Source organism: Haliotis rufescens, unplaced genomic scaffold (genome assembly GCF_023055435.1).
Source record: "Haliotis rufescens isolate VD_foot unplaced genomic scaffold, xgHalRufe1.0.p SCAF_6, whole genome shotgun sequence".
NCBI classification, from domain to species: Eukaryota; Metazoa; Mollusca; class Gastropoda; order Lepetellida; family Haliotidae; genus Haliotis; species Haliotis rufescens.
The window spans coordinates 13,858,137-13,930,225 of NW_025964334.1; the positions used below are offsets into that span (position 1 = coordinate 13,858,137).

The 72,089-nt window shown below is 44.2% G+C and overlaps 4 protein-coding genes across 6 annotated transcripts in view; all 4 read right to left on the reverse strand.

Annotated features, from left to right (window-relative positions):
* Positions 1-1,726: 1,726 nt before the first annotated feature.
* Positions 1,727-25,861, reverse strand: LOC124135460 (protein AATF-like). The gene is made up of 14 exons (XM_048386632.1): positions 25,633-25,861; positions 22,332-22,508; positions 21,766-22,009; positions 21,011-21,177; positions 19,969-20,046; positions 18,324-18,461; positions 13,790-13,904; positions 12,824-13,027; positions 11,126-11,234; positions 9,622-9,744; positions 6,956-7,089; positions 5,919-6,002; positions 3,705-3,776; positions 1,727-2,266 (listed from the first exon to the last, which is right to left on the reverse strand). The coding sequence occupies exons 1-14, from the start codon at positions 25,712-25,714 to the stop codon at positions 2,221-2,223; spliced, it is 1,773 nt and encodes a 590-aa protein (XP_048242589.1). The 5' UTR covers positions 25,715-25,861; the 3' UTR covers positions 1,727-2,220.
* Positions 25,862-26,721: 860 nt separating this feature from the next.
* On the reverse strand, positions 26,722-27,961 carry LOC125374714. The gene is made up of 2 exons (XM_048385980.1): positions 27,766-27,961; positions 26,722-26,972 (listed from the first exon to the last, which is right to left on the reverse strand). Exons 1-2 carry the CDS (start codon positions 27,959-27,961, stop codon positions 26,722-26,724), a joined length of 447 nt encoding a protein of 148 aa, XP_048241937.1.
* Positions 27,962-30,843: 2,882 nt separating this feature from the next.
* On the reverse strand, positions 30,844-35,405 carry LOC124135454. 2 transcript variants are annotated; one of them, XR_007218796.1, is made up of 3 exons: positions 35,269-35,405; positions 31,645-34,070; positions 30,844-31,515 (listed from the first exon to the last, which is right to left on the reverse strand). XR_007218796.1 is itself a non-coding variant. In XM_046500797.2 (2 exons), the coding sequence occupies exon 2, from the start codon at positions 34,046-34,048 to the stop codon at positions 31,739-31,741; it is 2,310 nt and encodes a 769-aa protein (XP_046356753.2). In that variant the 5' UTR covers positions 34,049-34,070; positions 35,269-35,405; the 3' UTR covers positions 30,844-31,738. The 2 variants fall into 2 exon arrangements, 1 of the variants encoding a protein (XP_046356753.2); XM_046500797.2 differs by having other exon boundaries at positions 30,844-34,070.
* Positions 35,406-46,295: 10,890 nt separating this feature from the next.
* The window catches only part of LOC124135453, a 29,494-nt gene continuing 3,700 nt past the window's right edge, over positions 46,296-72,089 (reverse strand). The window contains exon 2 of one of the 2 annotated variants that reach the window (XM_046500794.2): positions 46,296-50,177. In XM_046500794.2, coding sequence (XP_046356750.2) covers positions 47,868-50,147 — 2,280 coding nt within the window. In that variant the 5' untranslated portion in view covers positions 50,148-50,177 and the 3' untranslated portion in view covers positions 46,296-47,867. Of the gene's footprint in view, positions 50,181-72,089 lie in introns of both variants that reach the window. The other variant, XM_046500795.2, reaches the window with a different exon arrangement.

A 72,089-nucleotide genomic window follows, 5' to 3' on the forward strand; every position in this document is an offset into this window, starting at 1 on the left:
TAGACATGAAGACTTGTAGGTTTTCAAACAAGGCAATCGCATTAAAATCAGATTTTAGTTATCACTACTGCTGAACAAAGATCTGAGGACATCCATTAGGGGTCACGTGAGAACAAACTTTCGTGAACTTTGACTGACCAATGAAATGATCAACAAGAAGTCGACATTAGCCAATCAGAAAGCAGTTTTGTCAGGCTTAAAAGCGAGTATTTCAGACATGGGCAGAAAAGGGCATTATACGTCAGTAATTGGAGGATGTTTGTTCCTCCTTGAATATCCAGTGTATCATATTTCCATTCATTTACAATAAATACCAGGACCAAATGACATGAGTTTTGTTTTCACATGTCAAGTTACCATCTCAATCTCCCTATAACTAATCTTGCAAAAGCTTTCTAATGAGAGATATTTGATTGGAGCGATATTTTTAGCAACATTGCCGTTCGAATTGGGTCCAAAATAAAAGTGTGGCGGCAATTTGGGTCCAGGGTATTCATCGGAATAGAATGGAGATGTAATACCCTTTATATACGAGGATGATGTTAACAGGGACGGGATGCTATTTTCGCTTTTTTGCAAAAAGAAAATTAAAAGAATATCAATCCCCTTCCACTGTCCGAGAATATCAAATAGTTCAGCACTATGCGCAACATAGAAAGCACAACAGATCAATAAAATCATATTTCTCAATTTTGTTTATATCACATATATTTACATGATACTTACATAAACAATAACATTTTCTTCACACTTCAAATTGCCAGAATACTTTTGCTACTGGAGGTAGCACATCGGACTGACAGACGTGCTTAACCTGTGTGAGAGTCACTTTTCAAAACACCAGACACTACAATTTTCCAGCTAACTGATGGCAGCCTGGGCCAGACAATCCACGCCGTCCAGGAACATGGACACACTAGTTTGACCACCTGATCCATTTGGTGGCCTTTTAGTGAGTGAGTTAGTGAGTTGGGTTTAACGCCGCTTTTAACAGTATTCCAGTCATATCACGGCGTTGGTGGCCTTTTACGACCAGCTAGGTTGTTGGAGACCTATTCATCATGGAGTGAGTGAGTGACTATGGTTTTACGCCGCTTTTAGCAATTTTCAAGCAATATCACGGCGGGGGACACCAGAAATGGGCTTCACACATTGTACCTATGTCGGGAATCAAATCCAGGTCTTCGGTGTGATGAGCGAACGCTTTAACCACTAGGCTACCCGACCGCCCCTATTCATCATGGAAACCCCAAGGCCAGTTCATCTTTCCTCAAAACTCTTCTAGGTGGCTGGTTGGCCGGCCTGAACAGACATGGCATCATACTGTTTGACGTGATGTCACTTCCTCGCTGGATGACCCTGTCCACACTGTGAGTTACCTTTCTGAGAGTGAGTGGGTTTAACACCGCTCTTAATAGTGTTCCAGTATTTTCATGGTGTGCCAGCTGAGTCTGGGAGGAAAGCCCGAAGGGATGCAGGTCTTGGGTGTTTACAATTCTAGTGAAACCCAGGAGCACTGGAATGGTGCTGACAAACTTAGAAACATAATCCAGATGTACCGATTTGAGTGAGCGAGTGAGTTGGGTTTAACGCCGCTTTGAACAGTATTGCAGTCATATCATGGTGTGTCAGCTTAATGCGGGAGGAAGGTCCGAAGTGATGCAGGTCTCAGACGTCACTTTGCAGCGAATTGCGGCACCTTAGACAACTGGGCCCCCATGCCCCCATCCCCCCATCCCCCCACCTCTATAAGAGGCTGACGCAACATAGATGTGATATTGTAACAAAAACAAATTCACATAAAACAAGTTTCTGAAGCTTCTGAATTCATAGTGATAAATCATTACAAAACATGTATCATCAGCGGGATGTAAACGATTCAACCATTTAGCTTGTAACTTCCCATACACCCTGTTATTCCCGCTTGAGACTCACAAAGTAACAGTTAACTTACTTCATCAGCTTGGTGCATACACTCCCATGTCATCATGGTATTTGATCAAGATGGCCACTGCTACAGTGAATGCCATAGATTTCTCTGTACAATTTCACATCCTGAAAGCTATAAACACACAACCTCTCTTTTTTCGGATTAAATATTTTGTTGATCTAGTGTATCCACAAGATGGAGCAAGTTCCTCCGGTACTTCCAGACTGATGCGGAATCTTGTACAAGATGGTGGACCTCATCCCTCTGCTCACCTTGTGTGGTCAGTCTGGTCAGATTTTGACTGTCTTACCAAACAGAGACTTGAACAAGTCATTCCTGAAAAAGGAAAAACAATTATAAGAAACCAATCTCGGAATTTTGGCAGGGCAACTGAAAACTCATGTATAAAGGAGATCACACGCGTGCGTGCGTGATGCATGAGTGTGTGTTGTTTGACACCTCACTCAACATTATACAAGCAACATTATACAAGCCATATCATGGTGGCCAGTAAATACAGTAAACTGCGTTTATAACAAACTCGCTTATAACAAACAGGATATTATTTTTTGGTGCCGGCCATTTGTGTATATTTGTAGTACATATGCTTATCACGAACTTCTGTTTCAACGAACCAAAATCAGTGGTCCCTTTGAGTTCGTTATAATCGAAGTTTACTGTAACGAAATCTGGACCAAAAAATCCAGTGATTGACATTTAGAGCAACGATTCACACCGTCATGGTGTTATAAGACACCATCAACCAAGTCACTGAGTCTGACCACTTGACCCAATCCATCGAGTGACCAATTCTAACCCAGAATCCCCCCATGGGTATCTTGTGTGTCACCCTGGCATAACATATTACATTGTCTAACAAATAATTCCATTCAGATTCAATCAGTCAGAAATAAAAGTTAAAAGATAAATGATATCTAAAAACACCTGGCTACTGCTTACCTGCAACACTGTCAACACAAATGTGTTAGATGTCACTGTCACCAATAGATGACAGTAGGATGCTAATACCGTATTCAACGTTATAATAGGGGGCTCTTATAAGAATATTATTTGGGGGGGAAAAAACAGAGTTGAAAGGTAAATTTCGTGGTTTATGCAGACAGCCTGAAATGTTTATATACGACAGATATATTTTTCCAGAATTTAATTGCCTATTATTAAGGGTGCATGTAACACATGAGTGTGTATTATACACGAACGAATAATTCTTGTGTACATTGATCAATCGGAAGGGGTGCTAATTGGGATTGTTCACTAGCCAATATATTAGCAAATATCGCCGTGGGCGCTTATTTGAGCGGAGCGCTTATTACGTCGAATACAGTATGTAGATCTGTCATTAATTTCAAACAACTAAGGCAAAAAAAATAATAGTCATGGTTCTCAGTCACCGCCAGCATCATCACAAAATCCACCGTATGTTTCGTTTATATTTCCATTTTCATCATAAAAAATTCTAATATTTAAAAACAATGCGATTCAATACAACACACAGTTACTTCCCTTTACATGCACACTGCTTTAATGTGCATCTTGTTATGGTCATGGCAGCAATAGAAGTTTGTATGCTTGTTTATGTAGGGAGGCCCTTTCCCAGGTTGATGGTACACAACTCTATATTTGGTAACATACTAGTTTGAACAAGCGAGAGAGAAAAACAAAACACTCGCTTGCGCTATTTTCTCAAAAGTCATTGCCTGAGAACCAATTCTTTTACGTTTTAAGCCTAAAATGTTGGACATTGGACACCCACCGTGCTTCATCTGACCATGTGGAGTTGTCAATCGGGGCCATGAAGTTGACCAGCTTTGCATGGACGTCATACCTACAACAGACAAGAAGGTGCATTTATATGAGCATGTTAACTAGGGAGACTAAACAATTATTTTTTTAATTTCTAACAGGATCATGGGTACGGAAAAAACTTATTGTCATGGGAAGAAAGAGATGTTCTGTTGGATTCATTCATTCATTCATTCATTCATTCATTCATTCATTCATTCATTCATTCACTTCTCTATTGGGAGAAAATCCTGATGTACAGAGTCAAGATGTATCTTGGCTTAAACTAATGAACGTATTCATCAACCAAATGTTACCTCTGCCTCGACTAAACAGACGTACACAAATAAAGTGAATTATCATACGATGGATAGTGTTGTCAATATGATAAACCAACCCCAAACTCCACCCATAGATTCAATGTCTGTGAAAATGCAAGATAAGGATATTTTATATTTTTATTCTAATTGCTTCAGTCGACTTCTTGCATGCTCAAAGGGACTTTACTCTAGTTTATGAACCAGGGGCAGCCATGTGCTTTGAGAGAGGCAGGCTGCCTGATGAGTGAGACAATGTATCAGGTGAGATGAGGTGAAATGGAATTTAATGTCGCATCCAAGATTTTTGCCCTTTTTTAGTGACGTGTGTGTGTGGCAGCTTGTACTAGTCCGGACTGATGCTGATTTATAGTGCTAGTATAGAGATACCATGCTGCAGTTTAACATGAATACCCCACTCAGACACAGTATACTGACTCCGAGCCGACCAGTCCTTGTTTTAGACCCTTAATGTCAAGCGCCAGACATGGTAACAACAAGTACCATCTTTTAAGTCTTTCGGTATGACGCGGCCGGAGATCGAACCTCGGACCTTCCGCTCTCCGGGCAGACACTCTACCACTAGACCACGGAGGCGGTCAAGACAATGTATGAGAAAACATATTGTGAAAAGGGCCTAACAAACTGGTATGTTCATTTAATGTCTGCTTGCTCAATAAACTACTGACTAAGGTTCCTAATAAGTTTAGAACAGTTTTTCTCAATGTGTGGGTGACAAACATGCCTGCAAACCATGTGCCATATTAAATGGGACAATATTAAATGGGACAATTCACTCAAACACTGTATTCATACGCAGTTTTTAAAGTTACATACATCGAGTTTGATTTCTGCTTCAAACATCCATTATTTTTTTCGAATGACATTATATGATAAGAGATTATTGCCTTTGTGCGTTTCCATATTGTAAATTATAAATATCAGGAATAAAAAATGTATTTGTGACACAAAAACACACTCAGCTAATAACCTCTGTATCATTATCACCTGAGACTTGTCACGGAAACTACTACCAGGAATAACAAGGATCCATTTCCATTGCTATTACCTATCACTGCTAATTACTCCCGGCTTCCTGTGTGCCCACACCGCCTCCGTGGTCTAGTGGTAGAGCGTCAGCCTGGAGAGCGGAAGGTCCGGGGTTCGATCCCCGGACGCGTCATACCAAAAGATGTTAAAAGATGGTACTTGTTGTTACCCTGTCTGGTGCTCGGCATTAAGGGGCTAAAACAAGGACTGGTCGCCTCGGTGTCAGTATACTGTGTCTGAGTGGGATATTCATGGTAAACTGTGGCGTGGTATCTCAGTGAGCTAGCACTATAAATCGGCATCAGTCCGGACTAGTACAAGCAGCCACACACACACACACACACACATATACATGCACATCGCTATATAAGTGCAATAATCTTGGACGCGACGTTAAACCCCATTTCACCTCACCTCCTGTGTGACATTGTGATGTCAATCAGTGATAATTTATGTCCTGGCTTCAAGTTGTCCATCGCTATCACCTATTAGCACTAATTAACTGTTGGATTCCATTTGTCCATTGCCAGATACCTATCAGCGCCAACCAGACAGGCAGTGAAACAACAAGTACCATCTTTTATGACACAGCTGGGGATTGAAAAACTGACCCTCCGCTCTCCGGGTAGATGCCAAATCCACTAGACCACGGAGGTCTTAAGAGAGCTTGGGGAGTGTTGCTGTGCTCTCAGACAGATAAAGCACTTGTGACAAAACTCTATTGGGATAAAAAGGAAATGTCACTCGTACCCTTCATAGTACAGGGAGTGATGGCGACCCTGAGACAAGACAGGAGCTAGAGGAAGAGAAGTACCCACCTGATCTTCCTCCCCTTGCTGGCCCGTGTGTCCACCTTCTTCTTCTTTACCTTCGTGCGTAACTTCTCAATCTCTAGCCACTGTCTGTAACAAGCAGTTGGTTTATCTTTTACATTCTAATTTTGCAGACAACAGATATTGTAAAATGAGTGAGTAAATGAACATTCTATGTCTGTTTTGTTTGTTTGTTTAACGCCGCACTCAGCAATATTCCAGATATATGACTTCGGTAATATTGCAGCCATGTAAAATGAATTTGAGTGTGCTGCAATTTGATTGTTACTGGCATTGCGACTCTGCCATGGTCCCGTGTCCACTACCACGAGCCACTAGTAAATGGACAACGCAATCTAGCTGGGAACGTTGAAAACCTGCATAGTCATTCACCTAGTTGAAAACAAAAGAAATAAAAAAAATAGCAAAACACTGCTTGCATTCTTGGCAGTGGACATGCGATTAAAAGAACAAGGGAGGCAACTCTGTTAGTGTCAATTGGCATACCACTAAAAGATATTTTTATTACATTAAATACCATGTTAAATGGCACTGGACCCTGGAAATCTCTGACTTTACACTGCAAAATTTATTTTTTTTCCCATTTAAAGTGAAAGAAAAGAGTGTCAATTGGCTTGGTGAGTACCACATTACTTATATATTAAGTGTGGTCAATATTGACCAGAACAATTTCAAGTTTTCTTTTCCCAGATTCAGCTAACCAGGAGGGTTCTGTTATCACGGAGACACATGTCATCCCTTGTATCATGACGTCATGGTCTTCCAGAGAGATGTCATGTCAGTATCACAAAGAACACCAAGTTAGCATAGAGACAGTCCCACAGAAAATTACTGATAACGTTTGTACTTAAGAATATCATTATGTATTTCAAATTGAAGGCCAAAAATTGCAATATTTGAAACCTCCGGATAAAGCTGTTGGTTCCAAAGGAAACTTCTGTGCATCAAATACCCAATAACACCCAGAAAACTTACAGCAAGTAATAGCCTACCTGTACTGCATGATATCACCTGTATCTCACCTGCTGATTGCGACTGGATCATTGAGTTCACTCGTCTTCCTCTCAATCAGCTCACGCAGCAGCTGGTGGTAGAAGTCGCTGTCGTCAAACACCTCGCCGTCGTAGTCGTCCCCAGGAGATGCTGACACTGCTGCCTGTGAAGACAGTCGTACCCATGACAAAGTCTGAGTATTTGGTTCTCCCACCTACATCACTTCCCATTAATCCCTCCTCCACCCTATCTCCCCTCCCCTTCCTCCTCCCAGAAGGTGCGAGCCCAAATCCTTGTTGTACTCGCCATGCCTCTGGTTCTCCCCCAACCCAAACCCACCCATCCCAAAACAACCACCTCCTGGTTCTCCCTCTACCCCCAGACACCCACCTCCTGGTTCTCCCTCTACCACCAGACACCCACCTCCTGGTTCTCCCTCTACCCCCAGACACCCACCTCCTGGTTCTCCTCTACCCCCAGACACCCACCTCCTGGTTCTCCTCTACCCCCAGACAACCACCTCCTGGTTGTCCCTCTACCCCCAGACACCCACCTCCTGGTTGTCCTCTACCCCAAGACACCCACCTCCTGGTTCTCCCTCACCCCCCAGACACCCACCTCCTGGTTCTCCCTCTACCCCCAGACACCCACCTCCTGGTTCTCCCTCTACCCCCAGACACCCACCTCCTGGTTCTCCCTCTACCCCCAGACACCCACCTCCTGGTTCTCCCTCTACCCCAAGACACCCACCTCCTGGTTCTCCCTCTACCCCAATACACCCATCTCCTGGTTCTCCCTCTACCCCCAGACACCCACCTCCTAGTTCTCCCTCTACCCCCAGACACCCACCTCCTGGTTCTCCCTCAACCCCAAGACACCCACCTCCCGGTTCAACGTCTCCCCCCAGACGCCCACCTCCTGGTTCTCCTCTACCCCAAGACAACCACCTCCTGGTTCTCCCTCTACCCCCAGACACCCACCTCCTGGTTGTCCCTCTACCCCCAGACAACCACCTCCTCTTTTTCCCTCTACCCCAAGACAACCACCTCCTGGTTCTCCCTCTACCCCCAGACACCCACCTCCTGGTTCTCCCTCTACCCCCAGACACCCACCTCCTGGTTGTCCATCTACCCCAAGACACCCACCTCCTGGTTCTCCCTCTACCCCCAGACACCCACCTCCTGGTTATCCCACTACCCCCAGACACCCACCTCCTGGTTGTCCATCTACCCCCAGACAACCACTTTCTGGTTCTCCCTCTACCCCCAGACACCCACCTCCTGGTTCTCCCTCTACCCCCAGACACCCACCTCCTGGTTGTCCCTCTACCACCAGACACCCACCTCCTGGTTCTCCCACTACCCCCAGACACCCACCTCCTGGTTGTCCATCTACCCCCAGACACCCACCTCCTGGTTCTCCCTCTACCCCCAGACACCCACCTCCTGGTTCTCCCTCTACCCCCAGACACCCACCTCCTGGTTCTCCCTCTACCCCCAGACACCCACCTCCTGGTTCTCCCTCTACCCCCAGACACCCACCTCCTGTTGTCCATCTACCCCCAGACACCCACTTTCTGGTTCTCCCTCTACCCCAAGACACCCACCTCCTGGTTCTCCCTCTACCCCCAGACACCCACCTCCTGGTTCTCCCTCTACCCCCAGACACCCACCTCCTGGTTCTCCCTCTACCCCCACACACCCACCTCCTGGTTGTCCCTCTACCCCCAGACACCCATCTCCTGGTTCTCCTTCTACCCCCAGACACCCACCTCCTGGTTCTCCCTCTACCCCCAGACACCCACCTCCTGGTTCTCCCTCTACCCCCAGACACCCACCTCCTGGTTCTCCCTCTACCCCCAGACACACACCTCCTGGTTCTCCCTCTACCCCCACAAACCCACCTCCTGGTTCTCCCTCTACCCCCAGACACCCACCTCCTGGTTCTCCCTCTACCCCCAGACACCCACCTCCTGGTTCTCCCTCTACCCCCAGACACCCACCTCCTGGTTCTCCCTCTACCCCCAGACACCCACCTCCTGGTTCTCCCTCTACCCCCACACACCCACCTCCTGGTTCTCCCTCTACCCCCACACACCCACCTCCTGGTTGTCCCTCTACCCCCAGACACCCATCTCCTGGTTCTCCTTCTACCCCCAGACACCCACCTCCTGGTTCTCCCTCTACCCCCAGACACCCACCTCCTGGTTCTCCCTCTACCCCCAGACACCCACCTCCTGGTTCTCCCTCTACCCCCAGACACACACCTCCTGGTTCTCCCTCTACCCCCACAAACCCACCTCCTGGTTCTCCCTCTACCCCCAGACACCCACCTCCTGGTTCTCCCTCTACCCCCAGACACCCACCTCCTGGTTCTCCCTCTACCCCCAGACACCCACCTCCTGGTTCTCCCTCTACCCCCAGACACCCACCTCCTGGTTCTCCCTCTACCCCCACACACCCACCTCCTGGTTCTCCCTCTACCCCCAGACACCCATCTCCTGGTTCTCCCTCTACCCCCAGACACCCACCTCCTGGTTCTCCCTCTACCCCCAGACACCTACCTCCTGGTTCTCCCTCTACCCCCAGACACCCATCTCCTGGTTCTCCCTCTACCCCCAGACACCCACCTCCTGGTTCTCCCTCTACCCCCAGACACCTACCTCCTGGTTCTCCCTCTACCCCCAGACACCCACCTCCTGGTTGTCCTCGGCGTGCCTCTGGTTCTCCTCCTCCACCTTCTCCTCCACACCCAGGATCCTCTGTCCACTTCTCTTCAGCTGTGTACGTCGGATGAGTCGGTCCTTGTCTCGCATAATCTGAACACATACAATGAAACCTTAATCATTCCTGAACATAAATTTACTATTTACCACAGATCAACCACACAGATCAACCACACAGATCACCAGTAGAATGCCAACTCAACCAATCCAACTGTACCTCGTGTCCTAGCATACATCACCATGTATCGGGGATCTGGAAACATTTTTTGGCCAATCGGACATTTGCATTTTGGTCACACCCACCTCATATCTGAGGTGCTGGATGTTCATGCATGAATAAAAGAATAAACTCAAGTGTCACTTTCATAACATATAAAGTGTTCCCTTACTATTGTACAGTGTTGTGTATTGGGTCATTTGTATAGTATTATTAGGTGGTGAGGTAAGGTTATAGCACTTATATAACAACCTGCACAACCTGTTAGTACTAGTGACGACTTGTGCTGATTTCGTAGTGTTAGCCCACTGAGGTATCATGCCACAGTTCAACATGCATACCCCACCCAGACACAGTATAGTGACTCCGAGATGACCATTTTTAGCATCGTGCCTTTCAATTGGACTCAAAGTGAGTGAGTGAGTGAGTGAGTGAGTGAGTGAGTGAGTGAGTGAGTGAGTGAGTGAGTGAGTGAGTATGGTTTTATGCTGCTTTTAGCAATATTCAAGCAATATCACGACAGGTACACCAGCAATGGGCTTCACACATTGAACCCATGTCGGGAATCGAACCCGGGTCTTTGGTGTGACAAGTGAACACTTTAACCACCAGGCTACCCGTCTGCCCTCAACTCAGAGGGGAGGTATGGTAGCGAAAATCATCCCGAGGCAAGAGAGTTAACTGACTATAAAAGTCCAGTTTCCACCTTGTCCTTGTATTTCTTTGGTTTATATTGGAGCGATGGTGTAACCTGGCGATTGAAGTGTTCGCTGGAAGTCTCGGGTTGGATTCCCAAAATGGGCCCAATGTGTGAAGCCCACCCCAGATGTCACCCATCTTCCCAAGGCAAGTGAGTTAACTGACTATAAAAGTCCAGTTTCCACCCTTGCCGAACTAGGCTGGTATTATGGAGTTACATTTTGGCCGGGATAAACGAGTCTATGCATAGTCCAATCAATGAAGCAAATGCAAGTGATACAAGAGGTGGAATCTGATTGGTCCATGTGAGAGGCATAGAAGGGACATTATTCGTAATAACCACTGGTGGCGCTACGGTCGATCCAAGGAATTCCAGCCTAGTTCGACAAGGGTGGAACTTTTAAAGTCAGTTAACTCCCTTGCCTTGGGAAGATGGGTAGCAAATGGGTTCAACAAATTTATCTGTGATGTGACACTGGCTAATGGAGGACAGATCACAGGTCGGTATTGTGGCTCTGGGACAGACTCGGCAGTGAGCAGGATGCAGTGTCTTCCCACCTGTTCGATCTGTTTGAGTGCAGACTGCTCCAGGGCGCTGAATGACTTCCCCTTGATCTTCCCTGATGCAAGCCGCGTCTTGTCATTCCACTTGTGCAGCGTCTCGTTTCTGGAAATAGAAAGACATGCCATACACACTAGATGGGGAGGTGAAATGGGGTTTAACATCAAGTCCAAGATTTTCAAAGAGTGATACAATAAATCATCCACGTAAATCAATTCACTCTGACAGTTGTGGATGTCTGCACGAGGGTATTATTCTGTTCTGTGATTCATTTGACAGCTCACAGGGCTGGTGCCAATGCCCCATGCAGGTCTAGATGTTTAATGTTTTGTCTTGACATTGTGTGTTGTGAAAATGTGAAAAATGATGTGTTGTCCAGTGAGTGAGTGAGTGAGTGAGTGAGTGAGTGAGTGAGTGAGTGAGTGAGTGAGTGAGTGAGTGAGTGAGTGAGTGAGTGAGTGAGTGAGTGAGTGAGTGAGTGAGTGAGTGAGTGAGTGAGTGAGTGAGTGAGTGAGTGAGTGAGTGAGTGAGTGAGTGAGTGAGTGAGTGAGTGAGTGAGTGAGTGAGTGAGTGAGTGAGTGAGTGAGTGAGTGAGTGAGTGAGTGAGTGAGTGAGTGAGTGAGTGAGTGAGTGAGTGAGTGAGTGAGTGAGTGAGTGAGTGAGTGAGTGAGTGAGTGAGTGAGTGAGTGAGTGAGTGAGTGAGTGAGTGAGTGAGCGAGCGAGCGAGCGAGCGAGCGAGCGTGGTGTTATGCCGCTTTTAGCAATATTCCAGTGTTATGCCGCTTTTAGCAATATTCCAGCAATATCACAGCAGGGGGCCAGAAATGGGCTTCACACAGTGTACCTATGTCGGGAATCGAACCCGGGTCTTCAGCGTGATGAGCGAACGCTTTTACCACCAGGCTACCTGACCGCCACTGTCTAGACATTGTGTTTTTTGTGCAGTCAATGCTCTGTCTGAACATTGTGTGTTGTCAAGACATTGTGTTTCTTGTGTAGTCAATGCTCTATCTGGACATTGTGTGTTGTCAAGACATTGTGTTTCTTGTGTAGTCAATGCTCTGTCTGGACATTGTGTGTTGTCAAGACATTGTGTTTCTTGTGTAGGCAATGCTCTGTCTGGACATTGTGTGTTGTCAAGACATTGTGTTTCTTGTGTAGGCAATGCTCTGTCTGGACATTGTGTGTTGTCAAGACATTGTGTTTCTTGTGTAGGCAATGCTCTGTCTGGACATTGTGTGTTGTCAAGACATTGTGTTTCTTGTGTAGGCAATGCTCTGTCTGGACATTGTGTGTTGTCAAGACATTGTGTTTCTTGTGTAGTCAATGCTCTGTCTGGACATTGTGTGTTGTCAAGACATTGTGTTTCTTGTGTAGGCAATGCTCTGTCTGGACATTGTGTGTTGTCAAGACATTGTGTTTCTTGTGTAGGCAATGCTCTGTCTGGACATTGTGTGTTGTCAAGACATTGTGTTTCTTGTGTAGGCAATGCTCTGTCTGGACATTGTGTGTAGTGCCTAGACATTGTCTGTGTAATGTGCATCTGTTTTTAATCACTGTTACTATGTATCCTAAGATTGAGTTAGCACACAAAGACATAGTCCACCTCACCAACAGGGGGGCCACACAATATCCCAAGACATGAAGAACAAGTAGAGGGAATAACGTTCCTGTAATGAGGAGAGCCTTCATACCTGTAAGTTGCAAATCCTTTGTGCCTCTTTGACAGAAAGTCAGGGTAGTCTGACATCTTGAACTTCCTTTTCAAACCCTGTGTGTCCGTCTGCTGTCTCGGAGGTTTCTTGACCACAGGGGTAGACTCTGTTTCAGATTCGCTGGTGATTTCTGTTTCAGATTCGCTGGTGATTTCTTCATCATCAGAGCCAGGTTTACTTCCTCTAGAAAGCAGAAAAGACCAAGGATAAAAATTCAGAGATTCAGAGTACTAATGAAGGTTTTTGGAGCCTGGACTGTTTCGAGTTGCTTGTGCTGATGTATATGATACGAAGCTAGTGATAAATGTACTTCCGCAACAGTTGTGCTTCCTGCAAAGGATAGGATTATCCTCACAACTATTAGATATGTTGGCAGTGAAGAGGACGTCTGTTGAAAACTGTTAAATTTGTAGTGGGATTGACAGCTAAACAGGAATTTATGGCTATGATGTAATAGACGTCGGGTATTCGAAGACAAGGGTGTGGTGTGAACATACGAACACGCTTCATGCACGCAAAGATTCAGAAAAACAAACATTGGCATTCAGAATTAAACGGATATCATCAATCTCACAAAGGAAGTGGTTAACTTTCTAAATTTGTTTACGCCGCAGTCAGCAATATGACAGCAGTCTATAACTAATTGAGTTTTGACCAGACAATGCAGTGATTGATATCGATCCCTGCAATCGATCCACGCAATCGGGATACGATGACATGCATCAGCCAAGTCACCAAACCTGACCATCCAATCTTGTAGGGTGCCTCTTACGACAAGCTCTCATGATTGATATTATGAGCAACTGGGGTACAATCACATGCTACCAACCAGGACATTGAGTCTGACAATCTGATCCAGTTTGTCAACTCTTATGACTGGTATAGGTTGTTTGGGACACATTCTAACCCCAAGGGGCCTAGTTTAACATAAAGAATCCACCCTACTTGTCCAGCTTGGGGTCGGAACCGTCCACCACGTGCCTCGTCTCTTGGTTCTGGAGCAGTAGCAGAGTCTGGACTCGGAGCAGGTCTTCCAGCAGCTTCTTCAGCACCGACTGGGCTGAAACATCCGGCACAGTCAGACAACATCAGGTACAGTCAGGGAACATCTGGCACAGTCAGGGAACATCCGGCACAGTCAGACAACATCCAGCACAGTCAGAGAACATCTGGCACAGTCAGGGAACATCCGGCACAGTCAGACAACATCCAGCACAGTCAGACAACAACCAGCACAGTCAGGGAACATCCACAACATCCGGCACAGTCAGACAACATCCTGCAGAGTCAGAGAACATCTGACAACAGTCAGTCAACATCTGGCACAGTCAGTGAACAACCGGCACAGTCAGGGAACATCCGGCACAGTCAGACAACATCCAGCACAGTCAGACAACATCCGGCACAGTCAGAGAACATCTGGCACAGTCAGGGAACATCTAGCACAGTCAGACAACATCCGGCACAGTCAGACAACATCCAGCACAGTCAGACAACATCCGGCACAGTCAGACAATATCTGGCACAGTTAGACAACATCCGGCACAGTCAGGGAACATCTAGCACAGTCAGACAACATCCGGCACAGTCAGACAACATCCTGCACAGTCAGACAACATCCAGCACAGTCAGAAAACATCAAGCACAGTCAGACAACATCCTGCACAGTCAGACAACATCCAGCACAGTCAGACAACAACCAGCACAGTCAGGGAACATCCGGCACAGTCAGACAACATCCTGCACAGTCAGAGAACATCAGGCACAGTTAGACAACATCCTGCAGTGTCAGAGAACATCCTGCAGAGTCAGAGAACATCTGACAACAGTCAGACAACATCTGGCACAGTCAGTGAACATCCGACACAGTCAAGGAACATATAGCACAGTCAGACAACATCCGGCACAGTCAGAGAACATCTGGCACAGTCAGACAACATCCGGCACAGTCAGACAACATCCGGCACAGTCAGACAACATCCAGCACAGTCAGGGAACATCTAGCACAGTCAGACAACATCCAGCGCAGTCAGACAACATCCGGCACAGTCAGGGAACATCTGGAACAGTCAGACAACATCCAGCACAGTCAGACAACATCCGGCACAGTCAGACAACATCCGGCAGTCAGATAACATCCAGCACAGTCAGGGAACATCTAGCACAGTCAGACAACATCCAGCACAGTCAGACAACATCCGGCACAGTCAGGGGACATCTGGCACAGTCACACAACATCCAGCACAGTCAGACAACATCTGGCAAAGTCAGACAACATCCTGCACAGTCAGACAACATCCGGCACAGTCAGACAACATCTGGCACAGTCAGACAACATCTGGCACAGTCAGACAACATCCGGCACAGTCAGACAACATCTGGCACAGTCAGACAACATCCGGCACAGTCAGGGAACATCTAGCACAGTCAGACAACATCCGGCACAGTCAGACAACATCCAGCACAGTCAGACAACATCCGGCACAGTCAGACAATATCTGGCACAGTTAGACAACATCCGGCACAGTCAGGGAACATCTAGCACAGTCAGACAACATCCGGCACAGTCAGACAACATCCAGCACAGTCAGACAACATCCAGCACAGTCAGAAAACATCAAGCACAGTCAGACAACATCCTGCACAGTCAGACAACATCCAGCACAGTCAGACAACAACCAGCACAGTCAGGGAACATCCGGCACAGTCAGACAACATCCTGCACAGTCAGAGAACATCAGGCACAGTTAGACAACATCCTGCAGTGTCAGAGAACATCCTGCAGAGTCAGAGAACATCTGACAACAGTCAGACAACATCTGGCACAGTCAGTGAACATCCGACACAGTCAAGGAACATATAGCACAGTCAGACAACATCCGGCACAGTCAGAGAACATCTGGCACAGTCAGACAACATCCGGCACAGTCAGACAACATCCGGCACAGTCAGACAACATCCAGCACAGTCAGGGAACATCTAGCACAGTCAGACAACATCCAGCGCAGTCAGACAACATCCGGCACAGTCAGGGAACATCTGGAACAGTCAGACAACATCCAGCACAGTCAGACAACATCCGGCACAGTCAGACAACATCCAGCAGTCAGATAACATCCAGCACAGTCAGGGAACATCTAGCACAGTCAGACAACATCCAGCACAGTCAGACAACATCCGGCACAGTCAGGGGACATCTGGCACAGTCACACAACATCCGGCACAGTCAGACAACATCTGGCAAAGTCAGACAACATCCTGCACAGTCAGACAACATCTGGCACAGTCAGACAACATCTGGCACAGTCAGACAACATCCGGCACAGTCAGACAACATCTGGCACAGTCAGACAACATCCGGCACAGTCAGGGAACATCTAGCACAGTCAGACAACATCCGGCACAGTCAGACAACATCCGGCACAGTCAGACAACATCCAGCACAGTCAGACAACATCTAGCACAGTCAGACAACATCCAGCACAGTCAGACAACATCCGGCACAGTCACACAACATCCGGCACAGTCACACAACATCCGGCACAGTCAATCAACATCCTGCACAGTCAGAGAACATCTGACAACAGTCAGACAACATCTGGCACAGTCAGTGAACATCTGGCACAGTCAGGGAACATCTAGCACAGTCAGACAACATCCGGCACAGTCAGACAACATCTAGCACAGTCAGACAACATCCAGCACATTCAGACAACATCCGGCACAGTCAGACAACATCCTGCACAGTCACACAACATCCGGCACAGTCAGACAACATCTGGCACAGTCAGACAACATCCTGCACAGTCAGAGAACATCTGACAACAATCAGACAACATCTGGCAAAGTCAGTGAACATCCAGCACAGTCAGACAACATCCGGCAAAGTCAGACAACATCCTGCACAATCAGAGAACATCTGACAACAGTCAGACAACATCTGGCAGAGTCAGTGAACATCCGGCACAGTCAGGGAACATCTAGCACAGTCAGAGAACATCTGGCACAGTCAGACAACATCCGGCACAGTCAGACAACATCCTGCACAGTCAGAGAACATCTGGCACAGTCAGACAACATCCAGCACAGTCAGACAACATCTGGCACAGTCAGTGAATATCCGGCACAGTCAGACAACATCCAGCACAGTCAGACAACATCCGGCACAGTCAGAGAACATCAGGCACAGTCATGGAACATCTAGCACAGTCAAGCAACATCTGGCACAGTCAGGCAACATCCGGTGCAGTCAGACAACATTCAGCGCAGTCAGACAACATTCAGCGCAGTCAGACAACAACTGGCACAGTCAGGGAACATCTGACAACACAATCAGACAACACAATCAGACAACATCCGACAACTGACAGTCAGACATCATACAGTCTGGGGACATCTGACAAAACTATCTGGGAATGTCCAATAAAACACAGTCAGACAACATTTGATAAAACATGGTCAGACAACATCCAATAAAACATGGTCAGACAACATCCGATGAAATACAGACAACATCCGATAAAACACAGTCAGACAACATTTGATAAAACATGGTCAGACAACATCCAATAAAACATGGTCAGACAACATCCGGTAAAACATGGTCAGACAACATCCAATAAAACATGGTCAGACAACATCCGATGAAATACAGACAACATCCGATAAAACACAGTCAGACAACATTTGATAAAACATGGTCAGACAACATCCAATAAAACATGGTCAGACAACATCCAAGAAAACATGGTCAGACAACATCCGGTAAAACATGGTCAGACAACATCCAATAAAACATGGTCAGACAACATCCGATGAAATACAGACAACATCCGATAAAACACAGTCAGACAACATCCAATAAAACATGGTCAGACAACATCCGATGAAATACAGACAACATCCGGTAAAACATGGTCAAACAACATCCAATAAAACATGGTCAGACAACATCCGATGAAATACAGACAACATCCGATAAAACACAGTCAGACAACATCCAATAAAACATGGTCAGACAACATCCGGCGCAGTCAGGCAACATCCGATAAAACACAGGCAGACAACATTCCATGAAACAGTCCGACAACATCCGATAAGACCTGGTCAGACAACATCCGATAAAACAGTCCGACAACATACGATAAAACAGTCAGACAACATCTGATAAAACAGTCAGACAACATCTAATAAAACAGGGTCAAATAACATCCGTTAAAACATGGTAAGAAACTATCCGATAAAACAAGGTCAGACAACATCAAATAAAATACAGACAACCGATACTGTGTCTGAGTGGGCTATGCACACAGTAGAGTATATAAGTAGGCTAGAACTATACAACCGACATTAGTCTGAACGCACATGTTGCTATATAAGTGCACTAATCTTGAACACCATGTCACCTCACCCCATAATATCTGCATTACCCCTTACTTAATGCTAAGGTCCTTCAGACTCAAATCTCACTCAAAGCTACCTTCAGTGACAGCCTGCATGTAGTTATCTCCCCCTTGTTCCACAAACAGATCCCAGGTGGCAGGCTGAGGCAGCTGGTTGATGACAGATGCTACTTTCTGTACTTTAATCCTCTCCTCCAAAAGGTTGTCCCAGAGTCCTGAAACGAGAGTGACACATCTTATCTCCCTGCTGGAAACATCACTAACAAATGACCTTGCTTATGTAGCAGGGCATGGAGTCGTCCCACAGATGACATCCTTACCTTGTCAGCTTGCTGACGGAGTTAACCTTTTTGGTCATGTGGACAAGGCGTCCGACCTCGGATCAGAAGGTCCCTGGTTCGAATCCCATCACAGGACTCGGAAATTTTATGGCTGCTACATTGGCGCCCAACGTGGGGCTGAGCACGTTCATATTATATTTGAGCAAAATAAGCCTTAGTACCCTATTATGCGGCCCGGGACGTGCCTTCCTTTGACTAGGGAGTATGTAGCAGGGCGTGGAGTCATCCCACAGATGACATCCTTACCTTGTCAGCTTGCTGATGGGGTTAACTTCTTTGGTCATGTGGACAAGGCGTCCGACCTCGGATCAGAAGGTCCGTGGTTCGAATCCCATCACAGGACTCGGAAATTTTATGGCCGCTATACATACATGATTACAAGCTCCTAACAATCCTAAGTTTTATAACTTGTTCCTAACCCTTTTCCATTTGTGAATAAAATATGTACTGTATTGTACTGTATTATATGCATCTTAATGACATTTATACCAAACTGTTTCCACTGATTTTACTAGTCTCTCATAACCTCCGGGTGGTTTCTGTACATTTAGCTATTTACTGTTTTATTAAAATGTTTTAATTCCAAGAAGAATGTAATCTGCATGATATGACTCCACAGAAAGTGAGACTTAAATAAACAACTTCTCTCTCTCATTATGCTATTAATCTTGGGCTTTGCTAAACAAAGTTGAATTTAACTGATGCCATCACACAAAATGCATGTGGTATTGTACATTTGTGTTCAGATATCATTCCAAAGACAATGTCTCAGCTTAAAATTCTTACACAATACAACCCTGAAACCTGGCACTGAAACATCACTGGTCCTCAGAGTTTGTAGATAGTCCTGCTTGGACAAGTAAAAAATGTTCACAATGTTTACATTTTCTGTCAAGTATTATTCAGCAAAATTAAAGCATTAAGAACTGGTTCAGAATTATAGACCTCAAATGCTACTAAGCAATGAAGACTACATCACTGGATTTTTACAATTTAGTAGTCTCCTGCTAACGAACTAGCATGAATATCAAAGACTGAGCACTAGCCAGCTTTTCCGAATTTTAAAATGGCATTCAATGACTTCAAATGCCCAGGATAATTTGGAAAATTGTCCAACTTTGAACCACACTTAAACTAGTTTTTCAACCAATCAGATTACAGCACATGGGTGCAATAGGAACATCAGATTACAGTAAACTAAGGTTATAAAAAACTCAAAGGGATCTCGAATTTTAGTTCGTTTTAACTGTAGTTCGTTATGAGCATATATACAGCAGTTGGCCGAGAACAAAAAAACAGCCAGTTCGTTATAAGCGTGTTCATTATAAACGTAGTTTACTGTTTGTTATTCCTGAGATTGACCACTCAGAAGGCATATTACCTAGCTGAGACTGGGCTGCTTTCCCCTTCTGAATCTCCTCACTCTGGTTGGTCCGGGAGAAACTCTCAATCCCTCCATCTGGGACGACACAACACAAAACGATGGATAAATATTCAAATATCATTCATGCAAACGTAAGGCTGGCTATCGATGTAGATCATAGAGAACGATGATCGCAAAATCATAGTAATCAATTATCGTTAAATATTGGAGAAGTAACTATAAGCAAATATGCAAGAAAGTCCCAGAAGAAATCAACCTATTTCACACCACTGATGAGCAGTGAAACATTTATGCATTGATTACTTTGTGGACATTTGAGATGTATCAAAAGCAGTTGCTTTCTGTCTTCAACAATTGACATTGTTGACAATAATAAGTCTGTTTCGGTAAATCTAAACTTTATTTCATTACAATTGTCTTTGTAAGTTATTATCGATGACAACAATTTCATATCGATAATCATTAATATTTCTTCCCATTGATGATAATTATTTTTATCAATTTTTGTTAGCCAGCACTTGTATATGTTTGGTAGTGCGAAGACACGACTACTCGGTCGAAAACATGACAGAGGAATGTGCTGTATAAAATTCCCGATTTATTGAGTTATCAGATTTCATCCAAAGTAGACCTGTGAAGATCGGGGTAGAATAGGTCTTCAGCAACCCATGGTTGCCGTAAAAGGCGACTAAGCTTGTTTCTGACTTGGTTGATGCATGTCATCATATCTCAATTGCATGGATTGATGCTTATGATGTCAAACACTGGATTGTCTGATGGCAGTCCGTAAATAATAGAGTCTGAACCAGACAATCCAGAGATTGAAATCATGAGCATCAATCCACGCAATTGGGACAGATTGGGACATGCATCAACCAAGGCAGTGAGCCGAGCCACCCATCGCATTAGTCGCCTTTTACGACAAGCATAGTCGTCTTTTACGACAAGCATGGGTTGCTGAAGACCTATTCTACCCCGAATCTTCACGGGTCACATGTACTGTTAGAATGCATAGAACTTAAAACGGTAACCAGATTACCCTCTTGTTCCTCCTCATCATCTTCTATTTCAGACTCTTCAGTATCTTTCTCCTTCTTGTCATCTTCATCATCATCTTCATCATCATCATCATCATCTTCCTCACTGCCACCATCATCATCATCATCATCATCTGCATATTTGCTGTAGTCTCCATCATCCTCAAAACTTCATTAAAAAGAGACATTAAATTTGTTGCAACTTAATGATTTTATCTAAATAAGTAAAAAAACTTTAGTTTTTCACAATCACAAATTACATATTTAAGTTATATAAAAAATAATACTTCATTACACTATTCTATGACTGAAATACTATGGTGCCAGGGTTTTTCAGCATGATGAGCATTTATCATATACTTCAGTGTGAAAGACTGAGTTTTCTTTGGCAGTCGTGAAAATATCTCCTTCCCCCCACCCCCCGACGAGAGAAGCACAATATTTCACTTGACACATGAAATATCCTCTACGTATTCAACTGTGTTTTGTTATAGCAGTATAGAGAAGTAGACATTAAATTAAGATGTGAATTAGAGGATTTGTGTGTATCACTGGAGTGAGTGAGTATGGTTTTACGCCACTTTTAACAATATTCCAGCAATATCATGGCGGGGGGACACCAGAAATGGGCTTCACACATTGTACCCATGTCAGGAATTGAACCCGGGTCTTCGGCATGAGGAGCGCTGAAATGGAAATGGCTTTGTTACTTTATTTACAGAATTAATTCATTGTCAACATGCTTTCTATCTCTTACCTAAATTCATTCTTTTCAGTGCTCAATTTTGACCTAAACTTTTGTAAATCTGAATCATCAATTGCATCATCATCATCATCATCATCGTTGTCATCTTCATCATCATCGTTGTCATCTTCATCATCATCGATGTCGTCGTCGTCTTCATCTTCATTATCACCCTCATCTTCATCATCCATGCTTTCATCTCCTCCCCTCAAGGATTTTTCCAGTGCATCAATTGCAGATTGATCGATTTCATCATCTGTAAGATTTAAAAGGAAACTTCAGTTTGTTCAAAAAGAATATATCAGACATGAAACCAGTTCTGCCTGAAATAATGCTGATGCGACGTTAAATTTTAAATTTTTAATTAAATTAAATCGCTCACTCTCATAACGGTGTACAGTCGAACAGAATTATCTTGAATGTTTCTGTATATAACAGACACATTGTTGGTCTTGGCACAAGCATGTTTAGATGTGCCGTTGCAATATAGTTTGCCAACAAGAACATCTTTTGAAGGCATTTTTAACAGCTTTTTGAAAAAATTCCATCATCCAGTTGATGTTTTCTTTGTTATGTACCTGAGTCATCATCATTGGATATTTTCTTCAGAGCTTTCCGTGTCACTTTTGTCCCTGCATATCTGTTATCAGAATCAGCTAGTCCAGCTGCTGTTTGTCTGCGGAGCTGGCTAAACTGGTTGTCATCATCATCAAAGTCATCATCATAATCTTTTTCGACAATCTTTGCAGCAGTTTCTGGAAATCGGAGACACAATTTACTAAATGTAAAAATTTCAGTTGTTCCTAAGGTCATTTTACTTCCTATATAGGCTAATCATCATGTTAATATAGATTAGAAACTTTCCGTTATACCTTAACTACCTAAGATAATAACTTTTTAGCAACCTATTACAAGTGGAAATTGAGTAAACATTAATAATTCGGGATACCTATTAACAATATTCATGATATTTAATCTTTTTAGATACAGATGAATAAACAAATGCAGAAAATGTGTTAAACCGTGTCAAACCATGTTAAACCAATGTGACCGCCTCTGTGGTCTAGTGGTAGAGCATCCGCCCGGAGAGCGGAAGGTGTGGAGTTCGATCCCCAGCCTCGTCATACCAAAAGACGTTAAAAGATGGTACTTGTTGTTACCCTGTCTGGCGCTCGGCATTAAGGAGCAAAACAAGGACTGGTCGGCTCGGAGTCAGTATCCTGTGTCTGAGTGGGGTATTCATGTTAAACTGCGGCATGGTATCTCAGTGAGCTAGCACTATAAATCGGCATCAGTCCGGTCTAGTACAAGCAGCCACTCACACACACACACACACACACACACACACACACACACACACACACACACACACTCACACACTCTCACACACACTCACTCACTCACTCACACACACACACACACACACACACACACACACACACACACACACACGCAGGTCGCTATATAAGTGCAATAATCTTGGGCGCGACGTTAAACCCCGTTTCACCTCACCTTAAAGGGGCACTGATCTAACGGACTGGTTGTTGCCTTTGTTATTGTTTTTCCCCCGTGAGTACCCGGATGATACGCAACGCAACTGAGCGTGACCAGAGACTGGGCTACCGTCTGCAAGGACAGCTAAATAAATTTGGAGGCTGGAGGCAATATTTGTTTTACGCATTTTTGAACACTGATTGGTTAACTGTGATCTATAAAGATTTCGACAAGGGGCGCATGTAAATTAATGTCTTCAGCCTAAACAAACAGACAAAAAGAACGGCGGAGCTCATCGTATGTCGTAATTGGAAATACCCAGATGGTTATAGTTTAATAATAAAAAAAAGTATCCATGCAGTGAAAGCATTTTCGGATTTCGGCTTGCGTCGATGATACGATTACTACTCCCTTGTTGTCATCCACGTTTTCTGGTATAACCCTACACTTGTGTATTTGTCGTCATTCACTTGATGCTCAGTTAATGAATTTATTACAGGTACAATTAGTGGTAGCACCACTTAGATTTCCTGACAAAGGTTCCCATTTGGCATTTAGTGTGTCTGGGGTAATTATTCAATCTAAATCCAGGTTTGAAGTGAGGTGAAATGTGTGTTATGTAATATGCACGTCGCAGCCCAGCAACAGATGAATGATCAGTTGATTTACATTTTTTTGTAAATCAACAGATCGTTCCTAGTCATCAAAGGATTAACAGAAAATATGTTGATTGATTAATCACTGTTGTCTTGCACAGTGGATATGTCAAGAGTGAGTGTTTACATGTCTAGGTTTACTAAAACAAAGGGAATACACTCATATCATGGCACAAAGTGCCGATGTAAAAACAACATACTTTGTTCAAAGGGTTAACTCATAATACGTTGATTGATTGATCATTGTTATCTATCACTCAATGGAATTTTTAGGAACCGTGGACGTTATGAAAATAGTTGTCACGTGGGCTTTCTCAGCCGACCATTGAGACAAGACACCTATGTAAAACACCTGAAACAATCCAAGCGATCAGTTGAGAAACGAACACGGGTTATAATATCGATATATATCTTTTAAAATATTTGATTGTTACAGAGACACGTGACATCGAATAAGTTTCTTTGTACAGCTGCAGACGAGTGGGATATTGTTCCTTTGTGTGGATATTCATGGATACATTCCTCGAACAAGGAAGCTGCCTAAAACTTATACACATAAATTTGGTAGGTTGTAATTATGATATTTGAATTTTGTTTTCCTTCATTTGAACCGATTCGTTCTTGTTTCTCTACGTCTTGGTTGGGAAATTCTTCAATGCGCGATAGACGTTGTTGTCACAGGTCTTTTCCTTTGTAAGCGTGTATATATTACCGTCAATTTGTAAAATGTGATTCTCTCAGGCAATTTATAAAATGTGTAAATATTTCAGTCATTTTGACTCATAAATCTGTCCAGATTGATCAAGACGATCAAAAGGGCCTACAAACATCACAACAGATTATTATGTAGGATTAAAAGCCAAACAACTTAGAAATGTACTTTTCAACGTAACATTTTCAGTCTCTTGGTGATGACATTAAACATCAAAATGTTTGGAATTCGTTGTCATAATAATACAGATGGAAATGTTTTTCAGTCACTTTGTAAAACAACTGAATATTTAGACGTTTAATAAATTTGTTACACATTTGTCAGTAAAAAAAACATACACACTATAAAAAAAAGCATATGCTCAGGTGAAATATTTACTTTGTGTTGCTAGTCAAAATTGTGTAAACGAAAATTGCAAAATTACCAAGCAAGTGACTTATCAAAACTTCGTCACCATTACCGATGCTACTCACAAAGATACCTACATTTCCTTATTATCTCGAAAACTGTATTTCATTTTGTTGATCAATGTGACCATACGCCCTTATTACTACCCATAAAAGTGACTAATGCGCTTACGAATGGCGCAGCAGAGGTCGCGAACTAGTCTAGATTACTGCTATACATCCGGGTACTCACTGGGAAAAAACAATAACAAAGCAACAACCAGTCCCTGGGAATTGCGTTAGATCAGTGTCCCTTTAAACAAATGTACCAACATCATGCATTTGCCCGATGGTTTGAACCTTATTTAATGTAAATAAATCATAAAGTTAATATGAATCATAATAATGACATATCGCTAAATATATACACTGATGCTGTCCCGACAACCTTATGTTCATGTATTTTACATCATTGACATCATCCTGTCTCTTGCTTGCTGGTAAACTAATGATGATCGAAAACTGGACAGAGTTTACATTCAGTCCCATGTGGTCCAACAAATATGATCTTATTGGAGTGTTGATGTCTCTTATTTTCACCACTTCGTGTTCAATCAAAACATATAATTACCGTCATCTATGTCGTCCTCAGGATCTTTGAATACTGGTGTTGGGTTTGCTAGTTTTGCAAGTTCCTCGCTGAGAGAAGCCATGCTGGTCCTGCGTTTCGACTGGGCTCCTGTCTACTAAAACTACTGTTTAAAGCGCTAAGTTTGCGGCGCGTACCAGCAGCGGATCCAGTTTATTCCTGCGTAATGACATTCGGAAAATCTCGGTTAGTTTCGGATCACGAGAATAGTGGGAATGATAACTGGTAAGGCAATCATAATGCGCGGCCGCCTGGTGCATGTATATTAGACGAGAAACCAGTCATTACGTGAGCGCTGAAGAGAATCGTTACCGACTATTGTGGTGAAATGGGTGACCCGGTAGACTAACGCTTAGTTATATAACCTTTATAGAAACAAACAGCTGCATTTAAATTGAAAATGGGCTCCAGTGGACACGTGGATTTGCTTCATTTTTCATTACCGGTTTATGGTCTCTGATTTCGGGCTATATAGCCCACAGCTCCGTAAGGGCTTGGTGAAATTGAAAATCATGTGGGTCAGGGGCTGTGAGACAGACCAGTGAGGGGGCAGGGGGGCCGGTTGCCCCCCTGGATTTTTTTGATTTTTTATAGAAAACAGTTTTATTTGAAACATGAAAATACAAGTTGGGGACAAGTGATATTTGTACAAATATTTGACTCCCCCTCCCCCCTGTCAAAAAAAGTTAATTACGGCCTTGCAGACTATTGTCGAGGGTGCATCAACTCATTGCGGAGTTGCTTCCCTTACGGGGGCGAAACTGAACTCAACGGTAAAAGAAACTTTGCACCAGATTGAAGTGATTGTAATTAATAAACTAAAAATAACAAATGTTTGAGGTAAAGTATATTTAATAAGCAAACAGTTCCACAAAGTATTGAAGAACTATTGTACAACAGACAAACAAAATCAGTGGGAGTTGAAAATTCAGTTGTCCAGATTTTCACTGCAATTCATTCAAACACGGAAAGTGGTCACAGAAACCAAATTTAGTCACTTTTATACCGAATGTGGCCACCCCGTGGGCGGAAAAACGTCAAACGTCTGATGAGGTCACGTGGCAAGCGGTTCTATTCATCTTGTAGGGCTTGTATCAACTCTTGTCTGTTGGCGGGAGGGTGAGGTCGGACTCTAACTCGCCTGTCCAAGACGTCCCAGAGGTGTTCTATAAGTGATAAGTCAGGAGAACATGCCGGCCACGGTAAGACGTTGACGTTGTTGTTGGCAAGGAAGTCCACTACGATGCGAGCTGTGTGGGGCCTGGCGTTGTCGTGTTGGTACAGAACACCTCGGGGTTGTTGCTGGAGGTAGGGCGGCACTGCTGGACGGAGGATGTCATCTCTATAGCTTGCGGATTGAGGTTTCCATTCATGACGAGTGGCGTTGTCTGGTCTCCACAAATTCCACCACACACCATAACGCCACTTCAACCGTTAGGAACGACTTCTTGAACGCAGCAAGCAGCTGTCCGTTCACCCTTGCGACGGTAAACACGCTGTCTGCCATCAACTCGAAGACCGACTCCTTGGTCTAGTGGTAGAGCGTCCACCCGAAGAGCGGAAGGTCCGGGGTTCAATCTCCGGCAGCGTCATACCAAAAGACGTTAAAAGATGGTACTTGTTGTTACCCTGTCTGGCGCTCGGCATTTAGGGGCAAAACAAGGACTGGTCGGCTCGGAGTCAGTATACTGTGTCTGAGTGGGGTATTCATGTTAAACTGCGGCATGGTATCTGAGTGGGCTAGCACTATAAATAGGCATCAGTCCGGAATAGTACAAGCAGCCACACACACACACACACACACACACACACATACACACACGTGCATGCACGTCGCTATATAAGTGTAATAATCTTGGACGCAACGTTAAACCCAATTTCACCTCACCTCACCATCAAGTCGAAACAAACAGAATCTGCTGTCGTCCGTAAAGACCACGTGTTGCCAATCCCGACGCTGCCACCGTTACACTGTATTAACCCATCGTATTCGTCTGTGTCGGTGTTCAGCGGTCAACATCTGTCCTCTGAACGGTCGATAGGCCCTAAAAACCTGCTGCCCGAAGTCTTCTGGTCACTGTCCGTGTGCTCATCCGCCGACCCAAAAGCATTCACTGCCGATGACGTCACTGTGAGGAAGCAGTTGCGGAGGTGCAACGTTCGCAGATACCGGTCTTCCTGTGGCGTAGTGACCCGTGGTCTCTCTGTCCTGGACCTGTCCGATGTCCTTCCGGTCTGCCTTAAACGCTGCAACAAGTTTCCAACAGGAACAGCCAAAGGCTCTTGCAACGTGGGTGTGCGTTGCCCCCATCTGGACCATCCCAATTGCTCGCTCACGTTGGTCTGATGTTAGTCTTGGCATTCAAATGTGTTGTTTTTTTCATAATGTGGATGTTTGACATTGCTACTGTGTAATTGTTATACCCCTGTTGCACGTGCATTTCTACAAGCAATGACATCTCGTGATTTTACATTTTTCGCATATTCTCAAAAACACGTGCGCATTGCAGGTATTCATTACAGGCACAACAACGATGCGTTTGGGCTATGTGTTTGTGCCTATTTGGGTTTGAACCAGTACAACTAATTTAAAATCACATTATTTTCAAATGTGCAAAGTTTCTTTTGCAGTTCAGTTTACCTTTCTAGCAGAAAAGCAATTGCCTACACCGAAAAAACACACAATTTTGATTACACAAAAATAAAAGCTCAATTTACCATCTATGCAGTAAATTATTAATTGAAACTGTACACGGTCGGGCGTCTAGTTATTGTCTAACTTGAAAATCGGAATATTTACGCACTTTAAGATTTTTGTGGTAGATATTTGTGACGAAAGCAAACTGCGCTCACACAATTAGTTTCATTATAATGATAGGCCGGCTCGCGTTAAAATATGAAAAAAATAACCATCACATACTACGAATGAACATGTAAAACACATAAAAGTGATATTATAGATTCGTTTTCATGTTCAAATTTCTTTTGTCATCATAGATGTTTCTTAAATAATTTATATATTACTAATAAAAAATATAATAAAATTACCAATAATTTGTTGCAAATAAAATCTAACATAAACGGTCCCAAAGTGCAGGAAATAACATTTAAGAGCATCTTATTTTTAAAACTTGCGCCCCTGTCTTAGGCGTGTGTTCAAACGCCATTTTCACAATTATTTTGATCCTTAATTGGCTTATCAGCACCGTACCAGTAAGCGTTACTACCTTTGTACTTAGGTAAATTTCCCATTTACCTGACACGTCTTGATAACTAACGAGCATAAGAAAGTGTACATTTAATTTCTTTCAGAATTTCTTTAATTGTTGTGTTGTATGTAAATTTGAACAGACAGAAAAAAGATTCTCGTAAAACACAACCAACGTGGTCTAGTTGTCGATAGTCCGTGCATCTGAAAATAATTTTGGTTGATGGATTAAACTGTGAAAAAAATGTGTGTGTTTACATGACAGCACGAGGGAGTTTATACAAGCCGAAACTCTCTGAGGTCGCAATTTGAAAAAGCTAACTGAGACAATGCCATGATTGGCAGCAGCAGTAACAGCCCCAGAGACGCTGTGTACAGGTATAGCAGTACAGCATAGCAGATATCGGGTGGCACAAGAGCACACTGCCAGAACCTTTAGGTGCACAGGGGTCGCTAGACATGCAACACATTGACCAGACTGGCCAAACACCAGACTGACCAAGAAGCATCAGACCACATAACTGCTGGGTTGTGTAGCGCAAGGGCTACAACCCAGGGAAAATCTCGAAAGGATTGCTGTTTTCGCACTTGCGCGACAGGTTTCTGACAGTGATGTTATGACACTGCAAACAAGCCCCAAACAATAACATGTACACAATATTAACATCAGTGTTCAAACTGTTGACACTTTAGGCCTTGGGCCAAATTTTCTACCCGGCTATCCGGTCCCTATTACCCGACTATCCGGCCCCTATTACCCGACCCTACCAGGGCACCAGCTGTAGGTCACAAACGTTGGGTACAAAATTATTGGAAATTGTGGAATTCAGAAGTTTGACTAACTGCTATCATCTCCTTGTCCAAATATAAGTAGTACCAGCAAAGTTTTTTATACTATGCAAATGTGAAAAGATCCTATATCCTTAGTTTATGAAGGAATCTGAAATACAATTATCAATATGTACTATATGTAATGTCTATATATGTTATTTTTTACATGTATGTAGTGCACAATCGTTTGTTCTTTGCCAAGTGTATGTATATACAAAGGCCTGAGGCGTACATGTACTGAAATAAAAAGATGATGATAATTTGGGAATTGTGACAAGAACTATTTAGACACATGTATAAAATGATCTGATCATGCATACACTGAAGCATTATCTTTACTCAAAAATGTAAAGTCAGACGGAATGCGTGCATACTCAGACACAGACTATGTGACGTTAGCAGCGACTGAAATGGAAAAGAGTGCTGTTCTCCTTTGACAGCTGATTGAACTTGTTCCACGCAGGGCGACTGGGTAGCTTTGTGGGTTAAGCGTTAGCTCATCACACCAAAAGACCGGGTTCGATTCCCACAAGAGTACAACGTGTCCAAAGTCCATTTCTGGTGTCCCCTGCTGTGTTTTTGATGGAATAATGCTAAAGATAACGTCAAACCGAACTCACTGACTGACTGTTTAATGGAAGAGTCCGGCCTAGCGCTGCAGAGGGGAAGGATTATCTTATAGGAGGTTCAACCCTATAGTGGTTTTAACATCATGGCGCGGGGAGATATTTCCAGACAAATTAAGACCGAGCTGGTGATTTTCAAAGGGACTTTATAACAGCACAAGGGTATAGGGCCCACTTGCACAAAGCGATCTTAGCGCTAAGACTGTCGTTAGCCTATGTTAAAGTATGGGAGTGACGGTCATCTTAGCGCTAAGATCGCTTTGTGCAAGTGGGCCCTGGAATCAGGTTGTAAACCAGTCGTTCTTTATTGTTTGCAACAACAGACACAAATTATGTAATATTCTTATGTAAGCTAACCGGTATAGTTTGATTGAAACGATTTTTTAAAATTTTATTCTTGTCTTTCATTTCAACTCTTTCTTCTATGAATGTTATATATATTCGTACCGATAATAATTTGCATAAGGATGCATCCGATTGTAAGTTTCTAATAAGAACAGGATTAACCAGAACAAACTTCATTATCAGTCTATCTTGATACGTTTATTAACCAAGCATACAGACAGACAGACAGACAGACAGACAGACAGACAAATTTATTCGGTACTTCAGGCCACCGGCCCATAATACAATGGAAATATACTGTATATATATATTTGCATACTGGGTAGATTTAATAATGATTTACCGTTCCACACTGTTTCCTTTCGATGTTCATGACTTGGGGAGAGAAACTTACCTAAGCCTTTTATAATTTCTTCGTTTTCAGCTGACATAAGTCTTATAAATTCTCAATAGAGGGAGGGGTAACGAGACGCTTGGGAAAAGAGTTTCTTCTTGCTCTAGAATATTGGTCACAAATCATAAGAACATGGAATTCGTCTTCTACAAGGATACATACTGTCTTATAAAGGCAAATAATACATATTAATATATTGTGCCATATGAGCCACATTGTGGAAACACGTGTCATTGTAATCACTTCACGTGTTCGTGAAGATCCGGGTAGAGAATAGGTCTTCAGCAAACCCATGTTTGCCATAAGAGGCGACTTTCCTTGCCGTAAGAGGAGACTCACGGAATCGGGTGGTCAGGCTCGCTGACTTGGTTGATGCATGTCATCGTATCCTATAATTGCTTGGCTCGATGTTCATGACTTCAACCACTGGATTGTCTGTACCGGACACGATTATTTACAGACTGCCGTCATATAGCTAGAATTTTGCTGAGTGCGGCGTTAAGCAACAAACAAACAAACAAAGGTACATTGCAAAGGAGCTAATTCATAACATTCAAAATCACATACTTCTAGGTTACGGAAACATGCGAGTGCTGACGAATGCATCCATATCTCCAGAAGACTTTGTTTCCCCCACTTCTAAACCTAAGCAGTAATTCATATATGACAAGTCCCAAATACTTTTCAGAAAACTATTGCATTGCTGCTGTGGAATGACACCATCAGAAGAAAGTATTCTACCAAACAGACCCCACATGTAATAAGTATACGAAACAACAAGTAAAAGCAAACACTGCTGACGCAGTAGACCGAGGTTGATGTAAAACCGCAATCATGGCCTCTTATATTAATAGGGACAGCGGTATATGGTTCGTTTTGAAATAGTGACGGTCCGTGCCATAACATTATTTCCTCTACACGATCCTCACTGTTTTCATACTGGTTGAGAATAACGAAATTGTCAAAGACATCGGAAATCAAGTTTGGTTGCAATGGTAAGAGGGATACATTTCTGTTGCTGATATAACCGTCGTGGAATCTCTGTATGATAAGGTGTATTTCAAAATTATTCTGAAGTCCACTGTCGACGTATTCTTGTGAGACAATGACGAGAAATTTCCAGCTCTCCCCAATCAGCCTTGAAACAGCCTGGTTAACAATTTCATTTCCGAGAACATCATTGTCACGAAAACACACTCTCAAACCCCGCGAGGTGAGAGCTTGGGCGATTTCAGTCGCCATTGCCATCTGTTCATCTGCATACGAAATGTAGAGGTCGTATTTAAAAACAGTGTTGTCTGCTGGCGCAAGTCCTGCCAGTGTACCACTTCCTTGGATTGGTTGGATGTTGACTCGTTTCCTCCCAAGTATCACGTTGATGATTGGATTGGTCACCCATGTCAATATCGTTCTGGTCAAAATCCAAGCCAGTCCTATACAAAAGAATAGTCCCAAGAGGAATATCTGCTTTTCTTTGTAAAAGAAGTGACATGATAGATCCTCCAGCCACATTTCAAGAAACTCTTGTTTATCAACATCCTCCCAGCAAGACGACTTTGGCAACGGAAGAAGTTTCTTTGAGCCATTGTAATACAAGTCCAAGAGATGGGGCTTCTCGGGAACAAGTTCTACAGTGTCGGGATATTCCACATCACTAACTTGGTATGTTCCAAGGGTCGTATTGTAGAACTGGCGATAGAAGACGAATTTGTGGACTCCGTATGTGTTAGGACAAACACATTGCCAGCTTGTGCCGCCAACGCCCTCCACCATCAGCAATTGTTGATAGAAGGCAGGAATGTTTGAGTAATGGCCACCATCATGCCACAGGAACCAGTACAGGAACACAAATATGGAGCATGACTGATCAAGGCCCTCGCATGTTTTAATGAAGGACCTTCCGTTGATTTCATGATCAAATTCAATGAGTCCGGGCGTGTCATCCAGATTCACATAAGACGCACTCGTAGAAACAATACCACCTATTGGAACAGACACCGTTCTTCTCGTAGGTTTGATCTTCGCCAAGATGAACTCTGCAGTCCACTCATATGGTAAAACACTGAAGTTCTTGTGAGCCCAATCCTGAGAAAGACAGGGACATCGGTTATGTCCCTCGCGTGTATTGGGACATTCTCTGACTTTATTTTTGACTTTTTCTTTTGTTGCCGTTCGGGTCTGTTTTGAGTCATTTCCTGATTTACTGTCCTGCGATTTTATAGCAATAGCGTTTTTAGCAACATGACAGGAAAATTTTCCAAAATCATCGTTATTAATTAGAAAAATTTCGAGCTTTGATTCAACACGATATAAATAAAGGTCCATATCAAATCGACTCAACAATGTTCTGATAGTGTCATTTTCCGGTATTTCGTCAAACGACGAGGTGATGTGGTATCGGGATGACGATTCAATTCTTTGTTTATTATGCTTCCAGATGACCTGTTTCTCGTGAAATGTAACTCTTCCATGGAAAATCAAGATGTCCTCACACACGAGTCTTACATCTTCACCTTCATACCTGGCTTGTCGCTCGAGTTTCTTGGGTTCTAGAGTGCGGAGCTCACGAACAACAAAGTCAGGCCTAGTTTCGAATATACCCACGACGTTGCTCTCCAGTCTCTTGATGAAATTGGATTCAAAAGTGTTCCACGTCCATACAGCTGATCTGTCCAAAACAACCGTAACAAAGATATAACTTGACACGACGATGAACACGCCACACAGGAACACCCTCCTACCGCCATATCTCAGCACAGACCTCCGGGCAGAGCTTCTCAACAGAGCAACAATGAGGTTCAGGAAACAGTATCCAGTGTACAGCAGCTTATACCAATTAATGAAACACAAGTCAGGGCTGTTTGGGGTGGTAAACAAGTCGATGATAGGACAAAGGTTCAGCGCTAAGCCAACACACAGGACACATAGCAAGGCTGATGTTGAAATGGGTGGTTTCCTCATACCCCGAGAAGACAGCTGGCACCGTTGGTCCATGTTATACACACTGGCTGTTCAGCTGAGGATAGAATAATAAACACCTTATAATCACCATTATTCAAAGAGTAATTGCCCCCTTAACAAAACAAATCTAAATGTATTCTACTATGACTTCGGTAAATACTCGTATTTGATTGGTCAATCAGAGGTATCAAATCACAATAACCCCCCCCCCCCCCCCCTGTTTGAAACAGCCGATTTGACGGCCGCATCAGCGTGGAAGCTAATATTTTTAGACTAGTACTTCTTTTACAGTCATTGTCGGTAGGCATATTTAAACAAATTATATGTACAATTATACGCTATGAAAATTGCAAAGTTTCGGTTGCTATGATATTCAAAGGATGTGTGGCAATATTTGCATGCAGAAAACAGGATAGGAATCTGCGTCACAATGAGCGACATGACGCCATAATAGTGACGTGTGGTGTAGAACGAAATCTTTGCAGGTCGGGCTTGGTTTTCTTCAGGGGTGCCCACCTGATGTTAGCTTTCGATGTTGCCGTCCTACATGCTTTCACTGCCTGTCATAAGTTCGTGTGAAGTATTACGGTGTAAACAAACTGCTTGCCGTAAAAGGCGACTAAAGGGATCGGGTGGTCAGGTTCGCAGACCTGGTTGATGCATGTCATCGATCCCAATTGCGTGGATCGATGCTCATGATATTAATCACTGGATTGTCTGGTCCAGACTCGATTATTTACAGACCGCCGTCATACAGCTGGAATATTGCTGAGTGCGGCGTTAAACAACAAACTAACCAACCAGCCAATATATTTTCTAACACCAAAGAGTTCGCCTTTTATTTAGTCATGGTAGAATGGAGATAAACATACTGTGTTTTCAATGTAGAGCCAGGTTACCTGCAGAATAAACCGCGCTAAATTTAACATTTTCGCGTTCCGTTCCAAATTCAGTTTAGCGAGGTTAATCTACAGATAGCCTAGCTCTTCATTGCAAACACAGTATACTTATCTCCTTAATATACGTGGCTCAATATGGTGTGAAAATGTTAACTTAAAGTTCAATTTTGAAGCCGTTAAGTGAAAATACATGTGTCTAAAAATACACTGCCTAAGGTAACCAATAAAGAGTCTTTGTCAAGCTGTGTTGAAAATGGGAGATATATTTCATTCGAGTCTGCCGATTCTATATCACGGCTGTCAAAATAGACGCCGCCAGGAAACATTATTAAATTATTACTTGTACAAGCATACCTTATTCACTCGTATAGGAAAGCAGGATTCAGCAGTTTTTCAATATATATACTCCGGGTACTTTGAAAGGCAACACGCATCTGGGCTGTTGTTGATAAACAACTTCATATACGTAATGTATTCAGTGACAGGGGTTGTGCAACACCAGGTTGCGTTTTGGAGACGATATCAATACCTAGTTTCCCTTTGTTATGTATACTCGACAGAGAACGCTTAGTGCGACAACCATACATTGATTTTATATCTTTCTTGCCGTATTGAGTTTGAAACAGCTTGCACTCAGCAATATCCAGCTGAATGACGTAGTCTTGGAAATAATCGAGTCTGGACCAGCCATTCCAGCGACTGATATCTCGGTTCTGGCGACCAGCACTGGGTAAGGCTGAAAAAAGTTGGAGGATGGCTGTGTTGCATGTTGATCAATGCCGCCGAATATGTTGGTGAACACAAAGTTCCAGCACCCCTCTTCTGCAATTATCTTCTTTTCATGGGAACAGAAGAACTTCCGAGACTTCTCTTATTCATAAGCCCCAGGCCTAATTACGGAAAAAAGCGCTTTCTCATTTAAAATATGTTATCCGGAATTAAGCCCAGGTCTCAATTTCGGAAGCTAACGCCCCCTTCACATACACGGATTTTTCTTACGGGTCCTTACGGATCGCACACATTCACGGATTCTTACGATTTGGCCACTTTTACGCCCGATTTAAGAGTTGTTACGAGTTATTACGAGCTATTTACGGTTTATGACGGATTATTACGATGTATTTACGGCAAAATTCCACGATTTGCTACGAGCAACTTACGGGCATTTTACGAGCTTTTTACGGATTGTTACGAGTATATTACGGAATGTTACTATTCATCGAAGCATTGACGTGTTAGTTACGACCTGTTTACGTGTTGTTACGAATAGTTTCGAGTTAGATACGAATATTTACGAGTCCTAACGGTTTTTTGCCAAAAAATATATAAATCCTGCAAATCTCAATGTATCATCATTCGACAAGTGACATCAAGAGAGACAACATGGCATATGAGAGAAACAGATCGCAGTTATATATTTCGAAGCGCAGGAGACTTCTTGTTGACTGCCTTCTTCTTTGGAGCCATGCTTGTAGATATTGTAGAGTAGATATGCTAAGATGTGACTTCTATGACTTCTGAATAACATCTGAAAATGAAGTGTTCGCTTTTGCAGCTTTTATACCTTCCCCATTTTCGTAAACATTACTTTAGAAGACGTAAAGTATACGTATCTATTCGTAAAGTACTCGTAACTACACGGAAAGTGCTCGTAATAACTCGTAACAATCCGTAAAGCCATCGTAACACGACCCGAATGAAATCGTAAACAGCACGGAAGCACTGGTAATAATACGTAAATAATCCGTAAACAAATCGTAAACTAACCGTAACAAATCGTAAAAAAATTGTTACGATCCATTTACTGATTCTTGCGAGCAGTTTACGGATGGTTACGTGTTGTTGCGAGCGGTTTACGATACTTACGGATTGTTACGAGTTATTTACGAAAAAAATCAATCCGTGGACAAACGCAAGATGATTTTTGACGTGTCAAAACATTTGCCTCTCCTTTCACGGATCCTTAAGAGTGTCTGCGAGTTGTTGCGAGTTGTGACGAGTTATTTACGGATACCAGCGAGTTATTTACGGATGCTTGCGATTGACTACGAGTTGGCGATCCGTAAGGACTCGTAAGAAAAATCCGTGTATGTGAAGGGGACATAAATAGGGGGGACACCCTTTGTTGAAAAAAAAGAGAAAGTATTACTCGTGAAATTGAACTTTGAACCGGACTTGCTGTTGAATGCACATAAGGATTTGCCTCGCGTGGTGCATCGCCACGTATTAACTTTCAAAAGGAGTAAGTTATAAATTTAAGGAAGATCACTCTAATATAACTTTCCGAATTAAGTCCATGGGCCTTTCTAGGTCCATGAGCGCAATTACGTAGTGTACGTGCATTCTGCAATACCGAACATATTACCTGTTAAACCCAACTCCGGTTGATGTAGCCAAAATACGTTACTGTACATCATAAACGAAGCCGGGTAAAGCCCACGATGTATAAATAGATAGTTGCGTCAACCGAGAAAGCGAGGTCCTCAGGATCAGCGACGCCCGTATGTGCACTCGTTTGTGCCTGTACCTTTGCGTGCCCAACACACAATTTAAATATGCGTAGCCAGGTTGCGTCTTCTCATTCAATGTTTTACAGGCCTACAGGTAGAATTTGATGTGCGTGTTGTATGTTACAAGTAGAGATTGCTGCAGAGCATCAATAGCTCCCCGCAATATAATGTTATGTGCAGAGGAAATAAGTGTAAGCTATGGGAGGAGAGAATTTGTGTTCAGTACAAATTTGTTGTTATAAATGTACTTATCTTTGGAAAGCACAATAAAAGAAACAGTGTCTTTAATTGGTCAGCACAAAGAAAACCCAGGCAAGAAAACTGGGCCTGTCAGGCAAAACTTGATATATACCCATTATTAGTACCAATTAAAAAATCCTATATAGATAACACAACAAATGTCATTCTAAAGCATGCTTTTGCAGCAAATATCAATATTTCTGGTCAAAATGTTGGTTGGGTTAAATAAAGCAAAGTTTTGAAATAGTAAACACAAAAAAATGTAATGAATCCACTCTAAATATACTTCAGTTCAAATGTAAAAATTCACGCAATCATTAATGGATTCCCATTTATCTAGCAGCAAGTTAGGAACATACAGTTTGGTCACGTTATCTATAAATATTAAGAATTATCTTACATATTTTAAAAACAAAGGCCATAGTTCACTTTTCTCAAAAATTCGTTTAAGTAATCAGAAACTAAAAATTGTAGATATACAACAACAAAACAAACCATTTGAACAACGTCTCTGTGAAACATTACGCACTGTCTTACATAATACAACCAAGAAAGAGAATCACAAATAATCCCCAATCATGATAAAGAATTTGGTACACTCTGTTAAAAGGTGCAGATTCTTAATAAGTTTACCAACAGTTATCCAGAAACAGCTTCCAAGATCTGTTAACATATCAACAATTACAAACAAATTCCTTGTACATGTATGTACAACATTACCATAGTTTTGCTCAATTCTCATATTGTTTCAATATCATTATAAAACACTTGTTTTAGAAATTAAATTATTATAATGTACCTCTTTTGAATGTTGAATGTTCCTGTGTTTTTTAATTGTCATTTATTGTGCATGTATTTTGTAGTTTGTGATTGTGTAATATTGCCACTGTTTCTTCGTGGAATGTTCCGCAATACATATCTCATCTAAAACATCTTTGTTGTATAATAGTTTCTTACAGTTGTTTACGGGGGCATGGTTGGCCCAGTCGCCGAAGGCGCTGGAATTCGCTATGCAGGGTTGTGTCCCTTGGGCACGCCAGAAACCTATGACAGTGTGTTTGAATCTCGGTTCGCCCCGATTTTGTTGTCAGCACAAAACCCTTACTCGTTGGTTTCACCAAAGTGGTGAACGTCTAAGACCTGCATCACTTCAGACTTTCCTCCCACATCAAGCTGACACGGAATACTGTTCAAGACGGCGTTAAACCGAACTACCTCACTCACTCTTGTGTATGGTTCCGTTTGGTTAACTGGGTTTGTGTTGTGATTGCTTCCGGCTTAGATTTGAAATTTGTTTAGAAGAATTGTACTATGTTCAACCCAAAAATCGTGAAGATATCATGCAACCGTATTATCTTTTGGGAAAATAATAGCAAACTACAGACCAACCTGTTGATTTCCTATGTATCCAGAAGCAAAGAACATATACGGGTGTATGATCTCTGCTGGAAGTTTTTTTTTTTTTGTCAAAGCAATAAACCATGCAGAAACGTAAACCGCCGCATGAAACGGTATGTACCATACATTACATACAGTGAAGTATTTAAAACAATGCCGTCAACTATGCACAGCAAGCGCCATACTTGTGATTATGACGACAACTAATAAAAATATTCTCATATCAAACCCGTTGTTTTACATGTGTTGTTTAATGAAGAAAGACATACTTTATAGAAGCCTGTTATTTAATCGTGTTGAAAAATATGTTGCTATAGCAGTGTGAAAATTGAGTGCGCGTGACAGGCTTGGCCAAAATACCTTCCTGGAACGTTTCTCGATGGCTGCCTGAATAACATACGATACATTGCAAAGGTAGTGCGCAATTGAGCTGTTTGGGTAAGGGAGATAATCACTCACTCTCAGTGATACAGCTTGAATAAGATACGATGTACAGCAATGCAAGGTCAGTGCGTGAATTTATCACTTCTATACTACGCCTATAGCTAAAGGAGATAATCGCTCAATGCGCAATAGTTTATTCTTACAAAATATAGACCGGTTAACTTTAGCGAAATGGGATCATTTTTAGCTCTTTTAAAAACAAAATGAACAAATTTCATGGGTTATCAGCATTACGAAAAGTGACTAAGTCTCAGAATAGCAAGAAGATTTTGAAGTATCTCTTATTGCTGGAAAAGATAAACATCAACATTTCACGCACATTTCACATGATTTGTATGTTTCGTTTCGGTAACTGTGTGGCTTGAAATTTCAAAGAAACCAACATGTCGACTTACATGCTACAAAATTAACCTCTCCCGTATACTTCCCCGCCTAAAGGGCGGGGAAGAATAATGGCTTGTTGTAACCGACCATTGGCGAGCGACTTGCAATAATGTATTTCACTGTGTACCACGGATACTTCCGAGGTACTAGTAGGTTTTCATTCTGTTAAAATGTATAAAAATGTGTTTATATGTTGCTAAGGAACAGGGGGCCTAGCCAATTAGCTTGAAGCAAAAATGATAAAGACGACTACACCAATATCCTTTCCACTATGGGCAGTCCTACTCACGGATATAGATGAAACTATGCCGTGATATACCGTGGAACAAACATATGTCCTACTCTTATAAAGGGTCGATTTAGCGATCCTAGGATCCTGAATACAATCCTGAATACAATCGCTGGCCGCGCTCCCCCTCAGTGAAAGGAGTTTTAGGGGCATCGCTTGAGAAAGAGTTCCTGCTCTTTCGTGAGTGAGTATGGTTTTACGCCGCATTTAGCAATATTCCAGCAACATCACGACGGGGGACACCAGAAATGGACTTCACACATTGTACCCATGCTGGGAATCGAACCCGGGTCTTCGGCGTGACAAGCGAACGCGTTAACCACTAGGTTCCCCTACCCCCTAGTCTGCAGTAATCTAGACTTGCCAAACATTATGGACTTGCATGGGCTGTATTGGATTTATTGTTTCAGGGTCTGTATGACAGACTAGGGCAGTCAGATAACTGCAAGTGGTTATATTTAGCATTGAACTTGGTCAAAAGCGCTTTAAATACTACATCTGCACGTGTGTTTTTCTTTCAGTTCGCCATGTATTTGTACAATCGACCGCAGTCACCTGCGAGCATTCAGTGATTGATAAACATAGCAGTGAACATGCCACCTAAATTTAAGTCAAATAAATATGGTTAATGCCATGTGACGACTATGATACTGTAATCTTACTATCTACTTTGTCAAAGTCATGGATTGACATCTAGACAGATCGTGATATAACGAAATGTGTGTCACTTATGGTTGACAAGGTTACTATATGTTCTCATCACATGTCCCATTTATATATTAAACTTCAAGACCGCCTCCGTGGTCTTGTGGTAGAGCGTCCGCCCGGAGAGCGGAAGGTCCAGGGTTCGATCCCGGGCCGCGTCATACAAAAAGACGTTAAAAGATTGTACTTGTTGTTACCCTGTCTGGCGCTCGGCATTAAGGGGCTAAAACAAGGACTGGTCGGCTCGGAGTCAGTATACTGTGTCTGAGTGGGGTATTCATGTTAAACTGCGGCATGGTATCTCAGTGAGCTAGCACTATACATCGGCATCAGTCCGGACCAGTACAAGCAGCCACACACGCACACACATACACGTGCATGCACGTCGCTATATAAGTGCAATAATCTTGGACGCGACGTAAAACCCAATTTCACCTCACCTCACCTATTTAACTTCAAAAACACTTCCCCCATCCTACTAAAATCTGAAATGATCCTTCATTTTAATCAATTCTGTTCAGCTGTTCAATTAGGCGTCGCGACGGAGGGTCCCTCAAGGTGGATAGATCAGCCATCATGGTGACGTGTTTGGCAGTTGTTGGAAGCAGGTCTGACTCCTCGTCGGCCGTCGGTCGCATCTTCTGACTTTCTGACTTCTCCACTCTTGGATCAGCAGTTTCAGCAAATCCTGGTAGGTGGGCATCCCTGGACCTCATCCCCAAACATCATTGCTACATTTCAACAGTTTTCTGTCTGGTGTCATGGCTGTCCATCCCCAAGGTGTCCAGAGGATCGATGTATTACTCAGACGAAGAGAATTTCCACGTCGTGTCCAGTCTCTCCTTGTCGAAGGAAACTGTGACATGGCTCTGGTCTTGGAAGTGTTTGGTGAGATAAGTACCGTATTCGACGTAATAAGCGCCCAGGGCGCTCTCAAAATTAGAATATTATTTTGGTGAAAAAAAAGTTGAGTTGAAAGATAAATTTCGTGGTTTATACTGACAGCCTGAAATGTTTATGTACGACAGATATATTTTTCCCGAATTTAATTGCCCATAATTAAGTGTGCATATAACGAGTGCGTATTATACGCGAATAAATAAATCTTGTGTACATTAATCAATCGGAAGAGGTGCTAATTGGGATTGTTTACTAGCCAATATATTAGCAAATATCGCCGTGGGCGTTTATTAGAGCGGGGCGCTTATTACGTCGAATACGGTAAGTGTCTTGAAGTCAGTGATTGCTCAAGAGATGCTAGTGACGACGATGCCAGTGCTGATGAAGATACTGTGCACGGCTTCTTTGTTCTTCCTGGGCATGACGCTTTATGGGACGCACATAAGTATTAGTAGATGGCCAAGAAGAAATAAAGCGATTGTCGAGAGTCGATTGTACAATTCCGACTATATCATGAACATGTGTTTTTGAATCACAATCAAATAGTAATGATACCAGGTGTTCGCGAAAAGGTGAGCGTATCCTGCACCTCCGGTGGCACCCGTGACAAACACATGCAAAGGCAAGTCAAGTGTTCACCCGAAAAAATATGGGAACATATGGTACAATGAGTGAGTGAGTGAGTGAGTATGGTTTTACGCCGCTTTTAGCAATATTCCAGCAATATCACGGCGGGGGACACCAGAAATGGGCTTCACACATTGTACCCATGTCGGGAATCGAACCCGGGTCTTCGGCGTGACGAGCGAACGCTTTAACCACTAGGCTACCCGACCGCCCTCATATGGTACAAGTCAAAATAGGGAATTGCATCGGACATAATTTTCGTCACTGATGCGTCAAATTTGGAAATGTCCTCCACGTATCTACCACAAAACGTTTTGAAAGCTTTACTGAGGCCTTGAGCGTCAAGAAAGCACATATCCAGGGAAAGAAACTAACAGTAATAGTCCACTAGTCCTTACAATGATAACATAAAAAATGGCAAATGTCTACTGGTCCTTGTGAAACCTTTACTATTGAGCAGATTGGCAAGGACTATAGGACGAGTGCCAATTTCTAACGCTGTATCTCACGTTGGATTCACGTATTCGCCGGTTACAGTCCTCCAGAACCTCCCCCACTGACTTTTTCTAAATGATGGCGGGATCCAAGTCCTTGTTTGTGCGGTGGATGTAGTTATCAATGTTACTATGATCCAGCCACTGGAGGACAAGCTCATTTGCCTTAATTGCTAGTGGAGGTGTAGATGGGAGGGGGAGGGGGGCAGTAGATAATACAGGTTTAGTCTGTATAGACTTCTGAAAGTCTTCCCATCGTCATACCACACCCTAAGGACTCTCAATGAGCCATGGTCATCACGTGCTAGGTAATTCTTCAGCTCCCTCGTTGAAGGGACATACAGAAAAGTGTGTGGATATATCGTCTTTCATTGATGGCCAATAAAATGGATCCCCAAAGCCTTTTCAGAGCCCAAATGGTCAGAGGAAGGAACATCATGTCAGTATTTCAAGACATCGTCCCTCTTTAATTCAGGTACTGTGAGCTAAAGAACTTTCTGATCCTCATCTTCACTTCCCCACCTGCGATACAGTAGCCCCATGTGAACCGCAAGTTCTTTCCACTGTCTCCACAGAGTTTTCAGAGAAGAGTGAGTGAGTGAGTATGGTTTTACGCGGCTTTTAGCAATATTCCAGCAATATTAGGCGGGGGACACCGGATAATGGGCTTCACACATTGTACCCATGTGGGGAATCAAACCCTGGTCTTCGGCATGACGAGCCAACACTTTAACCACAAGGCTACCCCGTCGCCCTTTTCAGAGAAGAAGCAAAATGGGATGTAGTATCTGGTCTTTGTAGCTTGTGTTTGGTCTTCTTTAGAAGTGAAAAATAACGTGCTATGTATTTGTCCTGAAACTGCTTTTGTCTCATTTGTGCTATCCCCCATCCATCAAGCAGATGAAAACCAACCATGGACCAACATCCATTCTATGTAGATTTTGTCTTGTAATAGCTCGCAAGAATAAAACATTGCTGCTCGTTTCCGTAGGGACATTGTCACCAACAAATTTGATTCTACCTTGTGCAGATTCAACTTCATCACCATCATTGGGACTCTGATTAGAGTGAGTGAGTGAGGTTTTATGCCGCTTTTAGCAATATTCCAGCAATATCAACGCGGGGGACACAACAAATGGGCTTCACTCATTGTACCCCTGTCAGGAATCGAACCCGGGTCTTCGGCGTGTCGAGCGAACGCTTTAACCACTAGGCTACGCCACCGCCCCGACTCTGATTAGGGCTCTGCCTTGAACATGTGGTACATGGAGATATTGAGAGGGCATCAGTATTCCCATGTTGCCTGCAGGGCAATGAGTGACCAACAGGTTCAAACTTCTCAACTCTGGGAAACCATGGTGTCCAGATTCTTGAGGCTCCTCAACCATGAGATTGCAGCAGTGTCAGTCCTAAGCAGTACTTCTTGTACATACGTGTGAAAACGTTTTAGTGCTGTGACAACTGCAAGAGGCACTTTCCTAGGGATGCATTATGACCCCTCATGACTTTCATTGCTTTGCTGATATTGTAACGTCAGCAAACGTTTTTGGGGACCAACCATTTGATATTAGGGGGTATGGGTTTTTATTGAGAAAAAAAACATTGTCCCCAAAAAGTCGTGAAAAACATAATTATGCTTCAGACTGCTTGACGTGCCTTCCATTACTTGTGTCAATATGGTGTTAGTAAAAGCGACTATGCTTGTCTTAAGAGGCGACTTACGCGATCGGGTGGTCAAGGCTAGCCAAATTGGTTGATGCATGTCATCGTATCTCAATTGCCTTGAGTGATGCTCATGATGTCACTGGATTGTCTGGTCCAGACTCGATTATTTACAGACCGCCGTCATATAACTGGAACACTGCTTAGTACGGCGTCAAATAAAATACCATGTGGTAGTGAATGACAAGTATAAGTCTGGTTAGATGTTGACCCCTGAACGTATCATTAACAGGTCATGTGACTTTTCTCAGCTAATCAGAACAGACTGGATGGCTTTCATATCGCAAGCATGACATAGGTAATGGTATATCCAACACAAGTGATTACTAAATGTCTTTGTTTAGTCCGAATACAAAGTGAAATATATCTTAAAACAATTTAGGGGAAGACCGTCTCCAGAAACATCTTGTGAATCAGGTCATTGTTTATCTGGATGAAATGCCCAGCTTACTTTCTATAAATATAAACTAGGTCATGTCTGACAAGTGCTGCTAGTGCGGACATTCAATGACTGATAAACATAGATATCAACAGTGAACATGACACCCCTAAAGTTGACTCAATAGATAAAGTACAATACTAGGGCTGGGACGGGGTACTCGGGTCGGTCGAGTAGGACCCGGTTACCCACTGGACTACCCGGACCCGTGGTTAGTCGCGTGATACATTGTTTCATGACAAAAAGTCACTATATAACTACATGGTTACACGACAACTTTAAGTCTCTAATGTTCGCTCTTCTTCATGACTATGAACGCATTCCTTCTGACTTACATATGTTTGAACAAAGCTAAAATGTCAGTCAACTTCAGTGTATGCATGACCACATCGTTTTATACGTGTATCGAAATACATTTTGCCAGGGCTAATGGCAAACTATTCCCAATCGGACATTTTGTACCTATCTCTTGACACCAACAGCGGGTACCCGGGTAGGGTCGGGTAATAGGGGTGTGGGTACCCGTGTAGTAAATGTGGACTCGTTCCAGCCCTATACAATACTATGTGACTTTCTATGATACTGTAACCTTATTTACTTCAATGTCAAAATCATGGAGGGATATTTGCAGATAGATCGTGATATAACGAAACTAGGTGACGCTTATGATTGACAAGGTTCGGATTACGCTTGCTGCTAATGGAGCTTCAAAAACAGTATTATCTAAAACACTATAGTATTGAAGCTCACCAGAATCCTTAAATGTGAGGATGGGGAAATACAAGTAACATTTTTTTAAATCTTTATTTTGCACAACACAAAGACAATGCATCATTATTTGTGATTGAGCCATTCATGACAAATGACATGAATTAATACTTAAGGCGTCTTTAACAACCGGTCAAGCAATCAACATGAACATATAATAATAACAATGGCGTGTTGAGAATTTTGCTCAACCGTTCCACGGCCAACATCTACATACACACAGAGAATTTGCTGCAAAACCGAATTTAGAATCAATATACCGTATTCGACGTAATAAGCGCGTTGCTCTAATAAGCGCCCACGGCGATATTTGCTAATTTATTGGCTAGTGAACAATCTCAATTAGCACCCCTTCCAACTGTACACAAGACTTATTTATTCGTGTATAATACGCACTCGTATGTTATATGCACCCTTAATTATGGGCAATTAAATCCTGGAAAAATATTTCTGTCGTATATAAACATTTCAGGTTGTCAGCATAAGCCACGAAATTACGATCTTTCAACTCAAAATAATATTCTAATAAGATCCCCCTATTTCTAGTTTTGAGAGCGCCCTGAGCGCTTTATACGTCGAATACGGTTATTCTGTATACAGATGCCTTTCAGTATTTCCTACTATTGTACTTATCTTTTACAACTAAATCATTCCTGGCCGTTAAGCAAAATAATCTAGTCAATTACAACAACATATCATTTTGAAAATCGCCTGACGGTTCACCTGAAAGAACAACAGGAGATGTATATTCTTCATGTTGGTAACATGGCGAACAGCTCAATCAGCCGTTAGCTTTCAGAATGCGGCCTTATGACAGTAGCTGGCTAGAGAAGTCTCCCTAGCTGCCAATGTGCGTGGCAGGTAACTGGTTTTCTGAAATCACCATCTATTACTCACATTCCTACACACTTCCCTACGAAAAACATTTGCCATTCATCATCAGGTACAGAATACTATTTAAACAATTATCGGTAAAAAAAACAAATCTCAGCAACAGTTTGGCCAATTCATAACAATACAACGTCATAGTAAACATAGTAAACATGAAATACGTAATCACTTGTTTGGCACATTTGGCTGATGCCAAAAGTAATAATTTGGCATTTATTCAATGATAATAGTTTCTGAGGATGATCGCCCCTCTGAAACACACACATTGTCACACAATGTACCAACAGCAGCACTAGCACATTCTGTATAAAACATCTCGGCGACATTGTTAATGTCATAATACAATCATCTCTACCCAGCCCTAGGATACCATATACACTGTTTAACAATTTGCCACAATGATGGATTGTTGTAGCATAGAGCAATACTATGTAATGTACTATGAAAAGCGTGATCAAACACATGAATCATCCATACATCGTACCTATTACATATATATTCTGAATGTATAAATCCAAGTCACTAGGACTGACCAACCGATCCTGTTTAAGTTGCCCTTTAGACATATTCCATCCCAGAATCCTCACAGGGTCCATATACAATGTAGAAGGAAATTATTGTCATCATAATAATTGCATCCCTCTTTCACCCAAATGGGCTTTTGTTCAGAACATGCTCAGCCCATGCACATATCCTAACCTCATAATCCTAAACTAATTAGCATAAGGTGCACCTATTTCTTTAAATATTTCATTTTCATCAAAGGCTTGTTTCAAAGCTTGCCACACCAAGCCCACTTTCCTGTGCTAAAAATGATTGGACTATCGCACATATAGATAGTCCAATTAGAGAACGTTTCACAAAATCAACATCCACGACTGGTACACCTTCGTACGAAAGTGTTTTACCGCTGGGATATGTCTTTTTCATCTTCAATTGGATATCGCGTTTTCATTACAAGGAGCACAATTCGTAGTCTACGCGAGGTGGCGCCAGGGTCGAGCCAAGAAAAGTGGCCTTGATGTGGCAAGGGTAGAAACTAGGCATTGATATAGGCTAGTGGACACGCTTGCCTTGAGAAGATGTCCATACCACATCAATGGTCCATATATATGCCTTCAATCAAACAAACCATTTTACAACTATAAAATATGAAGAATATAACTGCAAATGAACACTGTTGTATTAAAATATATGAAGAACATGATAATGCAGTCGAAGATCCCTTGGCAGTGGCGTAGTTCTGTAATTTGGGCCGAGGTGTATGATTCATTAGGAAATAAAGATTGTCCGTGCCATAACAGTATATCATCCAAAACATCACAACTGTTTTCATAGTGGCTTAAAATAACGAAACTGCTGAAGAGATCTGGAATCAAATCAGGATTGAGGGCTAACATGGCAACATTTCTATTGTCAATATAACCATCACGCAGTCTCTGTATGATAAGGTGTATTTCAAAATTATTCTGAAGTCCACTGTCGACGTATTCTTGTGAGACAATGACGAGAAATTTCCAGCTCTCCACAATCAGCCTTGAAACAGCCTGGTTAACAATTTCATTTCCGAGAACATCATTATCACGAAAACACACTCTCAAACCCCGGGAAGTGAGCGCTTGGGCGATTTCAGTCGCCATTGCCGTCTGTTCATCTGCATACGAAATGTAGAGGTCGTACTTCACAACAGTGTTGTCTGCTGGCGCAAGTCCTGCTAGTGTACCTCTGCCTCGGATTGGCTGAATGTTGACTCGTCTCCTCCGAAGTATCATGTTGATGATTGGATTGGTCACCCTCGTCAAGAGCGTTTTACTTAAACAATAAGAAACAGCTAAACACACAATTATTCCACCGTAGAAAATTTGTTTCTCTTTGAGGAAAAAGTCACAAGCCATCGACTGTAAAATGATTTCAAGATACTTGCAGACTGTTGTTTCTATTCCCCCCCAACAAGAGAGCTCTGGCAAAGGAAGAAGTTTCTTTGAGCCATTGTAATACAAATCCAAGACAAGGGGCTCCTGAGGAACAAGTTCTACAGTGTCGGGATATTCCACATCAATAATTTCGTATGTTCCAAGGGCCGTATTGTAGAACTGGCGATAGAAGACGAATTTGTGGACTCCGTATGTGTAAGGACAAACGCATTGCCAGCTTGTGCCGCCAACGCCCTCCACCATCTGAAGTTTTCTATAGAAGGCAGGAATGTTTGAGTAATGGCCACCATCATGCCACAAGAACCAGTACAGGAACACAAATATGGAGCATGACTGATCAAGTCCCTCGCATGTCTTTAGGAAGGACTTTCCGTTGATTTCATGATCAAAATCAACTACGCTTGGCACGTCATTCAAGTAACTATATGACGCACTTGTTGACACTATACCACCAACTGGAACAGACACAATTCTTCTCGTTGGTTTGATCTTTTCTAAAATGAACTCTGCAGACCATGTGTATGGTAAGGGTTTGAAGTTCGTAGGAGGCAAATCCTCAACAGGAACTTGGCATCTGGTTTGTTCTTTGCTGACATTCGGGCATTCAGACGACTTTCTTCTTTCTGAATAATCTTCATTATTTTTACTTTTGGCGGAACCTTGTTTACCTGTGTGTGTTTCCCTCTTTTTGTGTCTCATAGGTGTGTTGTAATTTTTGGGGTTGCTCGCAAGTGACGCAAGTATTGTGGCCATTTTTGCAACGTGACAGGAATATTTTCCAAAATCTTCAGCATTGATAAGATTAATTTCAAGCTTTGACTTTACACGATAAAAATAAGTATCAGTAATATTCAAAGGGACTTCTTCAAACACTGTTGTGATATGGTGCCAGGGCGATGATTCAATTATCTGTCCATTATGCTTCCAGATCACCTGCTTCTTGTGAAATTTTACAATTTCAAGGTAAATCAGCACGTCTTCACAAACCATTCTCACATCTTCACCCTCGTATCGCATGAGTCTCTCAAGCTTCAGGGGTTCTGGACCGGGGATCTCACGGTCACGCACCATAAACTGGGATCTGGTTTCATCTATCTTAACAATGCTATCCTCTAATCTATTGATGTAATTAGACTTAAATATTTCCCATGTCCAAAGAGCTGACCTGTCCAAAACTACGGCAACAAATAGGTAACTAGATAAGACAATGAACAAACCACAACAGAAAACTCTCCTTGCGCCATATCTCAACAGGGACGTTCGCACTCTGTTATTCAGAAGGGCGAAGGCGAGTTTCAGAAAGCATAGTCCAGTGTAGAACAAATTCTTCAAGTTTATTAAACACAAGTCCGGGCTATTTGGATCGGTAAAGAAAACTACCAGAGGAAACAGGTTCCAAAATAAGCCAATCAACAGCACATGCAGCAAGGCTGTTGTCGAAATGTTTTGTTTCTTCATGCCCCTTGAAGACAGCTTGCCTCGTCCCATTCTGCATCAGTGGGATATTAAAGGCTACTGCTGCTGAAACAAAATTGATGAGAGTATACAATTATGTGGATATTTCCTGAAACACTGGTACTTGAGCTGAACAGAACCATTAAATGTAACATTTTAAGAACTATATTTCGAATACTATGCATACAATGCACCATTATTTGTGACAAAGCGATTCATGCATTGATATTTAGTCACAATGTAACCATGGCATCATTGGGCCGATAATGCTTGAAGAAAATGATAATGCGCCAGACTGTTGAAAACATATACAATTGTCTGCCACTCATCATGAAAAAATAATTGAACTGCTATATCACTGGCGTCAGTCGTGAGATTAGGTGAAATGGTAAATAAATTCAATCTCCTGTTTTAACACAGATGTATTCTTTATTCATTCATTCAGAACGTTTTTTTCCTTGGTCCATAAAACAAGTGTCCAAATGGATGCCTCTAGATTCCACCCTCAGTCACAGTAGCCAATGATGAGCTTTTTCCCCATTCTCTGTTTAATGTGAATGCTAAATGAATACTAGTCAGTGCATACAATACTTTTGAATTGTATATATATACGATCATTTTCAGTGTCATAGTATACTAAAGCAGGAACATTAATACTGTGTATCAATACATCAAATATAGGTACATGAATTAAAGTACAAGGGTAGATTGATACGTTCTGAGCCTCACATCAAGGGAATCGTGTCACCATGAAGGCTTCTATTGTGGACATCACATGATGTCACAGAGGAGTATCCACAAACACTTGAGTCAATGAAGCAAATTGTTTCTTGCCGCAAGTCAGTAAAAAGGTCTTAACACCAAAAGCCATCCGTGAAGATAGAAGTACATAACGAGGAAAGGGTGCCTTTCTATGCAACTGTAAAGAGGTTTGGCAGCAGACTTGAGCATGACAGAAAGAGCCACCCTGGAAGTCCCAGGGCGTCAGCAACACCAGAAATGATGCAGAGAATCTACGATATGGAGATCCTACTGAGCGTCATATCGCTAGTTCAGCAGTCATTTCCCGGGAGAGAGAACATTCCATTATCACAGAAACTTTGGCAATGAAAACAGTATCAGCTCGTGAGGTTCAAAAGCTTTTCACATCTGTTAAAAAACTCACCGGGTATAAGAGGTCTGGTGATAATCTAGCTCTATTTGAAGCTGATCCAGAAGGGTTCTTGCAATGATTTGTGACTATGGGTGGAACCTGGGTTAACCACTTCGAGCAATGGAAGCATTTGACATCCCCACCACCAAAGAAGGCAAAGACTGTCCCATCAACTGGAAAGCTTATGACCTCTGTGCTCTGGAATGCCGAGGGGTGGATGTTTATTGTCTTCCAAAAGGGCAGACAATAAACAGAGCATATTAAGCTACACTTCGGGGGCTATTCCGGGGTGCAATTGAGACGTGGGAGGCTGAGAAAAGGTGTGCTCTTTCATCAGGACAATGCACCATTGCACAAATCAGTCATCACGCTACAATCCACGAGTGTGGCTTTGAACTTTGGCTACAATCCACGAGTGTGGGGCTTTGAACTTTGGCTACAGACCACGAGTGTGGTGGCTTTGAACTTTAGCTACAATCCACGAGTGTGGCTTTGAACTTTGGCTTCCCTCCACGAGCGTGTCTTCGTACTTTAGCTACAATCCACGAGTGTTGCTTTGAACTGTGGCTACAATCGACGAGTGTGGCTTGCTACAGTCCAAGAGTGTGGCCTTGGACTTTAGCTACAATCCACGAGTGTGGCTTTGAACTTTGGCTTCCCTCAACGAGTGTCGCTTTGAACTTTGGCTTCCCTCAACGAGTGTGGCTTTGAACTTTGGCTTCCCTCAACGAGTGTGGCTTTGAACTTTGGCTTCCCTCTACGAGTGTGGCTTTGAACTTTAGCTACAATCCACGAGTGTGGCCTTGTACTTAAGCTACAATCCACGAGTGTGGCTTTGAACTTTGGCTACAACCCACGAATGTGGCTTTGAACTTTGGCTTCCCTCCAGGAGTGTGGCCTTGTACTTTAGCTACAATCCACGAGTGTGGCTTTGAACTTTGGCTTCCCTCCAAGAGTGTGTCTTTGTACTTTAGCTACAATCCACGAATGTGGCTTTGAACTTTGGCTACAGTCCAGGAGCGAGGCTTTGAACTTTGGCTTCCCTCCACGAGTGTGTCTTTGTACTTTGGCTTCCCTCTACGAGTGTGGCTTTGAACTTTTCCTACATTCCACGAGTGTGGCTTTGAACTTTGGCTACAATCCACGAGTGTGGCTTTGAACTTTGGCTTCCCTCCACGAGTGTAGCTTTGAACTTTGGCTTCCTTCCACGAGTGTGACTTTGAACTTTGGCTACAGTCCACGAGTGTGACTTTGAACTTTGGCTACAATCCACGAGTGTGGCCTTTTACTTTAACTACAACCCACGAGTGTGGCTTTGAACTTTGGCTTCCCTCCACGAGTGTGGCTTTGAACTTTGCCTTCCCTCTACGAGTGTGGCTTTGAACTTTGGCTTCCCTCAACGAGTGTGGCTTTGAACTTTGGCTACATTCCACGAGTGTGACTTTGAACTTGGGCTACAATCCACGAGTGTGGCCTTTTACTTTAACTACAACCCACGAGTGTGGCTTTGAACTTTGGCTTCCCTCAACGAGTGTGGCTTTGAACTTTGGCTACAGTCCACGAGTGTGGCTTTGAACTTTGGCTACAATCCACGAGTGCGGCCTTTTACTTTAACTACAACCCGCGAGTGTGGCTTTGAACTTTGGCGTCCCTCAACGAGTGTGGCTTTGAACTTTGGCTACAGTCCACGAGTGTGGCTTTGAACTTTGGCTTCCCTCAACGAGTGTGGCTTTCAACTTTGGCTTCCCTCCACGAGTGTAGCTTTGAACGTTGGCTTCCCTCCACGAGTGTGACTTTGAACTTTGGCTTCCCTCTACGAGTGTGGCTTTGAACTTTGGCTTCCCTCAACGAGTGTGGCTTTGAACTTTGGCTTCCCTCCACGAGTGTGACTTTGAACTTTGGCTTCCCTCTACGAGTGTAGCTTTGAACTTTGGCTTCCCTCAACGAGTGTGGCTTTGAACTTTGGCTACAATCCACGAGTGTGGCCTTTTACTTTAACTACAACCCACGAGTGTGGCTTTGAACATTGGCTACAATCCACGAGTGTGGTGGCTTTGAACTTTGGCTACCATCCACGAGTGTGGCCTTGTACTTTAACTACAACCCACGAGTGAGGCTTTGAACTTTGGCTTCCCTCCACGAGTGTGACTTTGAACTTTGGCTTCCCTCCACGAGTGTGGCTTTGAACTTTGGCTTCCCTCCAAGAGTGTGGCTTTGAACTTTGGCTACAATCCACGAGTGTGGCTTTGAACTTTGGCTTCCCTCCAAGAGTGTGTCTTTGTACTTTTGCTACAATCCACGAGTGTGGCTTTGAACTTTGGCTACAGTCCAGGAGTGAGGCTTTGAACTTTGGCTTCCCTCCACGAGTGTGTCTTTGTACTTTAGCTACAATCCACGAGTGTTGCTTTGAACTTTGGCTACAGTCCAGGAGTGAGGCTTTGAACTTTGGCTTCCCACCACGAGTGTGGCTTTGAACTTTAACTACAATCCACGAGTGTGGCTTTGAACTTTGGCTTCCCTCCACGAGTGTAGCTTTGAACTTTGGCTTCCCTCTACGAGTGTGGCTTTGAACTTTGGCTACAGTCCACGAGTGTGGCTTTGAACTTTGGCTACAATCCACGAGTATGGCCTTTTACTTTAACTACAACCCACGAGTGTGGCTTTGAACTTTGGCTTCCCTCAACGAGTGTGGCTTTGAACTTTGGCTACAGTCCACGAGTGTGGCTTTGAACTTTGGCTACAATCCACGAGTGTGGCCTTTTACTTTAACTACAACCCACGAGTGTGGCTTTGAACTTTGGCTTCACTCAACGAGTGTGGCTTTCAACTTTGGCTTCCCTCCACGAGTGCAGCTTTCAACTTTGGCTCCCCTCCACGAGTGTGACTTTGAACTTTGGCTTCCCTCTACGAGTGTGGCTTTGAACTTTGGCTTCCCTCAACGAGTGTGGCTTTGAACTTTGGCTTCCCTCCACGAGTGTGACTTTGAACTTTGGCTTCCCTCTACGAGTGTAGCTTTGAACTTTGGCTTCCCTCAACGAGTGTGGCTTTGAACTTTGGCTACAATCCATGAGTGTGGCCTTTTACTTTAACTACAACCCACGAGTGTGGCTTTGAACTTTGGCTACAATCCACGAGTGTGGTGGCTTTGAACTTTAGCTACCATCCACGAGTGTGGCCTTGTACTTTAGCTACAATCCACGAGTGTGGCTTTGAACTTTGGCTTCCCTCCAAGAGTGTGTCTTTGTACTTTAGATACAATCCACGAGTGTGGCTGTGAACTTTGGCTACAGTCCAGGAGTGAGGCTTTGAACTTTGGCTTCCCTCCACGAGTGTGTCTTTGTACTTTAACTACAATCCACGAGTGTTGCTTAGAACTTTGGCTTCCCTCCACGAGTGTGGCTTTGAACTTTAACTACAACCCACGAGTGAGGCTTTGAACTTTGGCTTCCCTCCACGAGTGTGGCTTTGAACTTTAACTACAACCCACGAGTGAGGCTTTGAATTTTGGCTTCCATCCACGAGTGTAGCTTTGAACTTTGGCTTCCCTCCACGAGTGTGACTTTGAACTTTGGCTTCCCTCTACGAGTGTGGCTTTGAACTTTGGCTTCCCTCCACGAGTGTGGCTTTGAACTTTAACTACAATCCACGAGTGAGGCTTTGAACTTTGGCTTCCCTCAACGAGTGTGGCTTTGAACTTTGGCTACAGTCCACGAGTGTGGCTTTGAACTTTGGCTACAATCCACGAGTGCGGCCTTTTACTTTAACTACAACCCACGAGTGTGGCTTTGAACTTTGGCTTCCCTCCACGAGTGTGGCTTTGAACTTTGGCTACAGTCCACGAGTGTGGCTTTGAACTTCGGCTACAATCCACGAGTGTGGCCTTTTACTTTAACTACAACCCACGAGTGTGGCTTTGAACTTTGGCTTCCCTCAACGAGTGTGGCTTTCAACTTTGGCTTCCCTCCACGAGTGTAGCTTTGAACTTTGGCTTCCCTCCACGAGTGTGACTTTGAACTTTGGCTTCCCTCTACGAGTGTGGCCTTTTACTTTAACTACAACCCACGAGTGTGGCTTTGAACTTTGGCTACAATCCACGAGTGTGGTGGCTTTGAACTTTAGCTACCATCCACGAGTGTGGCCTTGTACTTTAGCTACAATCCACGAGTGTGGCTTTGAACTTTGGCTTCCCTCCAAGAGTGTGTCTTTGTACTTTAGATACAATCCACGAGTGTGGCTGTGAACTTTGGCTACAGTCCAGGAGTGAGGCTTTGAACTTTGGCTTCCCTCCACGAGTGTGTCTTTGTACTTTAACTACAATCCACGAGTGTTGCTTTGAACTTTGGCTTCCCTCCACGGGTGTGGCTTTGAACTTTAACTACAACCCACGAGTGAGGCTTTGAACTTTGGCTTCCCTCCACGAGTGTGGCTTTGAACTTTAACTACAACCCACGAGTGAGGCTTTGAATTTTGGCTTCCCTCCACGAGTGTAGCTTTGAACTTTGGCTTCCCTCCACGAGTGTGACTTTGAACTTTGGCTTCCCTCTACGAGTGTGGCTTTGAACTTTGGCTTCCCTCCACGAGTGTGGCTTTGAACTTTAACTACAATCCACGAGTGAGGCTTTGAACTTTGGCTTCCCTCAACGAGTGTGGCTTTGAACTTTGGCTACAGTCCACGAGTGTGGCTTTGAACTTTGGCTACAATCCACGAGTGCGGCCTTTTACTTTAACTACAACCCACGAGTGTGGCTTTGAACTTTGGCTTCCCTCCACGAGTGTGGCTTTGAACTTTGGCTACAGTCCACGAGTGTGGCTTTGAACTTCGGCTACAATCCACGAGTGTGGCCTTTTACTTTAACTACAACCCACGAGTGTGGCTTTGAACTTTGGCTTCCCTCCACGAGTGTGGCTTTCAACTTTGGCTTCCCTCAACGAGTGTGGCTTTGAACTTTGGCTTCCCTCCACGAGTGTGACTTTGAACTTTGGCTTCCCTCTACGAGTGTAGCTTTGAACTTTGGCTTCCCTCAACGAGTGTGGCTTTGAACTTTAACTACAACCCACGAGTGAGGCTTTGAACTTTGGCTTCCCTCCACGAGTGTGGCTTTGAACTTTAACTACAACCCACGAGTGAGGCTTTCAACTTTGGCTTCCCTCCACGAGTGTAGCTTTGAACTTTGGCTTCCCTCCACGAGTGTGACTTTGAACTTTGGCTTCCCTCTACGAGTGTGGCTTTGAACTTTGGCTTCCCTCCACGAGTGTGGCTTTGAACTTTAACTACAACCCACGAGTGAGGCTTTGAACTTTGGCTTCCCTCCACGAGTGTAGCTTTGAACTTTGGCTTCCCTCCACGAGTGTGGCTTTGAACTTTAACTACAACCCACGAGTGAGGCTTTGAACTTTGGCTTCCCTCCACGAGTGTAGCTTTGAACTTTGGCTTCCCTCCACGAGTGTGGCTTTGAACTTTAACTACAACCCACGAGTGAGGCTTTGAACTTTGGCTTCCCTCCACGAGTGTGGCTTTGAACTTGAACTACAACCCACGAGTGAGGCTTTGAACTTTGGCTTCCCTCCACGAGTGTGGCTTTGAACTTTAACTACAACCCACGAGTGAGGCTTTGAACTTTGGCTTCCCTCCACGAGTGTAGCTTTGAACTGTGGCTTCCCTCCACGAGTGTGGCTTTGAACTTTAACTACAACCCACGAGTGAGGCTTTGAACTTTGGCTTCCCTCCACGAGTGTGGCTTTGAACTTTAACTACAACCCACGAGTGAGGCTTTGAACTTTGGCTTCCCTCCACGAGTGTAGCTATGAACTTTGGCTTCCCTCCACGAGTGTGACTTTGAACTTTGCCTTCCCTCTACGAGTGTGGCTTTGAACTTTGGCTTCCCTCAACGAGTGTGGCTTTGAACTTTGGCTTCCGTCCACGAGTGTGACTTTGAACTTTGGCTTCCCTCTACGAGTGTGGCTTTGAACTTTGGCTTCCCTCAACGAGTGTGGCTTTGAACTTTGGCTTCCCTCCACGAGTGTGACTTTGAACTTTGGCTTCCCTCCACGAGTGTGTCTTTGTACTTTAGCTACAATCCACGAGTGTTGCTTTCAACTTTGCCTACAGTCCAGGAGTGAGGCTTTGAACTTTGGCTACAATCCACGAGTGTGACTTTGAACTTTGGCTACAGTCCACGAGTGTGGCTTTGAACTTTGGCTACAATCCACGAGTGTGGCCTTTTACTTTAACTACAACCCACGAGTGTGGCATTGAACTTTGGCTTCCCTCAACGAGTGTGGCTTTGAACTTTGGCTTCCCTCAACGAGTGTGGCTTTGAACTTTGGCTTCCCTCCACGAGTGTGACTTTGAACTTTGGCTACAGTTCACGAGTGTGGCTTTGAACTTTGGCTACAATCTACGAGTGTGGCCTTTTACTTTAACTACAACCCACGAGTGTGGCTTTGAACTTTGGCTTCCCTCAACGAGTGTGGCTTTGAACTTTGGCTTCCCTCTACGAGTGTGGCTTTGAACTTTGGCTACAGTCCACGAGTGTGGCTTTGAACTTTGGCTACAATCCACGAGTGTGGCTTTGAACTTTGGCTACAATCCACGGGTGTGGCCTTTTACTTTAACTACAACCCACGAGTGTGGCTTTGAACTTTGGCTTCCCTCCACGAGTGTGGCTTTGAACTTTAACTACAATCCACGAGTGAGGCTTTGAACTTTGGCTTCCCTCCACGAGTGTAGCTTTGAACTTTGGCTTCCCTCTACGAGTGTAGCTTTGAACTTTGGCTTCCCTCAACGAGTGTGGCTTTGAACTTTGGCTACAGTCCACGAGTGTGGCTTTGAACTTTGGCTACAATCCACGAGTGTGGCCTTTTACTTTAACTACAACCCATAAGTGTGGCTTTGAACTTTGGCTTCCCTCAACGAGTGTGGCTTTCAACTTTGGCTTCCCTCAACGAGTGAGGCTTTGAACTTTGGCTTCCCTCCACGAGTGTGTCTTTGTACTTTAGCTACAATCCACGAGTGTTGCTTTGAACTTTGGCTACAGTCCAGGAGTGAGGCTTTGAACTTTGGCTACAGTCCACGAGTGTGGCCTTTTACTTTAACTACAACCCACGAGTGTAGCTTTGAACTTTGGCTTCCCTCTACGAGTGTGGCTTTGAACTTTGGCTTCCCTCAACGAGTGTGGCTTTGAACTTTGGCTTCCCTCTACGAGTGTGACTTTGAACTTTGGCTACATTCCACGAGTGTGGCTTTGAACTTTGGCTACAATCCACGAGTGTGGCTTTGAACTTTAACTACAACCCACGAGTGAGGCTTTGAACTTTGGCTTCCCTCAACGAGTGTAGCTTTGAACTTTGGCTTCCCTCTACGAGTGTAGCTTTGAATGTTGGCTTCCCTCAACGAGTGTGGCTTTGAACTTTGGCTACAGTCCACGAGTGTGGCTTTGAACTTTGGCTACAATCCACGAGTGTGGCCTTTTACTTTAACTACAACCCACGAGTGTGGCTTTGAACTTTGGCCTCCCTCAACGAGTGTGGCTTTGAACTTTGGCTTCCCTCCACGAGTGAGGCTTTGAACTTTGGCTTCCCTCAACGAGTGTAGCTTTGAACTTTGGCTTCCCTCTACGAGTGTAGCTTTGAATGTTGGCTTCCCTCAACGAGTGTGGCTTTGAACTTTGGCTACAGTCCACGAGTGTGGCTTTGAACTTTGGCTACAATCCACGAGTGTGGCCTTTTACTTTAACTACAACCCACGAGTGTGGCTTTGAACTTTGGCCTCCCTCAACGAGTGTGGCTTTGAACTTTGGCTTCCCTCCACGAGTGTGACTTTGAACTTTGGCTTCCCTCTACGAGTGTGGCTTTGAACTTTGGCTTCCCTCAACGAGTGTGGCTTTGAACTTTGGCTTCCCTCCACGAGTGTGGCTTTGAACTTTGGCTTCCCTCCACGAGTGTGACTTTGAACTTTGGCTTCCCTGTACCAGTGTAGCTTTAATCTTTGGCTTTCCTCAACGAGTGTGGCTTTGAACTTTGGCTACAGTCCACGAGTGTGGCTTTGAACTTTGGCTACAATCCACGAGTGTGGCCTTTTACTTTAACTACAACCCACGAGTGTGGCTTTGAACTTTGGCTACAATCCACGAGTGTGGTGGCTTTGAACTTTAACTACAACCCACGAGTGTGGCTTTGAACTTTGGCTACAATCCACGAGTGTGGCCTTTTACTTTAACTACAACCCACGAGTGTGGCTTTGAACTTTGGCTACAATCCACGAGTATGGTGGCTTTGAACTTTGGCTTCCCTCCACGAGTGTGTCTTTGTACTTTAGCTACAATCCACGAGTGTTGCTTTGAACTTTGGCTACAGTCCAGGAGTGAGGCTTTGAACTTTGGCTACAATCCACGAGTGTGACTTTGAACTTTGGCTACAGTCCACGAGTGTGGCTTAGAACTTTGGCTTCCCTCCACGAGTGTGGCCTTTTACTTTAACTACAACCCACGAGTGTGGCTTTGAACTTTGGCTTCCCTCAACGAGTGTGGCTTTCAACTTTGGCTTCCCTCTACGAGTGTGGCTTTGAACTTTGGCTTCCCTCAACGAGTGTGGCTTTGAACTTTGGCTTCCCTCCACGAGTGTGACTTTGAACTTTGGCTACAGTCCACGAGTGTGGCTTTGAACTTTGGCTACAATCCACGAGTGTGGCCTTTTACTTTAACTACAACCCACGAGTGTGGCTTTGAACTTTGGCTTCCCTCAACGAGTGTGGCTTTGAACTTTGGCTTCCCTCTACGAGTGTGGCTTTGAACTTTGGCTACAGTCCACGAGTGTGGCTTTGAACTTTGGCTACAATCCACGAGTGTGGCCTTTTACTTTAACTACAACCCACGAGTGTGGCTTTGAACTTTGGCTTCCCTCAACGAGTGTGGCTTTGAACTTTGGCTTCCCTCTACGAGTGTGGCTTTGAACTTTGGCTTCCCTCAACGAGTGTGACTTTGAACTTTGGCTACATTCCACGAGTGTGGCTTTGAACTTTGGCTACAATCCACGAGTGTGGCCTTTTACTTTAACTACAACCCACGAGTGTGGCTTTGAACTTTGGCTTCCCTCCACGAGTGTGGCTTTGAACTTTAACTACAACCCACGAGTGAGGCTTTGAACTTTGGCTTCCCTCCACGAGTGTAGCTTTGAACTTTGGCTTCCCTCAACGAGTGTGGCTTTGAACTTTGGCTACAGTCCACGAGTGTTGCTTTGAACTTTGGCTACAGTCCAGGAGTGAGGCTTTGAACTTTGGCTACAATCCACGAGTGTGACTTTGAACTTTGGCTACAGTCCACGAGTGTGGCTTTGAACTTTGGCTTCCCTCCACGAGTGTGGCCTTTTACTTTAACTACAACCCACGAGGGTGGCTTTGAACTTTGGCTTCCCTCAACGAGTGTGGCTTTGAACTTTGGCTTCCCTCTACGAGTGTGGCTTTGAACTTTGGCTTCCCTCAACGAGTGTGGCTTTGAACTTTGGCTTCCCTCCACGAGTGTGACTTTGAACTTTGGCTACAGTCCACGAGTGTGGCTTTGAACTTTGGCTACAATCCACGAGTGTGGCCTTTTACTTTAACTACAACCCACGAGTGTGGCTTTGAACTTTGGCTTCCCTCAACGAGTGTGGCTTTGAACTTTGGCTTCCCTCTACGAGTGTGGCTTTGAACTTTGGCTACAGTCCACGAGTGTGGCTTTGAACTTTGGCTACAATCCACGAGTGTGGCCTTTTACTTTAACTACAACTCACGAGTGTGGCTTTGAACTTTGGCTTCCCTCAACGAGTGTGGCTTTGAACTTTGGCTTCCCTCAACGAGTGTGGCTTTGAACTTTGGCTACAGTTCACGAGTGTGGCTTTGAACTTTGGCTACAATCCACGAGTGTGGCCTTTTACTTTAACTACAATCCACGAGTGTGGCTTTGAACTTTGGCTTCCCTCCACGAGTGTGGCTTTGAACTTTAACTACAACCCACGAGTGAGGCTTTGAACTTTGGCTTCCCTCAACGAGTGTAGCTTTGAACTTTGGCTTCCCTCTACGAGTGTAGCTTTGAACTTTGGCTTCCCTCAACGAGTGTGGCTTTGAACTTTGGCTACAGTCCACGAGTGTGGCTTTGAACTTTGGCTACAATCCACGAGTGTGGCCTTTTACTTTAACTACAACCCATAAGTGTGGCTTTGAACTTTGGCTTCCCTCAACGAGTGTGGCTTTCAACTTTGGCTTCCCTCAACGAGTGAGGCTTTGAACTTTGGCTTCCCTCCACGAGTGTGTCTTTGTACTTTAGCTACAATCCACGAGTGTTGCTTTGAACTTTGGCTAAAGTCCAGGAGTGAGGCTTTGAACTTTGGCTACAGTCCACGAGTGTGGCCTTTTACTTTAACTACAACCCACGAGTGTGGCTTTCAACTTTGGCTTCCCTCAACGAGTGAGGCTTTGAACTTTGGCTTCCCTCAACGAGTGTGTCTTTGTACTTTAGCTACAATCCACGAGTGTGGCTTTGAACTTTGGCTCCAATCCACGAGTGTGGCCTTTTACTTTAACTACAACCCACGAGTGTGGCTTTGAACTTTGGCTTCCCTCAACGAGTGTGGCTTTGAACTTTGGCTTCCCTCTACGAGTGTGGCTTTGAACTTTGGCTTCCCTCAACGAGTGTGGCTTTGAACTTTGGCTTCCCTCCACGAGTGTGACTTTGAACTTTGGCTACAGTCCACGAGTGTGGCTTTGAACTTTGGCTACAATCCACGAGTGTGGCCTTTTACTTTAACTACAACCCACGAGTGTGGCTTTGAACTTTGGCTTCCCTCCAAGAGTGTGGCTTTGAACTTTGGCTTCCCTCTACGAGTGTGGCTTTGAACTTTGGCTACAGTCCACGAGTGTGGCTTTGAACTTTGGCTACAATCCACGAGTGTGGCCTTTTACTTTAACTACAACCCACGAGTGTGGCTTTGAACTTTGGCTTCCCTCAACGAGTGTGGCTTTGAACTTTGGCTTCCCTCTACGAGTGTGGATTTGAACTTTGGCTTCCCTCAACGAGTGTGGCTTTGAACTTTGGCTACATTCCACGAGTGTGGCTTTGAACTTTGGCTACAATCCACGAGTGTGGCCTTTTACTTTAACTACAACCCACGAGTGTGGCTTTGAACTTTGGCTTCCCTCCACGAGTGTGGCTTTGAACTTTAACTACAACCCACGAGTGAGGCTTTGAACTTTGGCTTCCCTCCACGAGTGTAGCTTTGAACTTTGGCTTCCCTCTACGAGTGTAGCTTTGAACTTTGGCTTCCCTCAACGAGTGTGGCTTTGAACTTTAGCTACAGTCCACGAGTGTGGCTTTGAACTTTGGCTACAATCCACGAGTGTGGCCTTTTACTTTAACTACAACCCATAAGTGTGGCTTTGAACTTTGGCTTCCCTCAACGAGTGTGGCTTTGAACTTTGGCTTCCCTCAACGAGTGAGGCTTTGAACTTTGGCTTCCCTCCACGAGTGTGTCTTTGTACTTTAGCTACAATCCACGAGTGTTGCTTTGAACTTTGGCTACAGTCCAGGAGTGAGGCTTTGAACTTTGGCTACAGTCCACGAGTGTGGCCTTTTACTTTAACTACAACCCACGAGTGTGGCTTTCAACTTTGGCTTCCCTCAACGAGTGAGGCTTTGAACTTTGGCTTCCCTCAACGAGTGTGTCTTTGTACTTTAGCTACAATCCACGAGTGTTGCTTTGAACTTTGGCTACAGTCCAGGAGTGAGGCTTTGAACTTTGGCTACAATCCACGAGTGTGACTTTGAACTTTGGCTACAGTCCACGAGTGTGGCTTTGAACTTTGGCTACAATCCACGAGTGTGGCCTTTTACTTTAACTACAACCCACGAGTGTGGCTTTGAAATTTGGCTTCCCTCAACGAGTGTGGCTTTGAACTTTGGCTTCCCTCTACGAGTGTGGCTTTGAACTTTGGCTTCCCTCAACGAGTGTGACTTTGAACTTTGGCTACATTCCACGAGTGTGGCTTTGAACTTTGGCTACAATCCACGAGTGTGGCCTTTTACTTTAACTACAACCCACGAGTGTGGCTTTGAACTTTGGCTTCCCTCCACGAGTGTGGCTTTGAACTTTAACTACAACCCACGAGTGAGGCTTTGAACTTTGGCTTCCCTCCACGAGTGTAGCTTTGAACTTTGGCTTCCCTCAACGAGTATGGCTTTGAACTTTGGCTACAGTCCACGAGTGTTGCTTTGAACTTTGGCTACAGTCCAGGAGTGAGGCTTTGAACTTTGGCTACAATCCACGAGTGTGACTTTGAACTTTGGCTACAGTCCACGAGTGTGGCTTTGAACTTTGGCTTCCCTCCACGAGTGTGGCCTTTTACTTTAACTACAACCCACGAGTGTGGCTTTGAACTTTGGCTTCCCTCAACGAGTGTGGCTTTGAACTTTGGCTTCCCTCTACGAGTGTGGCTTTGAACTTTGGCTTCCGTCAACGAGTGTGGCTTTGAACTTTGGCTTCCCTCCACGAGTGTGACTTTGAACTTTGGCTACAGTCCACGAGTGTGGCTTTGAACTTTGGCTACAATCCACGAGTGTGGCCTTTTACTTTAACTACAACCCACGAGTGTGGCTTTGAACTTTGGCTTCCCTCAACGAGTGTGGCTTTGAACTTTGGCTTCCCTCTACGAGTGTGGCTTTGAACTTTGGCTACAGTCCACGAGTGTGGCTTTGAACTTTGGCTACAATCCACGAGTGTGGCCTTTTACTTTAACTACAACCCACGAGTGTGGCTTTGAACTTTGGCTTCCCTCAACGAGTGTGGCTTTGAACTTTGGCTTCCCTCAACGAGTGTGGCTTTGAACTTTGGCTACAATCCACGAGTGTGGCCTTTTACTTTAACTACAACCCACGAGTGTGGCTTTGAACTTTGGCTTCCCTCAACGAGTGTGGCTTTGAACTTTGGCTTCCCTCTACGAGTGTGGCTTTGAACTTTGGCTTCCCTCAACGAGTGTGGCTTTGAACTTTGGCTTCCCTCCACGAGTGTGACTTTGAACTTTGGCTACAGTCCACGAGTGTGGCTTTGAACTTTAACTACAACCCACGAGTGTGGCTTTGAACTTTGGCTTCCCTCTACGAGTGTGGCTTTGAACTTTGGCTTCCCTCCACGAGTGTGGCTTTGAACTTTGGCTACAGTCCACGAGTGTGGCTTTGAACTTTGGCTACAATCCACGAGTGTGGCCTTTTACTTTAACTACAACCCACGAGTGTGGCTTTGAACTTTGGCTTCCCTCAACGAGTGTGGCTTTGAACTTTGGCTTCCCTCTACGAGTGTGGCTTTGAACTTTGGCTTCCCTCAACGAGTGTGGCTTTGAACTTTGGCTACATTCCACGAGTGTGGCTTTGAACTTTGGCTACAATCCACGAGTGTGGCCTTTTACTTTAACTACAACCCACGAGTGTGGCTTTGAACTTTGGCTTCCCTCCACGAGTGTGGCTTTGAACTTTAACTACAACCCACGAGTGAGGCTTTGAACTTTGGCTTCCCTCCACGAGTGTAGCTTTGAACTTTGGCTTCCCTCTACGAGTGTAGCTTTGAACTTTGGCTTCCCTCAACGAGTGTGGCTTTGAACTTTAGCTACAGTCCACGAGTGTGGCTTTGAACTTTGGCTACAATCCACGAGTGTGGCCTTTTACTTTAACTACAACGCATAAGTGTGGCTTTGAACTTTGGCTTCCCTCAACGAGTGTGGCTTTCAACTTTGGCTTCCCTCAACGAGTGAGGCTTTGAACTTTGGCTTCCCTCCACGAGTGTGTCTTTGTACTTTAGCTACAATCCACGAGTGTGGCTTTGAACTTTGGCTACAGTCCACGAGTGTGGCTTTGAACTTTGGCTACAATCCACGAGTGTGGCCTTTTACTTTAGCTACAATCCACGAGTGTGTCTTTGAACTTTGGCTTGCCTCCAAGAGTGTTGCCTTGAACTTTAACTACAACCCACGAGTGAGGCTTTGAACTTTGGCTTCCCTCCACGAGTGTAGCTTTGAACTTTGGCTTCCCTCTACGAGTGTAGCTTTGAACTTTGGCTTCCCTCAACGAGTGTGGCTTTGAACTTTGGCTACAGTCCACGAGTGTGGCTTTGAACTTTGGCTACAATCCACGAGTGTGGCCTTTTACTTTAACTACAACCCATAAGTGTGGCTTTGAACTTTGGCTACAATCCACGAGTATGGTGGCTTTGAACTTTGGCTACCATCCACTAGTGTGGCCTTGTTCTTAAGCTACAATCCACGAGTGTGGCCTTTTACTTTAACTACAACCAACGAGTGTGGCTTTGAACTTTGGCTTCCCTCAACGAGTGTGGCTTTCAACTTTGGCTTCCCTCAACGAGTGAGGCTTTGAACTTTGGCTTCCCTCCACGAGTGTGACTTTGAACTTTGGCTTCCCTCTACGAGTGTGGCTTTGAACTTTAGCTTCCCTCAACGAGTGTGGCTTTTAACTTTGGCTTCCCTCCACGAGTGTGGCTTTGAACTTTGGCTTCCCTCCACGAGTGTGACTTTGAACTTTGGCTTCCCTCCACGAGTGTGACTTTGAACTTTGGCTTCCCTCCACGAGTGTGGCTTTGAACTTTGGCTACAATCCACGAGTGTGGCCTTGTACTTTAGCTACAATCCACGAGTGTGGCTTTGAACTTTGGCTTCCCTCCAAGAGTGTGTCTTTGTACTTTTGCTACAATCCACGAGTGTGGCTTTGAACTTTGGCTACAGTCCAGGAGTGAGGCTTTGAACTTTGGCTTCCCTCCACGAGTGTGTCTTTGTACTTTAGCTACAATCCACGAGTGTTGCTTTGAACTTTGGCTACAGTCCAGGAGTGAGGCTTTGAACTTTGGCTTCCCACCACGAGTGTGGCTTTGAACTTTGGCTACAGTCCACGAGTGTGGCTTTGAACTTTGGCTACAATCCACGAGTGTGGCCTTTTACTTTAACTACAACCCACGAGTGTGGCTTTGAACTTTGGCTTCCCTCAACGAGTGTGGCTTTGAACTTTGGCTTCCCTCTACGAGTGTGGCTTTGAACTTTGGCTTCCCTCAACGAGTGTGGCTTTGAACTTTGGCTACATTCCACGAGTGTGGCTTTGAACTTTGGCTACAATCCACGAGTGTGGCCTTTTACTTTAACTACAACCCACGAGTGTGGCTTTGAACTTTGGCTTCCCTCCACGAGTGTGGCTTTGAACTTTAACTACAACCCACGAGTGAGGCTTTGAACTTTGGCTTCCCTCCACGAGTGTAGCTTTGAACTTTGGCTTCCCTCTACGAGTGTAGCTTTGAACTTTGGCTTCCCTCAACGAGTGTGGCTTTGAACTTTAGCTACAGTCCACGAGTGTGGCTTTGAACTTTGGCTACAATCCACGAGTGTGGCCTTTTACTTTAACTACAACGCATAAGTGTGGCTTTGAACTTTGGCTTCCCTCAACGAGTGTGGCTTTCAACTTTGGCTTCCCTCAACGAGTGAGGCTTTGAACTTTGGCTTCCCTCCACGAGTGTGTCTTTGTACTTTAGCTACAATCCACGAGTGTGGCTTTGAACTTTGGCTACAGTCCACGAGTGTGGCTTTGAACTTTGGCTACAATCCACGAGTGTGGCCTTTTACTTTAGCTACAATCCACGAGTGTGTCTTTGAACTTTGGCTTGCCTCCAAGAGTGTTGCCTTGAACTTTAACTACAACCCACGAGTGAGGCTTTGAACTTTGGCTTCCCTCCACGAGTGTAGCTTTGAACTTTGGCTTCCCTCTACGAGTGTAGCTTTGAACTTTGGCTTCCCTCAACGAGTGTGGCTTTGAACTTTGGCTACAGTCCACGAGTGTGGCTTTGAACTTTGGCTACAATCCACGAGTGTGGCCTTTTACTTTAACTACAACCCATAAGTGTGGCTTTGAACTTTGGCTACAATCCACGAGTATGGTGGCTTTGAACTTTGGCTACCATCCACTAGTGTGGCCTTGTTCTTAAGCTACAATCCACGAGTGTGGCCTTTTACTTTAACTACAACCAACGAGTGTGGCTTTGAACTTTGGCTTCCCTCAACGAGTGTGGCTTTCAACTTTGGCTTCCCTCAACGAGTGAGGCTTTGAACTTTGGCTTCCCTCCACGAGTGTGACTTTGAACTTTGGCTTCCCTCTACGAGTGTGGCTTTGAACTTTAGCTTCCCTCAACGAGTGTGGCTTTTAACTTTGGCTTCCCTCCACGAGTGTGGCTTTGAACTTTGGCTTCCCTCCACGAGTGTGACTTTGAACTTTGGCTTCCCTCCACGAGTGTGACTTTGAACTTTGGCTTCCCTCCACGAGTGTGGCTTTGAACTTTGGCTACAATCCACGAGTGTGGCCTTGTACTTTAGCTACAATCCACGAGTGTGGCTTTGAACTTTGGCTTCCCTCCAAGAGTGTGTCTTTGTACTTTTGCTACAATCCACGAGTGTGGCTTTGAACTTTGGCTACAGTCCAGGAGTGAGGCTTTGAACTTTGGCTTCCCTCCACGAGTGTGTCTTTGTACTTTAGCTACAATCCACGAGTGTTGCTTTGAACTTTGGCTACAGTCCAGGAGTGAGGCTTTGAACTTTGGCTTCCCACCACGAGTGTGGCTTTGAACTTTAACTACAATCCACGAGTGTGGCTTTGAACTTTGGCTTCCCTCCACGAGTGTAGCTTTGAACTTTGGCTTCCCTCTACGAGTGTGGCTTTGAACTTTGGCTTCCCTCAACGAGTGTGGCTTTGAACTTTGGCTACAGTCCAGGAGTGAGGCTTTGAACTTTGGCTACAATCCACGAGTGTGGCCTTTTACTTTAACTACAACCCACGAGTGTGGCTTTCAACTTTGGCTTCCTTCAACGAGTGTGGCTTTCAACTTTGGCTTCCCTCCACGAGTGAGGCTTTGAACTTTGGCTTCCCTCCACGAGTGTGACTTTGAACTTTGGCTACAGTCCACGAGTGTGGCTTTGAACTTTGGCTACAATCCACGAGTGTGGCCTTTTACTTTAGCTACAATCCACGAGTGTGTCTTTGAACTTTGGCTTGCCTCCAAGAGTGTTGCCTTGAACTTTAACTACAACCCACGAGTGAGGCTTTGAACTTTGGCTTCCCTCCACGAGTGTAGCTTTGAACTTTGGCTTCCCTCTACGAGTGTAGCTTTGAACTTTGGCTTCCCTCAACGAGTGTGGCTTTGAACTTTGGCTACAGTCCACGAGTGTTGCTTTGAACTTTGGCTACAATCCACGAGTGTGGCCTTTTACTTTAACTACAACCCATAAGTGTGGCTTTGAACTTTGGCTTCCCTCAACGAGTGTGGCTTTCAACTTTGGCTTCCCTCAACGAGTGAGGCTTTGAACTTTGGCTTCCCTCCACGAGTGTGTCTTTGTACTTTAGCTACAATCCACGAGTGTTGCTTTGAACTTTGGCTACAGTCCAGGAGTGAGGCTTTGAACTTTGGCTACAGTCCACGAGTGTGGCCTTTTACTTTAACTACAACCCACGAGTGTGGCTTTCAACTTTGGCTTCCCTCAACGAGTGAGGCTTTGAACTTTGGCTTCCCTCAACGAGTGTGTCTTTGTACTTTAGCTACAATCCACGAGTGTGGCTTTGAACTTTGGCTACAATCCACGAGTGTGGCCTTTTACTTTAACTACAACCCACGAGTGTGGCTTTGAACTTTGGCTTCCCTCAACGAGTGTGGCTTTGAACTTTGGCTTCCCTCTACGAGTGTGGCTTTGAACTTTGGCTTCCCTCAACGAGTGTGGCTTTGAACTTTGGCTTCCCTCCACGAGTGTGACTTTGAACTTTGGCTACAGTCCACGAGTGTGGCTTTGAACTTTGGCTACAATCCACGAGTGTGGCCTTTTACTTTAACTACAACCCACGAGTGTGGCTTTGAACTTTGGCTTCCCTCAACGAGTGTAGCTTTGAACTTTGGCTTCCCTCTACGAGTGTGGCTTTGAACTTTGGCTACAGTCCACGAGTGTGGCTTTGAACTTTGGCTACAATCCACGAGTGTGGCCTTTTACTTTAACTACAACCCACGAGTGTGGCTTTGAACTTTGGCTTCCCTCAACGAGTGTGGCTTTGAACTTTGGCTTCCCTCTACGAGTGTGGATTTGAACTTTGGCTTCCCTCAACGAGTGTGGCTTTGAACTTTGGCTACATTCCACGAGTGTGGCTTTGAACTTTGGCTACAATCCACGAGTGTGGCCTTTTACTTTAACTACAACCCACGAGTGTGGCTTTGAACTTTGGCTTCCCTCCACGAGTGTGGCTTTGAACTTTAACTACAACCCACGAGTGAGGCTTTGAACTTTGGCTTCCCTCCACGAGTGTAGCTTTGAACTTTGGCTTCCCTCTACGAGTGTAGCTTTGAACTTTGGCTTCCCTCAACGAGTGTGGCTTTGAACTTTAGCTACAGTCCACGAGTGTGGCTTTGAACTTTGGCTACAATCCACGAGTGTGGCCTTTTACTTTAACTACAACCCATAAGTGTGGCTTTGAACTTTGGCTTCCCTCAACGAGTGTGGCTTTCAACTTTGGCTTCCCTCAACGAGTGAGGCTTTGAACTTTGGCTTCCCTCCACGAGTGTGTCTTTGTACTTTAGCTACAATCCACGAGTGTTGCTTTGAACTTTGGCTACAGTCCAGGAGTGAGGCTTTGAACTTTGGCTACAGTCCACGAGTGTGGCCTTTTACTTTAACTACAACCCACGAGTGTGGCTTTCAACTTTGGCTTCCCTCAACGAGTGAGGCTTTGAACTTTGGCTTCCCTCAACGAGTGTGTCTTTGTACTTTAGCTACAATCCACGAGTGTTGCTTTGAACTTTGGCTACAGTCCAGGAGTGAGGCTTTGAACTTTGGCTACAATCCACGAGTGTGACTTTGAACTTTGGCTACAGTCCACGAGTGTGGCTTTGAACTTTGGCTACAATCCACGAGTGTGGCCTTTTACTTTAACTACAACCCACGAGTGTGGCTTTGAACTTTGGCTTCCCTCCACGAGTGTGGCTTTGAACTTTGGCTTCCCTCTACGAGTGTGGCTTTGAACTTTGGCTTCCCTCAACGAGTGTGGCTTTGAACTTTGGCTACATTCCACGAGTGTGGCTTTGAACTTTGGCTACAATCCACGAGTGTGGCCTTTTACTTTAACTACAACCCACGAGTGTGGCTTTGAACTTTGGCTTCCCTCCACGAGTGTGGCTTTGAACTTTAACTACAACCCACGAGTGAGGCTTTGAACTTTGGCTCCCCTCCACGAGTGTAGCTTTGAACTTTGGCTTCCCTCTACGAGTGTAGCTTTGAATTTTGGCTTCCCTCAACGAGTGTGGCTTTGAACTTTGGCTACAGTCCACGAGTGTGGCTTTGAACTTTGGCTACAATCCACGAGTGTGGCCTTTTACTTTAACTACAACCCACGAGTGTGGCTTTGAACTTTGGCTTCCCTCAACGAGTGTGGCTTTGAACTTTGGCTTCCCTCCACGAGTGTGACTTTGAACTTTGGCTTCCCTGTACGAGTGTAGCTTTGATCTTTGGCTTTCCTCAACGAGTGTGGCTTTGAACTTTGGCTACAATCCACGAGTGTGGCCTTTTACTTTAACTACAACCCACGAGTGTGGCTTTGAACTTTGGCTACAATCCACGAGTGTGGTGGCTTTGAACTTTAACTACAACCCACGAGTGAGGCTTTGAACTTTGGCTTCCCTCCACGAGCGTAGCTTTGAACTTTTGCTTCCCTCTACGAGTGTAGCTTTGAACTTTGGCTTCCCTCAACGAGTGTGGCTTTGAACTTTGGCTACAGTCCACGAGTGTGGCTTTGAACTTTGGCTACAATCCACGAGTGTGGCCTTTTACTTTAACTACAACCCACGAGTGTGACTTTGAACTTTGGCTACAATCCACGAGTATGGTGGCTTTGAACTTTGGCTACCATCCACTAGTGTGGCCTTGTTCTTAAGCTACAATCCACGAGTGTGGCCTTTTACTTTAACTACAACCCACGAGTGTGGCTTTGAACTTTGGCTTCCCTCAACGAGTGTGGCTTTGAACTTTGGCTTCCCTCAACGAGTGAGGCTTTGAACTTTGGCTTCCCTCCACGAGTGTAGCTTTGAACTTTGGCTTCCCTCCACGAGTGTGACTTTGAACTTTGGCTTCCCTCTACGAGTGTGGCTTTGAACTTTGGCTTCCCTCAACGAGTGTGGCTTTTAACTTTGGCTTCCCTCCACGAGTGTGGCTTTGAACTTTGGCTTCCCTCCACGAGTGTGACTTTGAACTTTGGCTTCCCTCCACGAGTGTGACTTTGAACTTTGGCTTCCCTCCACGAGTGTGGCTTTGAACTTTGGCTACAATCCACGAGTGTGGCCTTGTACTTTAGCTACAATCCACGAGTGTGGCTTTGAACTTTGGCTTCCCTCCAAGAGTGTGTCTTTGTACTTTTGCTACAATCCACGAGTGTGGCTTTGAACTTTGGCTACAGTCCAGGAGTGAGGCTTTGAACTTTGGCTTCCCTCCACGAGTGTGTCTTTGTACTTTAGCTACAATCCACGAGTGTTGCTTTGAACTTTGGCTACAGTCCAGGAGTGAGGCTTTGAACTTTGGCTTCCCACCACGAGTGTGGCTTTGAACTTTAACTACAATCCACGAGTGTGGCTTTGAACTTTGGCTTCCCTCCACGAGTGTAGCTTTGAACTTTGGCTTCCCTCTACGAGTGTGGCTTTGAACTTTGGCTTCCCTCAACGAGTGTGGCTTTGAACTTTGGCTACAGTCCAGGAGTGAGGCTTTGAACTTTGGCTACAATCCACGA

Bases quoted from the DNA above. Each gene is read 5' to 3' on its own strand.
- LOC124135460 (XM_048386632.1), bottom strand. From the start codon at position 25,714: ATGGCTTCTCTCAGCGAGGAACTTGCAAAACTAGCAAACCCAACACCA. The intron at 22,010-22,331 runs GTACATAACAAA...TAAATCTTACAG, and splicing joins ATCCAATGATGATGACTCAG to ATGATGAAATCGATCAATCT. The intron at 6,003-6,955 runs GTGAGATACAGG...TGCTTGTTACAG, and splicing joins GATCCAGTCGCAATCAGCAG to ACAGTGGCTAGAGATTGAGA.
- LOC125374714 (XM_048385980.1), bottom strand. From the start codon at position 27,961: ATGGGGGCAACGCACACCCACGTTGCAAGAGCCTTTGGCTGTTCCTGT. The intron at 26,973-27,765 runs GTGAATGCTTTT...TCCTCCGTCCAG, and splicing joins TCACAGTGACGTCATCGGCA to CAGTGCCGCCCTACCTCCAG.
- LOC124135454 (XM_046500797.2), bottom strand. From the start codon at position 34,048: ATGGACCAACGGTGCCAGCTGTCTTCTCGGGGTATGAGGAAACCACCC.